The 72,089-nt window shown below is 41.4% G+C and overlaps 1 pseudogene; it reads right to left on the bottom strand.

Moving 5' to 3' along the window:
- Window positions 1–19,283: 19,283 nt before the first annotated feature.
- LOC122036923 lies at window positions 19,284–70,053 on the bottom strand (annotated as a pseudogene).
- Between the last annotated feature and the right edge of the window lie 2,036 nt (window positions 70,054–72,089).

Below are 72,089 nucleotides of genomic sequence, written 5' to 3'. Positions count from 1 at the left end.
ATGATTGCATGCTGGGCGATTGACGACTCCATTATTGTTGAGCTCGTCGGCCGACTACATTGACCTGCACACCACGTGACCATTGCATGGGTAGTGGCACAACACACAGGGTGTGTAGGTTGCTCGGTGGTGCTCCGCTGGAGGCTCCACTCATGGGTAGTGTGATAGGCAGCGTGGTAGCACACCGGGGTCCCTCCCCGTCATTGTGTACCGGGAGATGAGAGCATAGCGCTCCCTCCTATAGTGAGGTTGGAGGATAGGTGTACTCCGGTGCATCCCGTCCACTCGGTCACTCTTCAGGGGTAGTGACGACAGAGTGCACGGTGTCATAGCCCTACCCACGCGGTCTCACCATTGTGTGTGAGATTCTGACTGGCGTCAGGGGTGACCATGTCATTTGCATCATATGCACAGATTGCATTAATTATGGTTGATGCATTTTGGTGATTTCATATGATTGACATGCATACAGGTTATATGCTCTTGCTCTGACTATTTTTATCTGTGTATGCTCACAGTCAGTTACACAAGCCTCGCAGGTGAGTACAGTTTATTTCAGTTATGCATTTTCTTATTATTCTTGCTATAGACTGTACTTTATGCCTATTGCTGGTTATTACAGTTTATTTCAGCTATGCATACCTGTTATACTGTTATGAGGCTGTACCGTAGGGTGTACTGTTAGTGTACTGTACATTAGGATATTGCTGGTAGTTATATATTGCTATACATGTCTATTGGATTACCTGCTGAGTTCTTTGAACTCACCCCGTTGTTACTATTTTTCAGGTTGAGGCCGTCGGGAGATATTCCAGTCGCTAGCCCCATTCTCGCGAGGATTTTCTTTGTCGTATTATATTCTGCTTTTGCATCTTATATACTTGTATTGTGGGTTTGTATTGTGGACTCTATACCGACCACTTGGGTTTACTACGTTTGGTTTTTCCGCTGCGGATATATTTTCATTACTTCGTGGATTTTGTTTTTCTTCGTTGTAGTGGAGTAAGATGTGTACGTATATCTTCGTTGATTTCTATATCATCTTTTCTTTATATAACTACGTGGATTGTTCATATTATATCTGTGTAGAAATATTGAATATAACTGCGTGGATTGTTTACTATTTGTGTGTATTGTTCCGGCCGAGTGTGATCGAGGTATAGATATATGTATACTGAGATTCATATTGTCCGCCGTACAGGGGAGATGCTGCCGAAATTTCTTCGGACAGGGACTACCTGGGGCGTGACAATATTTTTGGTATCAGAGCAAAGTTTTGCGATACCTACTTGTCGGGTTTCGGATTTACAATGCTTACTTTCGTGAGCCTTTCTCGGTATTTTCGGATTTGTCCGGATTTCCGTCGATTTTCTCGTTTCGGAATTCCGAGGTATTTTGACGAGGTTTTATTGGTTCTATTTGGGGCTAAGCAGCGACAGGACATCTCCAGACGGCAATTAGGTAAAACAGGTAACTTTATAGTTTTTATACCTGTAGTGATATCTGGGTAACATTTTGTTTACAGATATGACACATACACGTGTTCCGGTACCGAGACGTGGTCATCCACGTAAGAGGCCGATATATGCTCCGGAGACAGAGTCTTCAGAGAGATCTGCTCGGGTCGAGCTTGTCCGTTAGGGACAGACTCATCAGGATATTATAGGCACGTCGGATTATAAGACCCCGACGGTTCCGACTTCAGAGGTATCTACCTCGACTTACCACTAGTGGTATCACCTTTCGTATATCCGGCACCCCCTCCAGTCCTGCCTACTAATCGTACTTGAGGTACGAGACGAGGTAGAGATCTGGTGGGACACACAGCGCTCGATTATAGGTTAGCAGCATATTTCCTGGACGAGATTTAGGGACGCATTCGAGAGTCAGTATTTTCCCCAGACGTATCAGATGACACGTCGGCAGGATTTTCTGAGTCTTCGACAGAATAACTGCTCAGTGATTGAGTACAATACCAAATTTAATCGGTTGGCCAGATTCTATCCTGAGTTGGTGGCCGAAGGCAGATCTCGTATGCTCTAGTTGGTCCAGGGACTGGACGAGCATCTTCAACTGAAGATTTCTGGTTTTAGTACTTCATCATACACCGAGACACTGGGTATAGCTCTTATGATTGAGTTTGCTCATCAGAGAGCAAATGCGGATAAGAAGAGAAAGCAGACTGATCGGACTTCCGGACAGAACTAGAAGACACAAACTACTGGACAGCAGCAGAGCAGTCGCACTCAAACGGGTCAGAGTACTTTTGGGTCGTCTGGACGACCCCAAAAGTCAGGACGATCTTCATCTGGACATTCCCGGTCTTCTAAGTAGAACCGGAAATAGTCCACCGGTGACACTGCACCCGATGCGGATCCCGAGATCACATCACCTCTGCATGTACTCTGGGACAGTCAATTTGCTATTATTGCAAACTACCTGGGCACTAGAGGCGAGACTGTTCGCTGAAGGGTTAGCATGTTGCTTCCGGGATTTCTGTTCCGGGAGGACAGTCTGGTCAGTCCGGGACTCAGCGAGGAGGGCCGAGAGCCCAATCTTCGCATCGTCAGCAAAAGACAACTCCCCCTGCAACAGCTGCATATGGCATGCACGAGCAGGAGCATTCCGGTGTCCTTGTGGAGAACCCCACGGTATTCCACCTTACTGTTCTCCAGTACTATTTGTCAAGAAGAAGGATGGTACTCTGAGGTTGTGCATCGATTATAGGCAGCTGAATGCAGTGACTATCAGAAATAAGTACCCCTTGCCACGGATTGAGGATTTATTTGATCAACTTAGAGATACATCAGAGTATTCTAAGATTGATCTGCGGTCTGAATATCATCAGCTGAGAGTTAGAGATTCTGATATTCAGAAGACAGCATTTCGCACAAGATACGGACATACGAGTTTTTGGTAATGCCATTTGGGCTTACCAATGCTCCTGCAGTATTAATGGATCTGATGAACCGTATCTTTCTGGAATACTTAGATCAGTTTGTTATTGTGTTTACCGATGACATATTGATTTATTCACGTTCCGAGGAGGAACATGCGCAGCACCTTCGCATAGTCTTGGAGACTCTTCGACAACATCATCTGTATGCGAAGTTCAGCAAGTGTGCATTTTGGCTTTCCTCAGTTGGTTTTCTAGGACATGTGGTTTCTAGCCGAGGTATTTCAGTAGATCCTCAGAAGATCGAGGCTATCACTAGCTGGGAGCAGCTGAAGTCAGTCCAGGAGATCCGCAGTTTCTTGGGACTGGCTGGATATTACAAACGATTCGTTGAGGGTTTCTCCAGTATTGCTATGCCATTGACACGTCTGACTAGGAAAGGCGTGAAGTTCACGTGGTCAGAGGCTTGCGAGACCAGCTTCCAGGAGCTGAAGCGGAGATTAGTATCAGCACCAGTCTTGGTTTTACCTTCTGGTGATGACGGATTTGTACTTTATATAGACGCATCTCTTCAGGGCTTGGGCGCTGTTTTGATGCAGCACGGTAGGGTAGTCTCCTATGCTTCTCGTCAGTTGAAGGAGCATGAGAAGAACTACCCAGTACATGATTTAGAGCTAGCCGCTATTATCTTTGCTTTGAAGATTTGGCGACATCATCCTTATGGTATTACTTTTGAGATTCTTACTGATCATAAGAGTCTCAAATATATTTTCACCCAGAAGGAACTCAATCTCTGACAGAGGAGATGGATGGAGTTCCTGAAGGATTATGATTGTACTATTAGCTACCATCCGGGTAAAGCTAATGTGGTTGCTGATGCACTTAGCAGGAAGTCCAGAGGGACTTTAGCTTGTCATCGAGTTACAGTCACGGACTTGATTCAGGGATTCTCCGAGTTGGGCCTTGAGGAGCAGGGACAAACAGAGCAGGGTATTCTGGTTACCATGGTTGCTCAGTTGTCGATCAGGATGAGGATTCGAGAGGCCCAGGCCGGTGATCAGCACTTACAATTCATCAATAGCCAGATAGCTTCCGGACAGCAGACCGAGTTTACGCGATATGACGAGGGTATTGTTTATTTCTGAGGCAGATTGTGTGTGCCTCAGTCTCACCCGGTCATAGAGGAGTTACTTCAGGAGGCTCATCGTTCTAGATTTGCTATCCACCCAGGTGGGACCCGTATGTATCGTGATTTGAAGCGTTCTTATTGGTGGAACGGTATGAAGAAAGACATCGCGGAGTTTGTAGCCAGATGTCTTGTCTGTCAGCAGGTGAAGGTTGAGCACCAGAGACCTGCTGGATTACTTCAGAGGATCCCTATTCCAGAGTGGAAGTGGGAGCATATTACTATGGATTTCGTGGTTGGTTTGCCTAGGACTCGTCGAGGCCATGATGCGATTTGGGTAATCGTTGACCGATTAACCAAATCCGCACATTTTATAGCGATCCGGAAGACTGATTCTCTGGATCGATTAGCAGAGTTATACTGTCGTGAGATTATTAGATTACATGGTGTTCCGTTGAGCATCATATCAGATAGAGACCCACGGTTCATGTCCCGATTCTGGCAGAGTCTGCAGCAGGCCTTGGGTACACAGCTTCGTTTCAGTACGGCATTCCATCCGTAGACAGATGGGCAGTCAGAGCGGACCATTCAGACTTTGGAGGACTTGCTGAGGTCTTGTGTTATGGACTTCGGAGGCAGTTGGGAGGACCACCTGCCCTTGGTGGAGTTCGCCTACAACAACAGCTATCATTCGGCTATCCAGATGGCACCGTTTGAGGCGTTGTATGGTAGGCCTTGTCGGATACCCAGCCTCTGGGAAGAGGTTGGGGAGGCCCAGTTGATAGGACCTCAGAGAGCTCAGCAGGATGCAGAGTTAGTTCGCACTATTAGGCGGAGGATGTCAGAGGCTCAGGACCGTCAGAAGAGTTATGCTGATCAGAGACGGAGACCCCTGGAGTTCTCCATTGGTGATCATGTATTTCTTAGAGTTTCACCCACGAAAGGGGTGAAGAGATTTGGTCTCCGAGGTAAGCTAGCTCCCCGATATATTGGACCATTCCAGATCTTGGAGAGGATTGGAGCAGTAGCTTACCGTCTGGCGCTACCACCATCTCTAGCTGGCATTCACGATGTATTCCATGTATCTATGCTGAGGAGATACGTATCCGATCTGGCACATGTTCTGTCAGATATATCTGTTCCTATTCAGCCTGATGTTACTTACGAGGAGGTTCCGGTGCGGATTCTGGACCATAGGGAACGTCAGCTACGGAACAAGACTGTCCGATTAGTTAAAGTCGGATGGCAGCATCATTCTGACGAGGAGGCTACGTGGGAGCTGGAGGATACGATCCGAGCTCGATACCCTCATCTTTTTACCTGAGGTATGTGGGTTAGAGTTCCTTTCAGCATTTATACTGTCTGGTTATATTTTAGTGTTTGCTGTTAGTTATAGCGAAATTTGGGGACCAAATTTTTATTAGTAGGGGAGGATGTGAGATCTCGAAAAATTTAATTAATAGGGTTATTTGGAAATAGCCTTATAAAATTTTTCTGGAATTTTTAGAAATTTTCTGGGAATTTTTCAGAGCTCGTACGGAGGGTTTTGAGGGGATAAATTTTGGGTTCGGATAAAGCCTGTTTGGGACACCCGTTTAAGTGAGGAAATGTTTAATATATATATCCATTTCCTTTATTTAATTCTTTTCCCAACCCTAAAACGCTGTTTCTCCTTCCCCGATCTTCCCTCTGCTCACGCGCTTTCTCTCCCTGTCGCGGACAGATCTGCGGCGATTGTCATCTTCGCCGGAGGAGCTCGTCGCCGGAGCCTCGCCAGAGGTCGAACAAGGAGGCGAACCCTCCTGATATCCTGTCACCAGGTCTACCGCGAACTTTCTTTCCGATTCGGTTGGCTCTTCCTTCTCCGATCGACGCGAGATCCATTTGATCGCCGGCGTGACGAGTTAATTAGGGTTTCAAGGGTATGTATCCGAACCTTACTCTTCTATTTCTCGGTATTGTGCCTAGAGTTGGGTTTCTTCCTCGATTCTGGTCTCTCTAATGGTCGGCAATCCTAGGTCCGATCTTGGATCCAACCTTCGTTCGTGTTGATTTGGGGATAGAAGAATCCTTGGTACGTTGTTTCACGGATCGGATTGGGCGACGTTTTCTGGAGACAACCGATTGAAGGTAAGGTGTCTTCGGATTTCGATTGATTGAGTTATGTTTTGTGTTGAATTGTGATTTCCTCATCTTGACCCGATATAGGGAGGGGAGGTTCTGTGAAGGTGATCTTGGATTCCCTTTGTGTCGCTGCTGATTGAGGTCTCGGGTGAATTGGGAAAGAACTCCAGCAGAGGTTGCTGTGGGTTTTCTGATCCAGCAAGGTGAAGATTTGTTTTGGTTCTTGCTGTGGTGTCTTTGGCTTCGGCAGACACCTCACCCAGCCAGCTCAGTTTGGTTCGGCAGTCATCCATACCTCAGAGTACTTTGGTACAACACCTTGTTCAGCTGGGAATTGAGGTATGTGTAGGGAGTTTGATACATGTGTAGTGTTGATTTAGGGTTAGGTTTGAAATGAATTTTGGTTGGAACATGTTATAGATTATGTGTAGATTTGAATTAGGAGTATTTGGATTACTAGTTGTTGATTATGATTAGATTTATTTACGTAGATTTAATCTAATGGAATAATTAGGGTTAAGCAATTAACCCTAGTTAACTATTGGATCTAATCTAGTTTGGATATCTAATCAAATTGGTGATTAGGGATTAGGTAACTAACCCTAATCGACCATTAGTTTTAGTTAGGTAAGTTGTGGTTATGTTGATTAGGGTTTTGCCCTAATTTGATTTTAGGGATTTTATTTGGCTATTCTTGGGATTTAGCTAAATAAAATATATATATGTTGCTTGACGCAGGACTTTGATTCGAGACAGGCGTCTCGACGTTGACTTCGGATTTGGGATTGTACCTTCTATTTGAGGCGGGTACCCTTTGACTTATCTTTTGATATTGTCTTATGATATGTACAGTTTATATATAATTACTAGTGATAGATGGTAGATTTATTTCTTCCCTGGTCTTAGCTAGTTGATACCTATCACATGCTTCATCTGCTAGTTACTTTACTTCAGAATTGGATATTTTATCTCTTGCCATGTGTATATATGTTCATAGAGATGCATATCTATAGTGCTCTACTCTACTGGATTAGTTGCTTTACATGTGTGATACATGCTCTTGGATTCATGATACTTACATCATTGTTATATGTGATGTCTTTGGATTTATGCTGTTTATTATCCTTGTTATATATGTGTCTATCTGTTTGGCATCTACACATATGGAGGAGGATATGTTCAGGTATGACATACTATAGCCGCATGCACCATATCGCATGATTGCATGCTGGGCGATTGACGACTCCATTATTGTTGAGCTCGTCGGCCGACTACATTGACCTGCACACCACGTGACCATTGCATGGGTAGTGGCACAACACACAGGGTGTGTAGGTTGCTCGGTGGTGCTCCGCTGGAGGCTCCACTCATGGGTAGTGTGATAGGCAGCGTGGTAGCACACCGGGGTCCCTCCCCGTCATTGTGTACCGGGAGATGAGAGCATGGCGCTCCCTCCTATAGTGAGGTTGGAGGATAGGTGTACTCCGGTGCATACCGTCCACTCGGTCACTCTTCAGGGGTAGTGACGGCAGAGTGCACAGCCTACCCACGCGTCTCACCATTGTGTGTGAGATTCTGACGTCGGGGTGACCATGTCATTTGCATCATATGCATGATTGCATTAATTATGGTTGATGCATTTGGTGATTTCATATGATTGACATGCATCTGAGTTATATGCTCTTGCTCGACTATTTTTATCATGTATGCTCACGATCGATTACACAAGCCTCGCGGTGAGTCATTTATTTCAGTTATGCATTTTCTTATTATTCTTGCTATAGACAGTACTTTATGCTATATTTGGTTATTACAGTTTATTTCAGCTATGCATACATTATCTTGTTAGGAGGTCATCTGTAGGGTGTCTTGTTAGTGTCTTGTACATTAGGATATTGCTGGTAGTTATATATTGCTATACATGTCTATTGGATTACCTGCTGAGTTCTTTGAACTCACCCCGTTGTTACTATTTTTCAGGTTGAGGCCGTCGGGAGATATTCCAGTCGCTAGCCCCATTCTCGCGAGGATTTTCTTTGTCGTATTATATTCTGCTTTTGCATCTTATATACTTGTATTGTGGGTTTGTATTGTGGACTCTATACCGACCACTTGGGTTTACTACGTTTGGTTTTTCCGCTGCGGATATATTTTCATTACTTCGTGGATTTTGTTTTTCTTCGTTGTAGTGGAGTAGGATGTGTACGTATATCTTCGTTGATTTCTATATCATCTTTTCTTTATATAACTGCGTGGATTGTTCATATTATATCTGTGTAGAAATGTTGAATATAATAGCGTGGATTGTTTACTATTTGTGTGTATTGTTCCGGCCGAGTGTGGCCGAGGTATAGATATATGTATACTGAGATTCATATTGTCCGCCGTACAGGGGAGATGCTGCCGAAATTTCTTCGGACAGGGACTACCTGGGGCGTGACACCTTCGTTGTACTACACCATTATGTTGGAGTGTACCAGGTGTAGTTAGTTGGGATTGAATCCCGACTTCTGATAAGTGACTCCTAAACTCTCCCAAGAGGTACTCGCCACTACGATCTCACCGTAGTGTCTTGATACTTTTACCTTGACGTTTCCCCACATCCGCCCTGTACTCTTTGAACTTATCAAAACACTTAGACTTGCAGCGCGTCAAGTAAATGTACCCGTATCTTGAATAGTTGTCTATAAAATAGACAAAATATTCGAATCCTCCTCTTGCCTGGATAGTCATAGATCCACACAAATCAGAATCAACCATTCCTACACATCTTTAGCTCTATACCCCTTAGACTTAAAAGCTTCTTGGTTATTTTTCCTTCCAAGTAAGACTCGCAGGTTAGAAAGTTTTCCACCACCAATGAATCCAAAGGTTCATTGGCTATTATTCTTTGAATCCTACTTAAGTTAATATTGTTAGAGTGTATACTAAAAGCCTAGCTTTTAGTATAAACATTTATCTAGAAATAAGAATCACATTGGTCAAATGTCTACATTTGTGATAAATGTTGTTGTTCAATTAATTTATATTGTAGATAACATGGTGTGTGGTGTCACATACAGAGGATCATGTTATCAGTACCTTATAAATTATAAATAGTAGCTCACGACCAAAATGGAAAGGAACAAACCATTAGAAGGTCGTAGTGTAATTAGGTATCAGTTTATCTTGACTGTATAATTACACTAGTACACTTAGAGTGTATTGAGTAGGACTATTTGAGGTCGTTTCTTTTATACTGATTTTATAAAGAAACAAAGACCTCGGTTATTATGGAAGTGTGTGCTCTTAATCCTGATATAATAACAAGCACATATATTTGATATTTATTTCTTTAATTTATCAATGGGTGAGATTTAGTTCGATGAATCAATAAGCCCGATAAGTTGGGAAATGGTATCACTTATAGTGTGTGTTGTTGATTATAGAAGGAAACTGTGTCCTAGAGATACTAGGTTGAGAATGTCCCCAAGAGGAGCTCATAAAGATTGTCATGTTAAACCCTGCAGGTGGACTTAGTCCGACATGACGATGAAGTTGAGTGGTACTACTCTTGGAGCTAGATATTAATTAAGTGAGTTGTCAGTAACTTACTTAATTAGTGGACATTTGTTATCTTAAACACAGGGAGACTAACACACTCATAATAAGAAGGAGCCCAAAAATATAATTTGGGATTGGTGCGGTAGTTCAATAATAATTCTCTAGTGGAATGAATTATTATTGATAAAATTAAGTTGTGTGTTCGGGGCGAACACGGGATGCTTAATTTTATCGGGAGACAAAAACCAATTCCTCCTCTCGATCCCTATCATAGCCTCTTATTTATAGAGTTCTATACCCACCTATACCCACCTTCTATACCCACCAATAAGGGGCCGGCCAAGCTAGCTTGGGAACCAAGCTAGGGCCGGCCTAGGTATAAAATTGGGTGGCCGGCCCTAGCTTGAACCCAAGCTAGTGGGGGCCGGCCAAATTAAATTAAAAAGAGATTTTAATTTTAATTTTTATTATGTGGAAGAAATAATTTATTAAAGAGAATTAAAATTAAAATATCTCTCTTGTAAAAGATCTACAAAAGATTAAAGAAAGAGATTAAATCTCTTTCCTTATTTGTAGATTGGTGAGATATTTTATTTTCTCTTTAAAATTATCCACATGTTGATAAAATTAAAATTATAGAAATTTCCTTTTATCAACCATGAAGAGATTTTTAAAGAGAAATTTTATTTTTAAAATTTCCGGAAATAAATTAGGAAGTTTTAATTTGTTGATTAAAACTTGTCTAATTTATTTCCTCTTGATGTGGCCGGCCATTAGAGATTAATTGGGGAAATATTATTTTATTTTTCTCAATTAAATCATGTCAAGGGAATTAAGGAAATTTTATTGTAATTAAATTTCCTAATTTGCCTAGGCCAAGGAATATAAAAGAAGGGGTGAGGGTGCCTTCACAAGACACAACCTTTATTATTTTCTCTCCCTCTTTTGGTTCCTTGGTGTGGTCGGCCATCCTTTCCCTCTCTTCTTCTTGTGGTGGCCGAACCCTTCTCTTTCCTTGGAGCTCTCGTGGTGGTCGGATACTACTTGGAGAAGAAGAAGAAGAAGGAGAGGAAGCGAGCATCTCTTGGAGCTTGGTTTTAGGGTTTTGATTTTCTTCCTTGGTGAAGCTTTTTCTTTTGTGGCCGAACCTAGCTAGGAGGAGAAGAAGGTGGTTGGTGGTTTCTCATCTCGGAAGATCGTTGCCCACACAACGTCCGAGGTTAGAAGAGGAATACGGTAGAAGATCAAGAGGTTTTTCTTAAAGGTATAACTAGTAATTTTTCTTTCCGCATCATACTAGTTATTTTTGGAAATAATACTAAATACAAGAGGCATATGATTCTAGAGTTTCGAATTTGTTTTTGATATAGTGTTCTTTTGTTTTTCTTTTCCTTGTGATTTGATTGTTCTTTTCAGTTAACCTAAAGTTATTTTAGGAAATTAAATATTAGCTTTCTATAAAAGGTTTTGTCTAGTCGGTGGTGGTTGCTCCCATATCCAAGAAGGCCATGTGCCTCGCCACGTCAGTACTGGGAACCGATTATGGAAATTAATATTTAATGGAATTAATAACTTAAGGTGACTTGGGTCGAACGTGTTAAGTTCCGCAGGAGATCCAAGTCAAAACCTAAAAGAACAAATAGATTAAGTTTTGGATCAAACGTGTTAAGTTCCGCAGGTGATCCAAAATTTAATTTAAAAGAACACATGGTAGCTAGGAAAAGGTTCAGACCTTTGTACAAAATTTTTGTACAGTGGAACCTCTAGGCTTTCCGAGTAGCAACCAACAAATATAACCTAGCCTTAGTTGCCAAAGATATGATTAGTTCATTTCCGAAGGTTGCTTTCTCTTATTAGAGTTAGAAGATATATTATTAATTTTCATTTGTTGTATCGTGGGAGTTAAAATTGCCAACCAACATACCAGAAATCGAAATCAAAATCAAAATCAAATTCTTTCTTTGTTATTAAAAGAGGCAGAATATCTAGTTCTTCGGAAGTTTAGAAATCGAAATCAAATTCTTTCTAAACTTGGTACGTAAAGACAATTTCTCAAAATCCATATTTTATTCCTATCAGAGAATAAACATCTCCCACTGCAACAGCTGCTACTTTTGCAGTAGTGCCCAGGTAGACAGTGTTTTCCCTTTCATATAGTTGTCGAGTTTCCTGAAACCCTGCAATGAATTGCAGACATGATTAGTGGCTCCTCGTATCTACACACCAGGTACCGGTAGATAACACCACTAAATATGTTTCAACAACTAATAAATAAAATACACCTATATTGTTCTTAGTCTTAAGAGGATAGCCCATCTTAGAGTCCAAGTTTTGTTTTCAATCATAATTGGGACTACTAAGTCTATTTTATAGTATAACGACTAGGGGATTGACAAACATATGAAATCCTAAGAATCACAAAAGTATTTGGTCAAGACCAACACTTTAAAATCCCCATGAATTTTATATGCCACGATAGTGTGGACATATACAAAATCAAAAAGGAGATTTTATCCATTAATTTTATTATCTCGTCAACCTAACTTTATGACAAATAAAATTAATAGTTGGTCTATCTTTGATCAAATATTTGGTCAAAATTTTGAATTTAAAATAATATTGATTCCTCAAAATAATATCATTTAAATTCACCAACACCTCAAACACCATGAATTTTACATGCCACGATAGTGTGGACATATACAAAATCAAACATTTGTAAGAGGAGAGTTTTACCCATTAATAACCTTGTCAACCTATCTTTATGACAAATAAAATTACCTCAAACACCGTGAATTTTGTATGTCACGATAGTGTGGACGTATACAAATCCAAACATTTGTAAGAGGGGTTTTACCCATTAATTTTATTATCTTGACAAATAAAATTACCTCAAACACTGTGAATTTTGTATGCCACGATAGTGTGAACGTATACAAAATCTCAACATTTGTAAGAGGGGTTTTAATTTTATTATCTTGTCAACCTATCTTTATGACAAATTAATAGTTGGTTTTCTTTCGGTCACACAATAATAGCAGTGACTCCGATGGGGAGGATACTATTAGATGTGCCTAAGTGTATACCATTACTTGACACTTAGTCCATTAATTAAGATTGTGTCCCTTCCGATGGGGAAGATCACAAGCTCCTAATTAATTTTCTATAGTCATCCAAAATGGAAGTTTGATCTATTGATCCACAAACAAACTCATCCGATATGGAGGAAGGCACTCAGAGCCAACGCGTAAGTTTGTTTGCATCACTTACAAACCAGTAATGGAGACCGTGGAATTTATTTAAAAATCCCTCTCCCACTTAGTTATTTAAGGTGAGGAATTTTAACCTAGCAAGCACACATCACACACATCACAGTAAATAAAAGCAATAAATATGGAAATTAATTTTCCAACTATTATGGCATTTTCCATCACTGTCCTTCGCGTGCTGTCAGCCCTAGGGTTCATGCCATCGGGTCTATCGAGCTTCCTTTTCCGCTGTGCCTCTGGTCCTCCAATAGCACCACGCCTCGTAAGGATACGATCCGCGACATAAAAAATAAAATTTTACATACATCGATCCTATATTCCACGAGAGAATGTACATCAAGTTTAGATCGAACATAAATGTAAAATCCTAGGGCTAATACAGCTCCTGCTATATTAGTTAAATACAATTATGCACACACAATAAAATGCCCTTGACATATCCAAGGGTCCAATCACACACAATAACCATAAGCCATAATAGTTGGAGTCTGCAACCACAGAGTTATCAATCCTACTATTATCCTGCCTAAATTATGTATGACATGTGCATAATTAAACTGAAAACCAAACACACAGAGGCAAACCCTAGCTCTGCTACCAATTGTTGGTTGGTCTTAGGAAGATCGTACCGGTTCAACTGTACAAAAATTTTGTACAAGTGTCGAACCTTTCCTAAACAACCTATTGTATTCTTTAGAAATTCAATTAGGAATCGCAAACGGAACTTAACATTATTGATTCCAAATTTAACTTATCTGTTCTTAATGGTTTAGATTTGGATCGCAAATAATGCTTAACATTATTGATCCAAATCCACCTATGTTATAAATTCAATTAAATATTAATTTCCAAAATTGACTTCCAGGACTGCATGGCGAGGCACTAATCCTTCTTGGGTATGGGATCATCCACCACCGCCTAGACAAAGCCTTTTAAAGAAATCTAATATTTAATTTCCTTATATAACTCTAGGTATAACCAAAAAGAACAATCGAATCACAAATTCGAAGAACAAAAAAAAAACACAAACTTGAATCACAAATTCGAAACTCTAGAATCATATGTCTCTTGTGTTTGGAATTCATACAAAGAAAAACTAGTATGATGTGGAAAATAATTACTAGTTATACCTTTCTTTGTATGTAACGACCTCTTGATCTTCTGCCGTATTCCTCGCCTCCTCTTGGACGTCGTGTGGGCGACGAACCTCCAAGATGAACACCACCCAAAAGCTCCTCCTCCTTCTCTAAGTTTCGGCCACAACCACCACCAAGGAACAAAAGAGAGCAAGGGGAAAGCAAGGGGAGAGGGTCGGCCACAAGAGAGAGCACAAGCAAGAGAATAAGAATTGATTCAATCCCTACTTCTCATCTTCTTCTCCTTCTCTTTGTATCCGGCCACACAAAGCAACCACAAGAGGTGGCTGACCCTAGCATGAAGAGAAGCAAGGGCCGACCCTTAGGAGAAGACTAGAGAGAAGAGAGAAAAGAATAGAATTCCTCATGAGGCCTCTCCTCCCCTTCTTTTATAATACTTGCCCAAGGCCAATAAGGAAAGATGTTTACAAAAAATTAAAATCTTCCTCTTGATTTCCTTTCCCCCTTTTATTTTTCCTTTTCTCCTCTTTTATACTCTTAATGGCCGACCCCTTGCTTGGACACCAAGCAAGGGTGGCCGGCCACATCATCATGAAGAGAAAAAATAATTTTTATAAAATTTTATAAAAGAAGGAATCCTCTTATAAAATTTACAAGCTCTCTTTCCTTTTGTAGATGTTAAAAAAGGAAAGTTTTAAAAATTAAAAGCAAGTTTTAAAATTTAAAGCTTTTCTTCTAAAATTTCTTTTTTTAACATGGTTACAAAAAAGGAAAGTTTTAAATTTAAAACTCTCTTTTTTAAAAAATTATGTGGATGGTTAAAAAAGGAAAGTTTTAAAACTTTCTTTTAAACCATGTGGCCTAATTCAAATAAGAAAAGTTTTGTAAATTTAAAATCTCTCTTTTAAAACTTATAGATGTCTACAAAGAGAAGATTTTAAAATTTTAAAATGCCCCCTAAACTTTGAATATAGTGGCCGACCCCTTTCTTTCTTGGGCACCAAGCAAGAGGCCGACCCCTTTGAGGAGGAAGTGGCCGGCCCCATGGCTTGGTCACCAAAGCCATGGGCCAACCCCCTCTTGGACACCAAGATAGGTTTTTCATGAGTGGATATGAGACATTAATGAGGCTACGACAGGGACCTAGAGGAGAAATTGGTTTTGGCCTCCCGACGAGCTCGAGTATCCCATGTTCGCCCCAAACACATAACTCAAATTCATCAATAATAACTCATTCCACTAAAGAGTTATTATTGCACTACCGCACCAATCCCAAATTACATTATAGACTTCTTCTTATCATGAGTGTGTTAATCTTCCTGTGTTTAAGATATCGGATGCCCACTAATTAATTGAGTTACTGACAACTCATTTTAATTAATGTCTTAGTCCAAGAGTAGTACCACTCAACCTTATCGTCATGTCGGACTAAGTCCACCTACAGGGGTTAACATGACAATCCTTATGAGCTCCTCTTTGGGACATTATCAACCTAGATTACTAGGACACAGTTTCCTTCTATAATCAACAACACACATTATAAGTAATATCATTTCCCAACTTATCGGACCTATTGATTTATCGAGCTAAATCTCACTCTTTGATAAGTCAAAGAAATAAATACTAAATATATGTGCTTGTTATTATATTAGGATTAAGAGCACACACTTCCATAATAACTAAGGTCTTGTTCTTTTATTAAGTCAGCATAAAAAGAACTTATCTTAAATGATCCTGCTCAATACGCTCAGAGTGTACTAGTATAATTTTATAGTTAAGATAAATTAATACCAAATTATACTACGATTATTCCAATGGTTTGTTCCTATCCGTCTTAGTCGTGAGTTATTGTTTATAATTTATAAAGAATCGATAATATGATCTTCTATGTGTGACACCACACACCATGTTATCTACAATATAAATTAATTGAACAACTACACTTAGCATATAAATGTAGATATTGACCAATGTGATTCTTAAATGTTTATACCAAATTATACTTTGTTATTGCCGAAACTGCTACGGGCCGAGTGGGGGCCGAGCGGGGTAGCCGCTCGACCGAAGTTGAATTCTGCACATTAAGCTATGTTGTCTATCCGAGCGGGGTAGCCGCTCAGCTCGACTTCTGCACATCGTCTCCCTTGAGCGTCGGTTGTTTGACTTCTCTTCGTAGCGAAGGCGACGGCGGGTCGGATCACTCTCCTCGGTCGGGGCATGCTTCGCCCGACCGACTGATGCCATTTACGTGTTGACCGCCTTGACTTTGACCTCCTTTGACTCCCATCGTGGCAATCGGGTGGGGCCCTTCATCATCACCGCATTAGGCGGCATTAGAGCTTATTTATTCAAATATTTGCGGACCAATAACACCACATTCTAATGGAGGTAAAAGACACATAATTATCTTTATTGATAATTATAGCCGCAAAATATGGATTTACTTGTTGTAAGAAAAATCCAAAGCCTTTACAACTTTCAAAAATTATAAAGTACTTGTCGAAAAAGAAATTGACAACTTTATTAAGGTTCTACGTACAAATGAAGGTGGAGAATATAACTTACATGAATTTGTAAAATTTTATGAGAATCATGGAATCAAGAGACAACTTACAACAGCTTACACACCCCAACAGAATCGTGTATGCAAGAGGAAGAACCACGCTATTATAAATATGATGCAAAGCCTTCTGACAACAAGTGGTATTCCTAAAAGTTTTTGCACAGAAGCAGCTAATTGGATCATCCATATATTGAATAGAAGTCCTACATTATTTATTTAAAATATGACACTAGAGGAAGCCTAGAGTGGGAAAAAAATCGACTATTGATCATTTTTGGATTTTTGGGTGTATCGCTTATGCTGATATTCCAGATGAAAGGAGAAAGAAGCTAGACAACAAAGGTGAACAATGTATTTTTCTTGGTATGAGTAATACATCAAAAGCTTATAGATTATATAATCCCTGTACTAAGAAAATTATTATAAGTCGTGATATTATTTTTGATGAAAAAGACACTTGGCCATGGAATCAAAATGACGTTAAAAAAATTATCCCTGTAGATTTTGATGATAATGAGAAAGTACAACAACCTATGGAGGATGAGCGGCATGAGGAAGTCTCTCAAAATATTCCTATAGTAGATCAAAGTTCAGTTGAAGCAGAATCACAAAGGCCACACTTGTTTGAAGAAGACTAAGATGGATGTTTAATTATGAGGTGATTAGAATTGATCAAGGTGATGATTCTCTTACACATTTTGCTTTGTTTTCATATTGTGACCCCACTATTTTTGAAGTGGCTATTAAAGAATTAAAATGGAGAAAGACTATGGATGATAAAATTACAGCAATTGAAAAAAATAATACATGGGAGTTATGTGATCTTCCTAAATGGTAAAAGATAATGGGTGTAAAGTGGGTTTACAAGATAAAGCTAAGTGAACATTGTGAGATTGATAAGTACAAAGCACGCTTGGTGGTGAAGGACTATAAGCAAGAGTTTAGTGTTGATTATAAAGATGTTTTTGCGCCTGTAGCAAGACATGATACAATCAGAGTGGTGATAGCGATGACACCATAAAATTCATAGCCTATCTTTCAACTGAATGTAAAATCAGCATTCCTACATGGAGATTTGAAAGAAGAGGTATTTATTGATCAACCTCCGAGTTATGTGAAATTTGGTAATGAGCATAAAGTTTATAGATTAAAGAACCCTCTATATGGACTAAAACAAGCCCCATGGGTTTGGTATAATAGTATAAAAACTTATTTTTTTTTGAAGGAATGCTTTCAAAAATGCTCTTATGAACACACTCTTTTTATTAAGATTGATGATGGAGGAAAAATATTGATAATTTGTTTATATGTAGATGACTTAATCTACACTGTAAATAGTACATCTATATTTAAAATTTTTAAAAATTCTATGATGAAAGAATTCGAAATGTCTGCTCTTGGTAAGATGCATTCTTTCCTTTGTATTGAAGTGGTGCAAGCTTCTATTAGAATTTTCTTTCTTAAAGAAGATATGTGCAAGAAAATTAGGACATGTTTCAAATAAAAGATTACAATCATGAAAATACTCCATCCAAGTTTAGAGTGAAGTTACATAAAGATATTGAAGGAAAAAATGTTGATCCCATACTTTACAAACAGAGAGTGGGGAGTTTAATGTATTTGACGGCGACATGACCTAATATTATGCATGTTGTAAGTATGATTAGTAGATACATGGATCGTGCTATAGAAATGTATCTCTTAGCCGCAAAAAGAATTTTTTGGTACTTGCAAGGTACTAAAGAGTTTAGGTTATTTTATAAAAAAAAAAGAAGAAAAGTCAGATCTGTTTGGTTTTACAGATAGTGATTATGTAAAAGATCTAGATGATCAAAAAAGTACATCTCGGTATATTTTCATATTGGGTACAGGAGTTATTTCATGATTCTCGAAAAAATAATCAATTGTTACATTATTGTCCACGGAACCTGAGTTTGTTGCTACAACATCTTATGCTTATCAAGCTATTTGGTTAAAGAAGATTATTACATAATTATATTTCAAAGAGGATTGACCTATTCAGATTTATTGTGACAACAATTCGACAATAGAACTTTCTAAAAATCCAGTGCTACATGGTCGAAGTAAATATATAGATGTGAGGTATCATTTCTTAAGAAATCTCACAAATAATGAAGTCATTAATCTTGTTTACTACATAAGCGAGGATGAAATTGCTGACATACTAACCAAGCTTCTCAAATTTTCTGCATTTTAAAAGCTCAGAAAGCTACTTGGTGTTTGTACATGGAATTTAAAAGTTTGACTCTTTTTAAACTTATTATTACATTTAGAATATCATTTTAAGGGATGAATTGTTGATAAAATTAGTGTATTAGTGGATTGATGAATATGTTGAGTTAGTGGTGGAGAAATAATAGAATAATAGTTGTAATGTGGTGTTAGTGAATTGATGAGTTGACATGTTGAGTTAGTGGTGGAGAAATAATAGGATAATGATTGTAATGTAATGTTAATGGTTAACATTGTGGAATTAGTAAATTTTTTAATATGTATGATGGATTAACCTATAAATAGAATATGTAATGATCAATAAAAGTGTGAGAAAACTTTTTTTTATCCTCTTTTATTCTCGACTCATCTATTTTTCTTATCAAGTGATATATACTGGTCAGTAAGGACGGAGAGTACTGAAACGTTGTGGTAATTGAACTGGTTTTTATTTATGATAACATGTAAAAATAATACACTATGAAGAAACATATCTTATACAGGTGAGTAATGCATGGCTGATCTAATCAGCTGAATCAGTTTTTTTTTTTTTTTGGAGACAGCTTCCAACTTGAACATCGAATTTCTCATCCTATGTGAACAAACTATTACGATTAGATTCTACAGTCAATTCTTTTGCACATCATATCTCCTAAACCAACACAAACACACACACACACACAAGCCATGAAAGCTGCCTTACTAATAATAACATTAAAGCAACATTTGAGCATAATACTCAAAAGATGGCATCCCTCATGCTTAATGTTAGAGTATTTCTCATTGTTCGCCTTCCCAGTCCCATACTACCTCTTTGCATCATAACAACAAACTCGCCGTAATCAATACGCCCATCCTGAAATATTGCAGAGCAGATTAGGGGCAGAATTATACAAATTTCCATACCAACTTCTAATAGAATTGTAAAGATTTAGACATCTGAAGGACCTGCAATGGTTGGCAGCATATGAAGACAGATAAGGGAACACTGGATCTATGTATTTGATATATACTAGAAATGGTACTCCTATGAATTTTCCTAGAATGTATTAAATGTGCTCCAGATATTTGATCTCTACACACTGACTAATACTTGTTGAACACTCATTTAATGCTTTGCATCTAATAGACAATTTTTTACAGCAGATGAGATGGATTTTGTTACACGGGGCATCATGCAGCAAGTATTTTTAGCTCTAGCAAGTAAAAGATTTATTCTCCTTACTGTCAAAACTTCTCAAAATTCACCATTAATGTTAAAATGGCCACTTCTATAGTTTGTTCTGCTCTATTATTTAGCTACAATACATTATCAGAGGCACTCCCTATTTAATTTCTATTGTTCCCAAGCTACCTACTACAAGGTATCTAACACTTTGTTCGGAATGTATCAATGTCAATTTACTTATCTAATGAAAGAAAAGCTATAACATTTCATGCAAGATATTACTTGCATTATATCTCCACTTGCTTGAATTATGAAAGAAAAGCTACAAAATTTTCAAGCAAGATATATTACTTACATTATCTTGATCCGCTTCTTTAATTATATCTTCAAGAATAACATCAGTCATGTTATGCTCTTTAAAAGCTTGTTGGAGCTCATCGACAGTAATATAACCACTTCCATCCTTGTCAAAGTATGAAAATGCTACTATTAAATGTTCTTCACGTTCCAGCTTGTTCAGATGTATTGTTGCAGCAATAAATTCTCCATAATCAATGGTACCACTGTTATCAATATCGGCCTAAGCTCAATTGCAAAATGTAAATCAGTAAAAACTAAGAAAGCAAAAGGCCAACATTTGCCATAAACTCAGATTTCAGAGGGGAAAAAGAACTATGCTTCAGGGGGGAAAATACCATTAAATCATTTTTGTTCAGTTGTATCACTATTTCTTGTATCGGAGCAAAAGCAAACACTTTTGTAGAAAAATATCCTTTAAGTCATTCCCCAAATTGTACTACATCAACGTCAAAAAGGGACAGGTTTAACATATAAAGTCCTGAAGGAAAGATACTTGTCATAAGTGTAAGACCCATAAATAATCTCCATCAACAGCAACATACCTCATAATTTCTCCTTTTTTGGTCAATCATTTCACTATTCTGGTGCAAGTGAAAGTAGACAGAAAAACAATAGATAAACAAATATAATAAGCCTAGTTTTACACACTAGTTCCTGCATCTTCCCAACATAAAGGTTTTGGAGTAGAGAAATCAAATCAAAGTGAGAAGAAGTTTTAGAAACAATCTGTATGGAATGTTCCCAGTTAAAAACTCAATTTTGATTCATTTACCCAAAAGTTTAGTGGGCACTAGGAAGAAATCAACATTATACTTCTAAGAAGCTTCATTTCCATTACACCAATATACACTACCAGAATATTAAAATACTAAGAGTCAAAGAGAAATGTGCACAGTGTTTTGTCTCCAGATCATTCTATTCCATCTTAACTTGAAAGATACACAGAATAAGCAACTTTGTCTGCTATGAGGGTTCATAGATTCTCCGATTAATGACAAAGGCAAGTTACTAAATAAAGGAAGATGAAACAGCTTTGTGAGTGTTCCTTCTGGACAATGGCAATCAAACTCTAAACATTCATTATATGTTGAATATAACTGTACTTTATGTCTCCCATAGATGTTTCTGTCTAGAAGGATAGTTGCTAAAATATTTGCTTTCCTAGATTTTCTTTGCCCATATAAGGTTACTAAAAGACAAACAGATACATGTTCCAATCAGGATTTCTTACAATTTTGAATAAGGATAATCATATTAATTGGGTTATTTATGGCTGAACCACTTTTTTGCAAGAGACTGTTTTCAGGATTCGAACCCGTGACCTTTTGGTCACATGGCAACAATTTTACCGTTGCGCCAAGGCTCCCCTTCTTATGGCTGAACCAATGAAATTAAATAATTTAATTCAGTGTGCAATCATTATGCATGATTGCTTACACGTGGATCTCTTGGTGTAATTTTCATGCAATGCTTTGTTTGCTTGGATGGGAAGTTAGGAGGAAGAGGAGAGGGAAATGTTTATACGATTGCACATGGAACTCCATCACTTTGGAACATTTGTGTCACTTTCTCTGCCCCATCTTTTCCTATCCTTCCATCCAAGTGAAACCAACCAAGTAAACCCACCCTTACAGTTTAGCAATTACTAATTACCGGTGAGAACCAAAATTTAAAGAGAAACACAGTAGGTTAACATGGTAAGGTAGGAAAGAAAAGAACTCTAATTTTTAACATAAAAATAACCAAATAAACTGTCACGCCCCAAAGGAGTCCCTGTCCGAAGAAATTTCGGCAACATCTCCCCTATACGGGTGACAATCTAAAGCATTACTACATACAAAATATACCTCAGCCACACTCGGCTGGAATATATATATATACAAAATATAAACAATATAACCACGCAGTTAATATACACAGCCTACCCGGCTGGACATAAATGTATAAGACATATACAGCTGGATATAAGCACACAGCAGCGGAAGACATAAAACGATACGAACGTAAAACCGACAACGACACTAACAAAAATACCTGTCATCACAGACTTGACCCAAAATTCGCATCGACTTGTTGGAAAACAAAATACACAAAATCAATATACCACCCCCAAACGATAACAAAATCAAAACGAAAACTATCCTCGAGTGTGACGTAGGACCCAGGACTGGCAGCCGGCATCTCTCCAAGCATCCATGACTCATCTATCTGTTACTTGGCGAAAGAAAACCATTTTGTGGGGTGGTGAGTATTGGAACTCAGCGGGTAAGGAAAGAGATAGTGTATGAACATAACATGTAAGTAGAGAGTGTCAACGGTATACAGTCTCATAAGACGAATAACAGATACTATAATAGAACCAAAATAAATGCTCATACCTGAAACCATATCCTACGCTAGGTATAGTAGGTCAGAACTGGTACTAATCTGCTACAGTACTGTTCATAACTATAGAGGTAATAAGCAAGGTATATACAAATTTCCAATGACTAAACATCTACAATGAGAATATATCTCAACACAAGTAAGCATATCAGCATATGTGAACAACAGCAGTAAGTAAGCAATAACAGCATATGTAGACGCAGCCAAAACAAATATATTAACAGCGTATGCACGGATGGTCACTCCCGCCCACCTCTCCGCACCATGACCCCTGTATGGTCGAGAGGCCGGGTCAGTAACAGACTGTACACCACTCCAGCTACCACTTACACGAGTGGCCGAGGGGACAGTTGCATAGTAGCTAACTAGCTACATCTGTGACGGGGTCCCCCCTGCTCGTACTCCAGCTACCACTCACACGAGTGGCCGAGTGCGGCACGACAGGACAAGCGACATCAACTCCAGCTACCACTCTCTCGAGTGGCTGAGGATGCGGCATGCATGCAATGACATGATGCGAACCATGCAACAGTCATCATATATATATATATATAAACAGAAACAAGTATACTACATGAAGCCAACATGCTCAATATAGTACATAAATAAACAACAGTCAAAGCATACAAACATGGTATCTAGTGTCTGCTACTGATCATGGACAACAACAAGAGACTGTATAGATATGGAAACGAATTTCTCAAAGATTGCGTGGAAGTATCAAGCGCAGGAAAATAAGAGTGGAGTCAAGGTAAACAGTCCTTATCCAAAACAATTCATGTACTAAGGTCAAAATACTAAAAGGAAACAAAGCAAGAAGTACCCGCCTATATATGTAGATCGTGTCCACCATCTTCAATCAACGTCCTGCAAATCACATGATGTACAATTTAGCTTAATTTCATAAACAACATTAGCTAAACCGAAACTCAACTTAATTAGGGAAAAACCCTAATCCAACTCATCCATGAATCCTCACATCTTTCTGACACAGTCCACATCTCATAATCAATCCAATGGTCTTTTATATCGATCATGAAAGCTTTTATTAATCACCCTTTCATCAACTGATCCATATATGGAAATCCACCCAATTAAATCACAACATCAACTTAGTGATTCTATTAATCACAATATCAATTTAGCTAACAATCGATCATAACAAATCATAATACTAATCTCATAATCCTATAAATAATCATGTAATCATCTACATCAACCCTACATCATAAATTAATTAATCCTTTACTTATCTACACATCTACTAATCCCCTATTAGTTGAAGAACTAATCCTCATTGAATTAAATTTAACAAAAGATATATGTTACCTGAATCAAACAATCCCACAGAACCTTCAGCAAACTAAACAGAATACTTCCTGCCAATCATCGTTAAAATTCCAGATCAATCAATATACCGAGTCTGCCAACACTAAATCCATTTCGAAGAATCAAACCCAAACAAAGGAACAAAGATGTCCACTGAACCCAAGCAAAATCTTTCAAAACCCATTTAGAAATCAAGCAAAAACCTTGCACGGATACAAAATTAGCGCCCAAACCTCACTGCTAGCCTACCCATCCATACCTATCTATGAAGGAACTACTTGTCGGATCAGTTAGGGCATACCTCCACGGGAGGAAGAGGGGTCGGCTGCCTTGGCTCGGCGGTGCGGCTTGGGAGAGAAAAGGAGACTGGGCAGCGTGCGACTCAAGGAGGAAGAGGAGATGGAGCATCTTCTTCTCCGGCAATGACCCGCGGCTGCAGGCGGTCGGCGCGAAGGGGCGATCGTGGTTCCTTCTCTCTGCTTGTGCGGCGGCTAGGGCAATGGGTCGGCGCCGACTGGGTCAAGAGGTGGCACGGAGGAGGCAGCGGCGGTGGAGAAGAGTCTCGTGAGGGAGGAGGTGGCTTGTGAGGACTCGGCACGAGAAAGGGCTGAGGGGGAGGAGGTCGGGAGAAAGGAACTCGGCGGAGGAGGTGAGGGCTCGGGGAGGAACAGAATCGCCGTCTAAGGCTAGGGCACGGGAAAGCTTTTAAGGAAAAGGAAAAAGAAAATATTTAAGGAAATTAAGAGGGCGTTTGGTACGCGTATTTTCCATTTTCATTTTCTGGAAAACGCGCATTTTCTGGAAAATGGTGTTTGGTTTGCGTTTTCCGCGCGCGTTTTCTAAAAATTTGGCTATCGTTTTCTAGAAAAACAGAGAATGACAAAAAGTCGTTTTCTGTTTTCTAGAAAACGCGCGTTTTCCAGAAAATGAAAATGAAAACGGTGCAAACCAAACGCACCCTAAAGATTTCCTCGTTTAAATCGGGTAACTTAAACAGACTTTTTCTTGGTCTAATAATTAATCCCTTTAACGTACCTCATACGAGCTCCAATTAATTTCCAGAAAATTTCTAAAAATCCAATAAAATTATTTGTCTAATAACCTTATTATTTAATTATTATTTTGTTGCCACATTTTACATAAACAAAAAGATTAAATCAAGTAATAATATTTGGACATGAAACCAAAATATTCTTCAAAACATTGTTGAGTTTAATCAAGATATATCAACTTACCGCTTCCATAAGATCACGGATCTCAGTATCCTTCAATGTAGAACCATATTTTCTGAAACCAGCTTTTAGCTCATCAAAAGTAATTGCACCACTGTTTGTCTGTGTCCATAGCTGTGAACATTTCTCTAAGTCCAGCAATCTCCTCCTCTGAGAGGCTTTCCGCTATAACCTAAAAGACAGAAAATCTTGCTATGAAAATGCACGAGTACAGAAAGAGAATAATAAGAAATGCTACAATAATACAACTTTATAGGAGTGAGTCTAGAGATTTGTTGATGTACTTTTCAATAGCTAATTAAGGAAAGTATGTGGAATCACTTAGATCAAATAGCATAACAATGGAACATTTCTTCATATATTTATTTGGAATGAGAATAAGTTGATGCCAAAACTTCTTATAATAGGTAAGATTAATTAAATTTGCACTCACCCTCAAGGCCATCTTCTTTAGCTTGTTCATTGCAGAAAATTGTTTGAGACGGGAGAGGACTGCTGGATCTAGAGCTCGGTCAGAAGCAACTCCCTGTTCAATAATCCAGGGATGAGCTGAGCACAACATGAACAATACAAGATGTCAGACAACAAAGTAAATCTTAAATCATCATGGATGTATGACTTAATGATATATACAATCATCTAGAAGTTCCTCATCGTCAACATTTGCACTGAATTTTACTCTGTTGTCTTGGCAATAGCTCAAACTCAGATAAAACTGTTATTTTAGTAATACCAGGTATCTGGCCAAGCATACATCAGAATGTACACAAAGGATAACACATATTCCATTATAGCATATTAAATTTGCTCTTAAACAGAACCCACATTTCAGGATGTCCTTACTGAGATGACAAAAATCAATTAATAAAATAACTTAGAAATTATCACAAGAAGGCTCAGGCAAAACCAAAGTTTCCTATGTGTTAAATAAACAATTCATAATTAATATATTAAAATAATTATATGTCACTTTTTCACTTACAATCTGTTCACGTTATTGGTATTTACAGTTTTGAAGACTATAGTGAACTGCTATTTATTTCACATCCAGTGTGTATAATTTTTTATGTATCATCAGGTTTGCTAAGGGAGAAAGACGTAGAAATGGCTATTCTGATTTTATAGTTCGATATTTGTAGTCTCATTTGCATCAAAGAATACAAACAGATGAAGTTAAGGATAACATTTGCTTGCCAACTTTAACTTGTTAAAGGGTTAACAAAGATTATTTTACATTCCTTGCGAAACAACATCAGACTATTAATCAGGAAGTCACATAATGAGAAACAAAAGACGAATCTCAGTCACCTACATAGCACTTGATGGGCTGTCAATCGTTCTGAAGGAGGAGAGTTGAGCATTTTCCTTATTAAATCTTTGGCGCTTTCAGAGATTAAAGGCCATGGATCTGAGTCAAAATCAATGACTCCTTTTATAACAGCCTCAAATATTCCTTGCTGAGTTTCTGGAAAAAGAAAGATCTTATTGAGTGATTCTACAATCATGAGGTCATGTAATCATGAAAAGAGTCGCATCATACCTGCCCAAAAAGGTGGCACACCACTTAACAGTATGTAAAGTATAACACCTGCTGTCCATACATCAGCTTCAGGTCCGTAATGCTTGCATAAAACTTCGGGAGCAACATAGTATGGGCTTCCAACCACATCCGTAAATATCTGACCTGATTGACAAAAACTAAGTTAGAGACACTCCAGATTGCAAGCACAGAGACAACTAGAGATCTAGGTTTCAACTTTCAGGTGTATGATTAGTCAGAAAAAAGCCACACCATTTGACCCTCCTCGTACCTTGCATTTGAAGTGCAAGGGCCTTGTATATAAAAAAGCAGCCAGCAGACAAAATGAAACTCAATAGTGACAGAAAAAAGAGAGTGAATATTCGGATTTGCAAACACAAGCTTGACAAAGAAACTTCTAGTAAAGATACATCATGTGGCCCTGCTTGTATCTTGCCTTTATAAGAAACTAGTAGTTCTAATCAGGAGAACTAAATGACACTATGAAACCCACTAATGACAGACAAGGAGAATGATTACTCGAATTTGCAAGCACAAGCTTGCAAAGAAACTTGCGGTTCTTAAATGGAGGATTGTAGAAGTTTGTTAAACATCCAATAATTCTATCAATCATGTTGAGGTCATTGTATCTCATTAAAAATAGAAATGGTTACTAATGAAGATAAAGATGGTAATGAGGATAAAGATGACAGTCCAGATAAGAATAAGAAATTGATATTTACCATATTTAGACCACAATCTCAATCATATTTATTTTTATTTCCATATTTGTTATTACCATATTTATCATAATATTTTCCATATAATACTTTAACAATCTGTATAAATAGGCTTGCTATGACAATTAATTAATAATAATAATAAAGTAATTGTCTTCTCTTTAGTTTTCTCTCTAATTCTTCTTTTCTATGTCTACTTGTTTCTATATTTCAATGTTTCAACATGGTATCAAAGTCATGGACTTTGCCCTATGCTCTTTTCTTCTAATTATATTTTATTGATGTTCATTTTTTTCTCTTTATTTTATCTTTTTAATTCTTTCTTTGCTATTATTCCTTTCACCGATCAAATCAAGTTTCTCAAAACCTCAATTCCACTGTTTCTCTCCTTGTTTTTTTTTTCATGTTTTTTTCCTCCACACAGACCACCACAAGATCTCTTCCTTCACCTTTTATTCCCCATCTCATTCTTCTTCTTGCTAGCGGCAACAACCTCTCTTTTTCCTGTTTTACTAGCAGCTTCCCTTTTCTTTGCAGCAATCACACCGACAACTTGCATTCCACAGTGTGCTGCCCTTTTCCAGAAACTACCATCAACACACAAATTGCCGAAATTTGTGCAAGTTAGGCTCCGTCGCCACCGTCGAAGTACTCGTTGCTGATGAGAATCAGTAGGCCTATGCTTTCAGCCTCAAGGGGCACAACCTCGCCGTACACAGCCACGCTTTCCTCCTTGACATCCCTGCTAACGTCACCCCTAGCGTCAGCCTCCGGAGGCAACAACCGCTTCGTCGGCTTCTCCAACAACACCGCCAAGAACAGCCACATGGTGCTGCTGGACGGCTTCCTCATCATTCACTTCATGAGCATCTTCTGGTTCAAGGTGTGGTGGACTACCCAGTGGACCTGTTGTGGCGGTTGCGACGTGGAGAACGAGATCCCATTTTTCTAGCAACTCTAGATGATCAAGGTCCTCTTCTCCATCACCTCCAGGCTCTCGTTCGGCGCCTTGGGCGTCATAACCACCCTCTACTTCTTCCGCTTCTGGCACGACTTCAGTATTGATGGCGGCTACCCTCTTTCCACCACTATAATGTCAGAGTACACATACAAGAAGACCTGCGACGCCTTCATAGCCGCCGTCTTTACCATGCAAGGCCTGACCATCCTCACCGGAGGCATGGTCACCATCATTGTCTCTGCCACTTTCAAGAATCGATTCTAGGCTCCTCCGTACTTAGCTGACCCGGTAGGCTCAATTGTGCCCGAGGCCAACTACGTCTGGCGTATCATCCTTATGTTCGGTGCGCTACCGGCCGCGCTCACCTTCTATTGGCGGATGAAGATGTTGAAAACGACATGGTACACGGTGATAAGAATGTGATAAGCAAAAAGAGAGAGAAGAAATAATTACTTTCTTATTGATTATTGTCATAGGCTAACAGATTTATTTATATGATGGTCAAATAATATATGAAAAAATATTATGATAAATATGGTAACATATTATGATACCTATAATAATAATAAATACAGAAATAATGATAAATATGGTTGTGATTGCAATCCAAATATAGTAAGCTATCAATAATTGAAATCAATTCCTAATTTCCATCCGGAACATGATAAATCTTCTGATTATTATCCTAAACTGCTATCTTTGTTGTCATTACCCCCGACAAATTCAATGGGATGTGCAACACATTGAGTTTGATTGTCAATCTATGAAATTGTTGTCTGGATAATGTTAGCAACTTGATCCTCTATAGAGATGTATGAGACTGACAGTTATTTAGCCGCTACACGTTCTCGTATAAAGTGAAAATCCATCTCCACATGTTTTGTGCGAGCATGAAAAACTGGATTTGCAATAAGATATGTTGCTCCAATGTTATCATACCATATCTTAGGTATAGCATCAATAGAAAGATGTAACTTTGCGCGAAGGGATTAGAGCTAAATGATTTCAGACGTTATATTAGCAACAACTTTATATTTAGCTTCGGCGAGATATAGTAAGTTGCTTTTAGAATGTCATAAGATAAGATTTCGTCCCAGAAATATTGCATATCCTCCAGTAGAACGTCTGTCTTCAAGAGAGTCTACCCAATCTGCATCACTAAATACATTCAACTCTAGTGAGGAACGTCGATATAAAAAGAGACCATGAAGAATAGTGTCTTTGAGATAACGAAGGATCCTCTTAACTCCTTTCCAGTGTTGTTCAGTGGGAGAATGCATATATTGACAAGCCTGATTGACAACAAAAGATATATCAGGACATGTGATAGTGACATATTGTAGGGTTGCAACAATACTCCGATAAATTTGAGGATCGGCCAAAGTAGGAAATGATGAAGGGGCAAAAAAGTTGCCTACAACAATCGGTATTGAGATAGGACGTGCACCATCCATTTTAGCTAGTTGAAGAATTCTAATAATGTATTTGCTTTGTGAAAGGAGACAACCATCAAGATTTGAAAAAAGTTTAATACCAAGAAAGAAACATTAAGAAGACAAAGTAGAGAAGTGATGCCTTCTTGATCATTATCGGTTAGAAGAATATCATCCATATAAAAAGAGAGAAAAAGCATAGAGCCGGGATTGCACTTATAAAATAAAGAAGAGTCAGTTTTTGAGTCAGAGAACCCTTGAGTATGTAGCTAAGTAGAGAGACGATGAAACTAATGATTTCTTCAACTGATAAACATATGTTAAAAGTTGTGGTTGAATAAACCCAAGTGATTTCTCCATATACATGGTTTCCTCAAGATAACCATGAAGAAAGACATTGGAAACGTCTAATTGACATATTGGTCGGTTGGAGCTAACAACTATAGATAGAAATAATCTGACGGTTATAATCTTAATAACCGGACTGAATGTATCATTAAAGTCAATACCTAGTTGTTGATTGAATCCTTTCGCCACAAGACGAGCTTTATATCATTCAAGAGAGCCATCAACACGATACTTGAGACGGAAGACTCATTTGGAACCCACAATATTCATGGAGGTAGTGCAAGTAACTACGCACCAAAGTCTCATTGTAAAGGAGAGCATCAAATTCGATAGTTATCGCAGCATGCCAATTTGGATCCTTAGCCGCCTGTGTAAAGCATGTTGGTTCGATAGATTTTGAAGAGATAACTAGAGCCCGTGGAAGGGGATGACTTCTGGTGGACATCGTGCATAGATATCACTTGAGGGAAGTGTGCGCCGAGGAACATCTTTATCAGAATCACTTGTCGAAGAAGGCGAGGGGCCAGGTTGGGAATGCGAAGATGTGATATGTGGCATATCCGAGGAAGGAAGCAAATTATCCTTACGATTTGATGATGTGCTAGAAGAATCAGAAGGGGAGGCCTCAAAGAGTGGCGAAGATGGAGTTGGACCTAAAATACCATTACCTCGTGTATTAATATTATTTCTCGGTAGAAGAGATAGATGTTGCATGCTTGTTGTAAGGGTGGGTGGTACCAAATATGTGTCACTTGTCTCTAGAGGAGAGGATGAGCATGCTTCTAAAAAAGGGAAGAGAGACACATAAAAATAACATGCCGAGAAATATAAATCCGCCCGATCGGTATATGTAAGCAATGATACCCATGATGCAAATTGCTATAACCAAAGAAAACACACTGTTATAAACGAGAGTGTAATTTATGTTTAGAGTAGGGATGTAACCATGGATAACATGTGCAACCAAAGACTCGAAGAAAAGTATAGTCGGGAGTTCGATTATAAAGCTTCTCTAGTGGACACTTTTGATCAAGCAAAGGAGTTGGAAGGTGATTTATGAGGTAAATTGCAGTGCTAACCACTTGATCCCAAAATTTATGAGGAACCGATACATGATTAAGAAGAGCTAAGGTTGTTTCCACTATATGTAAATGCTTTTTCTCTGCAAAATCATTTTGTTCAAGGGTGTGGGGATAAGAGACTCGATGAACAATTCCACAAGAAGCAAAATGACAATGAAGAACTTGATACTCGCTTTCCAATCAGAATGAAAAGCAAGCATTTTACGACCAAAATAACGTTCAACTTGGTTTTGAAACGGCAAAACATGTCAAGCAAATCAAACTTTCATTTCATAGGATAGAGCCAAGTAAACTTGCTAAAATGGTCAATGAAAGTGACATAATATAGAAAACCTTGATTGGACAGGATAGAAACGGGACCCTAAATATCATAATGAATTATTTCAAGTAGAAAATTAAAAATATGATTACCTGAAGAAAAAAGTAACTTGTGACTCTTGGCTTCCAAGCATGCCTTACATAACTGAGGTGATGAGGTATATGAAGTAGGTAAACCAAATTGACTTATGATTCTTTGAACTATTCGAAGAGAAGGATGACCAAGACGAGCATGCCAAACTGGTTTATTAGTGTGTTCACCAATGAAAACTTTAAAGGAAGGACATTGAAGATGATACAGACCATTTTTAATCTTGGCATGAAGTAAAATAGCACATGTCGTTTTATCTTTTACAAGACAATGATCAGGATGAAATTCAAAAAGAAGACATTGTTATCGAGACTAAATTGGCATGTAGAAAGTAAAATTTTAGTAATAGACAGAACATGATAAATATTGCACATGTGAAAAGTTCGATTAGATGACTAAAAATGTTTCCATAGTTAGCAATTTACAAACCCGAGTCATCGCCTACCTGTACCGTATCCGAGCCACAGTAGGGTAAGATTTCTGTTATGATGTGATGGTCTAGCGTGACATGATAAGTTGCTCCAGTATCAAGATACCATACCATAGATGAAGATTTAGCAGATAAAAGAATACCAGAACAAATCTGTGGTGCGACTTGCATTGTTGGAGACTTGCTGGGAGAAGTTCACTCCTTGTACGTGAAGGAGATGCTCTAATGTTGGCCCGATTGCTGGAAAGCAGGAAGGAGGAAGATGGAGAAGGAATTGAAAGTTGCTTGCTGCTGAGAAGAGAGGAAGACAGTGGTCGGTGGCAGTAAAGGGGGGCGGCTGGCACAAGTAGAGCTTCTTCCTTTAGTCGGCAGCAACACAAGATTCGGCAGTGACGAGGTGGAAAAGATGGCGGCGACAAAAACTTTGTTGGTGACAAAGAGCACGACCAACGACACAAGAAGGATGTCGTCGACAGAGGTACAGCAAGGGGCAGTAGCTCCTTTGTCCCTTGGAGGCGGCAACAACTGGCTGGAATAGAGGAAGGAATGAGAGATTTGCTGTTAGGGAGATGCCGAACTTCCTGTTGGCTCCTCGTACTTGCTGTTTGTTACTGGAGAGATTTGCTTGGGCGACTTCATGGGTGGTGGAGGAAAGAAAAGGAACAGAGCCTGAATCAAAAAGAGAGAAGAGAAACGTTGTGGCATATGGTTATATGAAAATTAGAACAAAAGAGAAACCGAAGAAAATCGACGGCTGCAGAAAGAAAAAATTAGAAAGAATTGATGGGAAGAAACGAAGGATCATGACTCTGATACCATGATAAGAATGTGATAAGCAAAAAGAGAGAGAAGAAATAATGCTAACAAGTTTATTTATACCGATGGTTAAATAATATATGAAAAATATTATAATAAATATGGTAACATATTAGGATACCTATGGTAATAATAAATATAGAAACAATGATAAATATAGTTGTGATTGCAATCTAAATATAGTAAGCTATCAATAATTGAAATCAATTCCTGATTTCTATCCGAAACATGATAAATCTTCTGACTATTATCCTGGACTGCTATCTTTGTTGTCATTACACGACGCTGGTGGCGAAGAACACAAAGCAGGCGGCAACGGACATATCGAAGGTTTTGTCAATGAAGATCAAAGAGTAGGAAAAGGTGGAGCAGATTGCGTCGTCGAACACCTGTGAGCTCTTCTCGTTGGAATTCGTGCACCGCCATGGAATGCAACTAGTGAGCACCACCTTCACGGCGAGCCTCTGCTCAACATGCCACAAGATCTCAACAGCGATCAACAAGTTCGTAGCGATCATTGAATCCTTCGGGTCAAAAAGGTGGAGCAGATTACGTCGGCGAACACCTTTGGGCTATTCTCGTTGGAATTCGTGCACCGCCACAAAATGCACCTAGTGAGCACCACCACCATCATGTTGGTGGAACTCTTCCCGGCCAGCCTTCGCTTGACATGCCACAAGATCTCGACAACGATCGGCAAGTTCGTAGCGATCATTGGATCTTTCGGGTCCCTCTACATAGCACAAAACCCAAACCCGACTAAGGTCGACCACAGCTACCCGTCTGACATCAGGAACTCGCTCTTCTTGCTGGCTAGATGGAATCTTCTTGGACTACTCTACACCTTTGTTTCCATCTTCACGATTGACAAGCTCGGTCAAAGGGAGTTGTTCTTGCAAGGAGGAACTCAGATGCTTATTTCTTAGATAATTGTGGGAACCTTGAGATCAACCTCGGAGGTCGAGTGGAGTTGGGGCAGGCTTACTACAGAGCTCTAATGGACTCCATCAGGAAGAACTTCGCAGGCAATGGGGTGATTGTCAGCATGGAGAAGGACAACGATTTCATGTTCTTTGGCACTGATTCTATCTCCCTTGGTCACATCAGGGATGATTTTTGGTGCACGAATCCGTCCATTTTGGGATTCAATGGAACGCTCCCATCTGATCACTATGGCAGGTACATGATAATAGATGAAGAACATGGGAGGAAGCTCTAATACTACTTTGTGCTCTCAAAGGGGAACCCTTCCAAGGATCTGCTAGTGTTGTGGCTCAATGGTGGGTCGGGATGCTCCAGGTTCGATGGATTTGTTTATGAGCATGGTCTATTCAATTTTGAATATGGGGGCAAAAGCACGCCGAAGCTACATCTTAATCCTTATAGCCGGTCAAAGGTCTCTAATGTCCTCTATTTGGACTCTCCAACGGAGTTGGATTGCCCTACTCGAACAATAAGTCAGATTATGTCACTGGTGATCTGAATACAACTTTTGATTCACACAAGTTCCTTTTGAAGTGGTTTCAGTTATACCCTGAGTTTCTAGCAAATCTATTTTGCATATTCGAGAAGTCTTATGCTGGAGTTTAAGTTCCAACTCTCTCTTATGAAGTTGCTCAAGAAATCAAGTATGGAGTAGAGCCTATTCTAAATTTCAAGGGCTACATGGTTGGAAATGGGGTTACTGATGTTGTTTAAGGCAAGGCCAACTTGAAGCCACGTGATCCCTCTCCCGTTGAGAAGAGGGGCCGCTGTAAGGGCAGGAGAGCAAGATATGCAAACTCTCCTCTTTATTCTTCTCCTCACAACAATAATTCTTCTTTTGCTAAACATCAAAAGCAACATTTGCTGCCTACATCTTCTACTCGGCGCCCACCGCTTCTTCTCGCACGGAGGCCAAGGCGCCGTCATTCGTCATCAAAATCCTCATCCGGATCGCTCACCTTTTTTTTTTACAATGTGGAAGTCAAGGCGTCTGCCGTTCACTAACTCTCCTAATGAGAACAAAGACAGAAGTCAAGGTGCCCGTCATTCCTCATGAAGATCCTTTTCCAGATCTTCTAGTAGTTCACTGGCATCAATGCCATCATGCTCTACGTGTCGATACTCTTTCATACCATGGGGTTCCACAATGATGCCTCCTTGTTGTCCGTCGTCCACCAAGATAGTCGATCGTTGTCCTCCAGCTTGGCTTCCAACCCACAGTTGGACACCAATCGGTGCTGCACATTCAACTTCTCCAGCACCTCCAACTTGGCTTTCATCGCCTTGGCCTTTGCTTGGTGTCTGCATCTATCCACGCGCGCGCCTTCATGTCCTTCCTATGTCCGTGTCTATCCGCGCGCGCACCTTCATGGCCTTCTGGTGTCCGCGTTTATCCGCACGGTCATCTCCTTCATGGCCTTCGCATTGTGCATTGCCTTGTTCTCCTCGTTGGCTTCTCCCTCCACCTTCGTCAAAGGAAAATCAAGATTATTGAAGAAAGGCCTTGGGCTATAGATCGCGGCTATGGGCCATTTCTGGCTTGCCTCCTTTCATTTGTGCCTCCTCAAATCTCACCTCCCGCATATATAGCAATTGTCACCAGAGAACAGCACACAACAAACTTTTTTTCCCGAGTTTTGCTCAACACATAGCAACAGATTTTCTTCCTTTCCTCTTCTACTCCAATAAATTTCAGCCACCAAAACTGCAACATTCTTTCTTCTTCTTCCAACGACAGATAGGTTCCAGCCTTCAAACATCAGCTCCTCATCTCTCTCTTCTAGTAGTTGTTCTCTTCCATTAAGGCAAGGTTCAAAACCATATTAGATCTGTCATATCGTTGGACTGGTGGCCATTATTCTAGAAGATTTGATTGGCTATCTAGTCGGAGAAGATGTTTTTGACAACCAAACTCAACTTTCAACATCAGCCCCATTGAGTTATGAGAACAAAGATGGCAATCCAGATAAGAATCAGAAATTGTTTTCAAATTACTGATGACTTACCATATTTGGACTATAATTTCAACCATATTTATCTTTATTTCAATATTTGTTATTACTATTGATCCTGTCCGAGCGCTGAGTTGACGGACGCTGGGGACGTGGCACGCTCTGCTGTCTCCGACTAATAGTGTAGCTCTCCAACGAACCTGCAAAGAAGCCAAGCCGGGAGGGGTTTCCCGGCGACGGCCCTCCGACGCTCAAGTCAGGCAATGAGAGAGGCAGCGTAACGAGGCTACAGTAGAGATGTGTGCATACCTTCGTCGACGTCTGGGGGTCTTTATATAGGACCCCGGGGAAGCGCGGGCACGCTTCCCGATGCGTGCACGCTTCCCCAAACATACCTTAACGAGCCTGTGTCAGAAAAGTACCTCTGGCGTCATTCCGCAATCGTACGAGCATATCCCGGATGTGACGGTGGAAGCTTCCACCGTATGATTCTGTGTACGGCTCGACCGCCAACTCTGCTGCTTGTCGACGGTAGGTGTCTCGAGGATGATGTTATCCCTTGTCCCCTGTCAACAAATACAGCAACGAGCACGGATTCAAGCTATTGAAGATCATAAATTCTATGAAGATGAGGCTTATTGTCAACTAACAGAAGGAACATGGGCACACAGTATTGCAACAACTAAACGTATGCTCCGTGATTCCAGAGAATACAGAAGACAACTACAAGCTTTACTGAATATAGATGATCCTTATGCCTCCAGCTCCTCATCCTCATCTAATTTTCTATGTGTCCTTACTGAAGAAATTCCTGAGGAATCTAACGATGATGAATATTTTCAATATTTGCAATATTTAGCACTGCAGGACACACCAGTAGCAATTGATACAGATGAAGAATTTATCAATCCTTTTGCGAAAGGTGGTGGGGAAGAGACAGAAATAGTTGCTGCTACCACAATAGATGATGCGGAATGGGTAACTGATTACCCCCAGATATCTAAACTACAGGAACAAATTTACTCTCAGGAAGCGGTGTCCAATTATCGACCCCCTGCAGACACAACAATGAATCCTGTAGGATATCCACCCAATAGACCACAGCCTGCACCAAAGGAGGAACCAATAAGCTTTGGGCGACCCGCAGAACCAAAAGGGACATTCAAACGAAAAGAAACTTCAGAGTGGTGGAATCTGCCAACTGCTCACCAACAAACTGGTGCACTCCTGGTACTTCCTACTCAATTAAATAGAGTTGAAGATGTTTTTCTCAGGTGGGAAGCGATTACAAGAAATGTGGTGGCTTTGCAAAATTTTACGGATACACAAGACAAGGCTGATTTCATAGAGAATTTATTGGGAGAATCTGAAAGACTTACATGGATCCAGTGGCGAATGAATTATCCTCACGAGTATCAAGAACTTGTTAATTTCAAGTGATGGGAGGAATGGAACCCAGAACATCATCTCTCAAATCAGGAGGGTATTTCTACTGGAAGATCCCTTTCAAGGTTCAACAGAAATGCAGGACCGAGCATATAGGGACCTCGAAAGACTGACATGCAATCAGGTAAAAGATATTTTACCATTTATTAATGAGTACATGACTTTGGCAGCAAAAATAGGAAGGTTATTTACTGGGCCAGAGTTATCAGAGAAGTTTTGGCTTAAGCTACCAGGAGACCTTGGAAGAAGGTTAAAAGAGGCTTTCGAAGAAAAATACCAAGACAACACGATGGGAGTTCATCCAAGAGTGATGTTTTCATATAAATTTCTTGAAGAAGAATGCAAGAAGGCTGCATTCAGTAGGTCATTAAAGGACCTATCTTTCTGTGCGCAAATCCCAATACCAGGATATTATGATAATCCTAAGAAGAAATATGGTGTACGAAAGTCTACAACATACAAAGGGAAGCCGCACCAATCCCATGCAAGAATAGAGAAGCGTAAACACTTAATCAGAAATAAGAAGTGTAAATGCTTTCTCTGTGGAGAAGAAGGACATTTCGCAAGGGAATGCCCTAAGGAGTATAAAAATGTCAAGAGGGTGGCTATATTCGAAGGACTGGAATTACCTGATGAATATGAGATTCTATCAGTCCAAGAAGGAGATGATATGTCTGATGCCATCTATAGCGTATCAGAAGGAGAAGATTTTTAGGTTAATTCTTTACTCCAAGAAACCTTATTTGTCTTCATAGAACAAACAAACACTTACATGATAGGCAAAAGTGGCGGATGGCAACCCATGGTTCGCATTTCAAAATTGCAACACGACTGCAACCACATCTGGGAAGTAAATGGTGAAATACCTCCGGAATACCAAAGATGCAGCTGTTGTAAAAGAGAAACAATGAGGAAACACAGAATGCATTGTGGGGTATGCAAAATCACATCCTGTGGCATGTGTACAAGCAACTACTTTGACACAACTATACCTGTTGAAAGGTCTGTTCCTATTCCATTTTCTCCAACTAACCTTATACAGGAGCAGCAGAATTATATTATATGGGCCAAGTCAGAAATTGATCGATTAAATCAAGAAGTTCAGACAGTAAAGGCGTTATCTGAATTGCAAATAGAAGCAGTAAAGCAAGAATTTAAGCTGAAGGAAGCAGAATTAATTACAAAAAGAAACAGCATCAGTCTGGCGAATTAATTCTGCTTCCTTCAGCTTAAATTCTTGCTTTACTGCTTCTATTTGTAATTCAGATAACGCCTTTACTGTCTGAACTTCTTGATTTAATCGATCAATTTCTGACTTAGCCCATATAATATAATTCTGCTGCTCCTGTATAAGGTTAGTTGGAGAAAATGGAATAGGAACAGACCTTTCAACAGGTATAGTTGTGTCAAAGTAGTTGCTTGTACACATGCCACAGGATGTGATTTTGCATACCCCACAATGCATTCTGTGTTTCCTCATTGTTTCTCTTTTACAACAGCTGCATCTTTGGTATTCCGGAGGTATTTCACCATTTACTTCCCAGATGTGGTTGCAGTCGTGTTGCAATTTTGAAATGCGAACCATGGGTTGCCATTCGCCACTTTTGCCTATCATGTAAGTGTTTGTTTGTTCTATGAAGACAAATAAGGTTTCTTGGAGTAAAGAATTAACCTGAAAATCTTGGACTGATAGAATCTCATATTCATCTGGTAATTCCAGTCCTTCGAATATAGCCACCCTCTTGACATTTTTATACTCCTTAGGGCATTCCCTTGAAATGTCCTTCTTCTCTATTGGGATTTGCGCACAGAAAGATAGGTCCTTTAATAACCTACTGAATGCAGCCTTCTTGCATTCTTCTTCAAGAAATTTATATGAAAACATCACTCTTGGATGAACTCCCATCGTGTTGCCTTGGTATTTTTCTTCGAAAGCCTCTTTTAACCTTCTTCCAAGGTCTCCTGGTAGCTTAAGCCAAAACTTCTCTGATAACTCTGGCCCAGTAAATAACCTTCCTGTTTTTGCTGCCAAAGTCATGTACTCATTCATAAATGGTAAAACATCTTTTACCTGATTGCATGTCAGTCTTTCGAGGTCCCTATATGCTCGGTCCTGCATTTCTGTTGAACCTTGAAAGGGATCTTCCAGTAGAAATACCCTCCTGATTTGAGAGATGATGTTCTGGGTTCCATTCCTCCCATCACTTGAATTAACAAGTTCTTGATACTCGTGAGGATAATTCATTCGCCACTGGATCCATGTAAGTCTTTCAGATTCTCCCAATAAATTCTCTATGAAATCAGCCTTGTCTTGTGTATCCGTAAAATTTTGCAAAGCCACCACATTTCTTGTAATCGCTTCTTTTCAAGCAAAGTAGATAATGTACAAAGAGAATAGTACAAGACTAGAATTGCAAGAAAAGGAACTTACTTAGAACAATCTTCAAGTCTTAGATCTCAGAGTAGAACTTGAACCGTTATGCGGTGCCTGTTCTGCAATGAGCTACTAGAGAGAATTTATAGAGAAGGTGAGGTGAACCGGGTGCTCATTGGGCCCCATCAGTCATTCACTTGTCACTTCCCTAGTTCTCTTTACACACAAGCCTATATGCTTTTACAGCTAAGTCTATATGACTTTCCAGCTAAGGCTAAGAGACTTTAAGATATGGACGGCTCCCCGGGGCTCAATCCTATCTTATCCTTTGGATTTTATGGGCTCACCAGGTTCCATCTTTTATGGTGGAGTGTTTATCACGTCTTGGACTATACCTTGCACCAGAAGGAAAGCATCTAATAATTGCTGCTTTGATGCTGTGACAGCTGGTAGTGCGTCCTTAAAGTAGATTCCTTTTGAGTGCTGGCTTCTTTTGAAAAAGTCTGTCTCCTTGGTGTCAATGATTCGCTTGAATTCCCACAGGCTATTGATAAGCCTCTTTGCTGTAGTCCACTCGATGTCCGCCAGATGTCTTCGCGCGTCTTCTTCACTTGGCGTACATGCTCGTGGGCCGAATCCTGAGACTTCTTGGTATTGACCCAAAAATTCATAAGGTCCTTCAAGCAATGGGCTGCTTGACCATTGGGCCGGATCTTGAGTTGTTGTGCTGAATCCTCCATCTGTGCTAGTATTAACTCGTCTTCGTTTGTAGGGCTCCATGGACCTGTTATTACAGAAACCAAACGAGATAATGCGTCAGAAAGAGTGTTGTCTTTACCCTCAATGTGTTGGAATTGGACCGGAATCCCAAGGCCCGTAATGAAGTCGGTGAATGCGATCCAACGAACTCTGGACGGTTTATTCTGTGATGATTTGTTGAAGAAACTTATGATGGCCTGATAGTCAGTCCTGATAAGAAGTTCTTCTTTGTCCCGATAGTAGATATTGAAGCTATTCAAGCTATTCATCACCGCATAGATCTCTGCATCTATGGTCGACTTTGGAGGGGAAAACTTCCCACTTGCATATGCACTTATCTGCTCGACTGACTTTGAATCAAATTTCATAGGCTTCCATTTAAGAATCCCTCCCCAACCTTCTATGCATCCGTCAGATTCTATAATGACATAACATTTTGCAGGTGGAATTGTTAGGTCTGGTAAGGTTTTGATCATACCTTGTACCTTTTCTACCAGTTACCAGTCTTGTGCATTCATTCTTTTCTCACCATTTGGGCTAGTCTTCGAGTATAATGGCCCAAGTATTCTTCCTAGGTTAGGAATGTAAGCTCTTGCATAGTTGAGAAGCCCTAACCATGATCTAAGCCCCTTAGTGGTCTGAAGTTCTTTCTTGGAAAAGTCAGCCACCTTTGTAATAATATGGGCTTGCAGCTTGATTCTGGATTGCCCGATTGTTGCGCCAAGGAATTCAATTGTTGAACTTCCTATTTTCATCTTCGTTGGGCTTAGGATAAGCCCATTTCTTTTACAGATTTCAAATAATTTCTCTAAGTGCCTCTTATGTTGTCCTTCAGTTTCTGAAAATACCAGTATATCATCAATATATACTGCGATGAATTGTTCTGTACCTTTGAAGCACTCATCCATCTTTCTTTGAAATACTGCTGGCGCGTTCTTAAGGCCAAATGGCATCACAAGCCATTCAAATAATCCCTGAGGGACCCAAAATGCTGTCCAAGGTATTGAGTCGGGGTGCATAGCCACTTGATGAAACCCACTCTTTAAGTCGAACTTTGAGTAAATTTTACTTCTCCCTACTTTATGGATGATGGTATTTATACCTGGAAGACTGTATTGATCTTTGTTTGTGTTGTCGTTCAGTCTTTTGTAATTGAAAACCATCCGCTCCTTCCCTTTTATTTCTTGCCCTGTCTTTGGATCAATTGTAGTGCCTGATTGGACTATAATAGCAGTAGTCCTGTGTTTACTGGAACTAGGCCTGATCACCTTTAATTGTAAAAGGGCATCAATAGGCTTCCTTCATTTGGGGTGTGACATGCTTCAATGGCCTGTCTTCAATAACCAACTCTGGGTTTTTAATATCCAACCTGCAGGATATTTTGTTGTTTCCCCAATATTTCATAGGATCATTTCCTATGTATCCTGTGTTGGTAAGTTCAGATAATAAATCTGTTAATTTTTGATCTCGTTGCCAAGTGCATACCTGCTCTTGAATCTGATGGTATTCTTCCTCTTCCAAGTCCAGTTCTTCTATAGCCGTTGCAACTGTAGGACTGTTAGATTCGATAGAGGGGGGGGGGGGGTGAATATCGATTCGAAAAACAAGAGTATAGGCACAGCGGAAAAGTAAAATAGACACAGTTGTTTTACTTCGTTCGGAGCCTGTGACGACTCCTACTCGAAGGCCCGTGGTCCTTGACCACTTTCGTTGGGCAATCACTAACAATTCGAAATAATGATTACAAAAGAACCGTACAGTGAATGCTAATGAAAACTAAAAACAAAATACCGACAAGAAGGGAAAAGAATGGAGCGTAGTGTCGGAGCTTTGTTGGCGTCGCACTGAACGTTGAGCAGCAAGACCAGCAGCAGAAGAATTCTCAGCTTGATTGTATTTGAAGCTCCTGCCTGGGGCTTCTTTTATATGTTGTTCCGGGCACCTGGATCCCTTCCGGGCGCCTGGAATGCGACGTAGCTGCACAAACCGTGATGCTCCACGTGGCGACGACTCGGCTGGATATAATTTGCCTTTCGGGCGCCCGGACCACCTTGTTCCAGAAATCTCCTTTTTCCTGCAAAACAAAGTTAGTTCGAGACAATATATATCCTGCAAAACAGATTATTAGCACATTTGTAATAGTATGAATTAGCATAAGTTAGTATGACTTAGATTCCGTCTTTCCGAGACCGGAATCTAGTCACGATCTCGACTTAGACATCCGAAATGGATCTAAGCCGGATCGACGCCTAATGTCCCCTTCCCGGGAACGCGTCCTCACAGTCACTCCCCTCCAGTGACTTACCTCACTTACCTGCCAGACGTCCGGTCAGCCCGTCGACCCGTCTGGACTTCTCGCCAAGCGTCCGGTCAGCCCGTCGACCCGCTTGGACTTCTCGCCAGCTATCCGGTCAGCCCGTCGACCTAGCTGGACTTCTCGCCAAGCGTCCGGTCAGCCCGTCGACCCGCTTGGACTTCTCGCCAGACATCTGGTCAGCCCGTCGACCTGTCTGGACTTCTCCTGCACACTTGATCAAAGTGTCAGACAACAACAAGACTAACTTAACCTATTTGTCATTCATCAAAACCTAGGTTAAATCGTTAGTGCTAGCCGCACCAACAATCTCCCCCTTTTTGATGGAATGACAACCTGGTTAAGTTAGTGAAAGCATATGCAAGAAACAACATGCATTTGTGTGGTTTTAAAGTTAGTTTGTGTTGTGTTTTCAAATTGGTTTAGCTAACTTAACCACCTAACCCTCCTCCCCCTTTGGCATTCATCAAAAAAATGAACAAAGGTAAATAATCATAGTGAAGAGTTACTGTAACAGGTAATCAAATTTTGAAAGATAAAATTGCAATTTTTAACACCATGTCAGAAAAATAGTCAAGTTGACTTGGGTGAGACAGGTTGAGTTTTGAAGTTTAACTCTCAAGCGTGTGGAAATTTTCAAAATAGGTTTTTCAAATTTACTTTTTATGTTTAAATAACATCTACTAGGTAAATTTTTCAATTTCGATTTTTCAAAAACAAAGCAAAAATTAAATAATTTTTCAAGAAATAAAATTTTTGCCAAAATTAATTTTTAAGTCTGATTTGATAAAGGCTAAATTTGGAAATAGTTAATTTTTCAAATTAGGTTTGAAAATTGGGTGGGAATAAACTTAGTTAAATTTAAATTTTGTAAATCAATGTTCAAACATAGGTTAGGTTTTAAAAGGCATTTTTCAAACACACAAAATTTGAGTTAATTCTCCCCCTGAACTTGATATTTGACTTTAACCAGCTGTCTAACCAATTAGGTACTCACTAGCTATCAGAAGATAGTAGCTTTCACATGGTTAGTCAGATTAAGTTGATTACAAGCAATCAGTAACTGATTAACTTTAATCTGATTAATATCTGAGTTGTATTTAACGTCCAGACTTATGTTGATGCACTGAAATAAACATCTTAAGTCTAGACAGTTGGCCTATGCATCTCACCCCTTTCTATGTTTGTCAAACACAAGCAAGGTAAACCTAGGGTGTTGGTGAGATGCTCAAAAACTAGTCCTATGAGTACATGCTTTCTAAGGATTCAAAAACTAGTCTACGGCCAAAACTGTTTTTGAAAATCTAAAAATGGTAAGTTTTTGAAAACAAATAAATTTGACTTATAATTTGGTAAAATCATTTTTGAAAGTATCTTTGAAAGATCCTAGTCTATTAAGCACATCCCTAATTTTCGTCGTAAGTTACTAAATTCACTTTCAGGGAGAGGTTTTGTAAAAATGTCAGCTAAATTTGATTTGGACTCAATGTACTTGAGTTCAATATCGCCTTTAGTAACATGATCCCTGATGAAGTGGTGTTTAATTTCAATATGTTTGGTTCTTGAATGATGCACAGGATTCTTGGTTAAGTTAATTGAACTTACATTGTCAATTAATACTTTTACATTAGTGATGTTTAGGTTGAAATCTTTTAGAGTATGCATCATCCATAATATTTGTGCAACACATTCGCCTATAGCTATGTATTCTGACTCAGTTGTAGACAGAGCAACACAATGTTGCTTTCTACTAAACCAGCTAACAAGTGATGCACCTAATAATTGGCATCCACCACTTGTGCTTTTGCGGTCTAATTTGCATCCAGCATAATCTGAGTCAGAATACCCTATTAGTTCAAAATTATTTGTCCTAGGATACCAGATTCCTACATTTGTTGTTCCTTTAAGATATCTAAAAATTCTTTTAACCTGTGTCAAATGGGATTCCTTAGCACAAGTTTGGTATCTAGCACACATACTAACTGCAAATAAAATATCAGGTCGGCTTGCAGTTAAGTACAGTAGGCTACCTATTGCACTTCTATAATACTTTAAATCAATTGGTTTTCCATTTGGGTCACTATCTAAGATTGTGTTTACAGCCATCGGTGTTTTTGTTTCTTTTGTATTTTCCATTCCGAATTTTTTAAGTAATTCTTTGGTGTATTTATGTTGAGAAATATAGTTTCCTTCATTTGTCTGTTTGATTTGTAATCCTAAGAAATAGGTTAGTTTTCCCACTAAGCTCATTTCAAATTCTTTTTCCATTAGATTAATAAATTCTTCTAAAAATTCTGAATTTGTTGAGCCAAATATTATGTCATCCACGTATATTTGTGCAATAAATATGTTTGTATTTAATGATTTAACAAACAAGGTTGGGTCAATTTGACCTTGTTTGAATCCTTTAGATGTTAGGTAAGATGTTAGCCTTTCATACCACGCCCTGGGTGCTTGTTTAAGTCCATATAGGGCTTTCTTTAATTTAAAAACATAATCAGGGTATTCTAAGCTTTCAAATCCAGGAGGCTGACGTACATAAACTTCTTCTTTGATTAGTCCATTAAGAAAGGCAGACTTAACATCCATTTGGTATAGTTTAAATCCCTTATGGGCTGCATAACTTAGTAACATTCTAATGGATTCTAATCTGGCTACTGGGGCATATGTTTCGTCATAGTCAAGTCCTTCAACTTGACTAAATCCTTTAGCAACCAGCCTAGCCTTATTTCTAGTAATTTCCCCAGTTTCACTTAGTTTGTTTCTGAATACCCATTTTGTTTCTATTATTTTCTTATTCTTAGGTGGTGGGACTAGGTCCCAGACCTCATTACGCTCAAATTGGACTAGTTCTTCTTGCATAGCTATAATCCAATCTGGGTCTAGTAGGGATTCATCCACAGTTTTAGGTTCAATTTTGGAAATTAATGAAATTTGACTTAGGTTTCTAAAGGATGATCTGGTTTGAACTCTTAAGTCTGGGTCACCAATTATTTGATCAGTTGGATGATTTGGGTTTACCCTTATTGTTTTAGGAGGTTGATTCTCTTGATGTTGTTTCTCTTCTTCATGACTTAGTGTTTGGTTGATTTATGGAATAAACTCCGGTGGTTGTGTGGGTTCTATGTCTTGTTTAGTTTCTTTAAATTTTACATTAGTAGTTTCTTCAATTTTTAAGGTAACCTTATTATAAATTCTGTAGCCTCTACTATTTAGGGAGTGTCCTACAAAAATTCCATTTTCAATTTTAGAGGTGAATTTTCCTAAGTGTTCTCTTGTATTTAAGATAAAAACTGGGCACCCAAATACCTTAAAGTATTTTATGTTTGGTTGTTTATTATAAAATATTTCGAAGAAAGTTTTGTTATGAGTTTTATTTATTGTTGTTCTGTTCTGTACGTAGCAGGCTGTACTAACGGCTTCTGCCCAAAAGTATTTAGGTAGGTTATACTCATTTAACATTGTTCTAGAAGCTTCAAGTAAGGTTCTACAATTCCATTTTGTTGGGGGGTTTTAGGGTATGAGAACTCATGATGGTAACCGTTTTCTAGACAAAAACTGTTAAAGTTATGATTTTTAAATTCTCCCCCATTGTCACTCCTAATTCTTTTAATTTTAATATCTTTTTCGTTTTCAATCTGTTTGCAAAAATTTGTAAGAATTTCCAAAGTTTCATCTTTATGTTTTAAGAATTTTACCCAAGTAAACCTAGAGTAATCGTCTATAATTACTAAACAATATAAGTTTCCATTAATGGATTTGACTCCATGGGAGTCAAAAAGATCTAAATGTATAAGTTCTAAGATTGAGTTAGTTTATGGTTGATTTGTTTGTTTGTGGGTTGATTTAGTTTGTTTTCCTTGTTGACAAGCATTACATATGTTGAATCTAAGTTAGGTAACTTCGGTAAGCCTTTTACAAGTCCATTTAGTTTACTTATATTTCTAAAGTTGGTGTGAGACATTCTCCTATGCCATAACCAAGTTTCTTCTTTTTGTGTTAAATAACACTTAATGGAAGAAATGGTTAAGTTGATGACATAGATGTTGTCTTTTCTAAAACCTTTTAGGCTTATGGTAGGATTATCTAGATGTTTGATTGAGCATTCTGTAGATAGAAACTTGACCTTATACCTAGCATCACACAATTGACTTATACTTAGAAGATTATATTTAAAGTTTTCAACAAGTAAGATATTTGTAATTATAAAGTCTAATTTTAATTCAATATTACCTATACCAATTACCTTGAGTTTGCCGTTGTTTCCAAAGGCAACTGATCCTAGGCTTTTGTAAGTGAGTTGAGTGAACTTGGTGTGATCTCCAGTCATATGTTTGGAGCAACCACTGTCCAAAATCCACTTGGTTTCCTACAGTAAGTAGGATCTAAAGTTAGTCTTTTGAGCATGCATTAATTTAAGTTTAAAATTAAAATTTTGAAAATAATTTTTAAGTTTAAGATTAATTTAAATTTTGAGATTAATTTTTAAGTTTAAAATTAAAATTTTGAAAATAATTTTTAAGTTTAAAATTAAAATTTTGAAATTAATTTTTAAGTTTAAAATTAAAATTTTGAAAATAATTTTTAAGTTTAAAATTAAAATTTTGAAATTAATTTTTAAGTTTAAAATTAAAATTTTGAAATTAATTTTTAAGTTTAAAATTAAAATTTTGAAATTAATTTTAAAATTTTGAAATTAATTTTTAAGTTTAAAATTAAAATTTTGAAATTAATTTTTAAGTTTAAAATTAAAATTTTGAAATTAATTTTTAAGTTTAAAATTAAGATTTTGAAAATAATTTTTAAGTTTAAAATTAAAATTTTGAAATTAATTTTTAAGTTTAAAATTAAAATTTTGAAATTAATTTTTAGGTTTAAAATTAAAATTTTGAAAATAATTTTTAGGTTTAAAATTAAAATTTTGAAAATAATTTTTAAGTTTAAAATTAATTTAAAAATTAATTTAAGTTTAAAATTTTTGAAATTAATTTTAAAGCCTTATTCATCTCACCCGATCTATATTATCAATCAGGAAATCCTATGATTTTGTAAGATGAAATTGGTTTGATTACCGAGTTTTGGTTTAACTTGAGTTAGATTCAGACTTAGCTTTGGTTTCCACAAATAGGCATTCTTCGGATAAACTTCTAAGCTTGGTGAGTCACATGGACATCATTAGAAATAACCAACCTTTCGAGGTTTTCCGAATAGTCCTATCCACGGAACTTAGTACTAAATCTTGGTCTAACTGGTTAGGATTCATTTAAGGGTAGTTTCGGTCAGTTCCACTTGGCCAAATGCACCAGATCGAAACCATATCTTTCTAGACATGCGATGCCCAAGTTTCCCTAACGTACTATCATCCAAAAATTTCACCAATACCATGATTCAAGTTTAAACTTGGTCTCTAATTCTAATTGCCCTGCCGGATTTGTTAGTTTTGGGTTACCCTGTCGGGTAAGTTAGTTTTGGAGGTGCCAGCTATTCTGGAGCCTCCCCCTGAATTATTGGCCATTAATTTAAGTTTTGATTTTAGGCTTGTGTCGATTCTTTTTATAGTTATAGTTAACTTGGTGATAATTTTGTTGTTTTTTAAACTGTTTAGATTTTGAATTTGATTTAGGTTTGTATTTTGGATTTTGGTTTGGTTTATTTATATAATGTATTTTTTCTTTAGGTATATAATATTGATTAAGTCCTACTTGCGTGGTTAGACACGCTTTCGGAACCCAAGCTAGATTGGTTGACTTGTATTGGGTTATTAATAATTTGAAGGTTTTATTTGAATTCGACTTATATCCTAGTCCGGTTTTATTATAACATGCTTTTTGATTATTTAGGATTAAGTCTAAATTTTTTGATCTTGTTGTGAATTTTTCTAACATCTCCTTTAAATTGTTTATTTCATTTTTTAATGATAAATTCTCCTCCTCAAGTGTTAGATCTTGAGTTGGATTTGAATTTTTTAATTGTTCCTTGAGGTTTTGATTTTCCTCAAGAAGTAATTTGTTTTCATTTTCTACTTTGGTTAATTTACTATTTAAACAAGAAATGATTCTAAAGAACTTTTTGTTTAAATTAAGATATACCTCATTCGAGCCTTCGAAAACGAGTACGGACTCGTGGCTTGTTTCGGGTTCAGACCCGTCTTCATCTTCCGACTCATTTTCAGTTTCGGCTTCGCGGGTCATCAGTGCGAGGTGGCTCTGATGTTTCTGCTCTTCTTCCTCTGATTCTTCCGAGGAGTCGTTCCACGTTACTTTGAGTGCTTTCCTTTTTGTTGGTTTTGGTTTGTCGAACTTTAGTTTTGGGCATTCGTTCTTGTAATGTCCCTTTTTGTTGCAGTCGTAGCAAGTCACGTTCTTTTGTTCTGAGGGAGAACTGATCTTTTGAAGATCCTTTTTGCTGAAGCTCCTCTTTCTCCTGGTGAACATTTTTCTTACCAAGTTCACCAGGTGTTCTTCGTTTTCGGAGTCTTGGTCAGATTCTTCTTCAACTTCAGGCTTGCTTTTCTTGGAGGAACCTGCAAATAAGGCTACACCTTTCTCGGCTCCAGCATTAGTTTGTTCGTGCAATTCTAATTCACAGAAAAACTCATCCAATTTTAATTTAGAAAGATTCTTAGAAATTTTGTAGGCATCCACTATTGATGCCCACAAACTGTTACGTGGAAAGGCGTTTAATGCGTACCTTATCAAGTCTCTGTTCTCCATCTGGTGGCCTATCGCATGGAGCCCGTTGAGGATGTCCTTGATCCTCGCGTGGAGTTGATTCGCTGTTTCTCCTTCCTGCATTTTTATATTAAAAATTTTATTTAAAAGCAGGTCTCGTTTTGTTACCTTAGCGTCGCTTGTTCCTTCGTGCAGCTCGATCAGTTTGTCCCACAATTCTTTAGCGTTTTTGTGTGGACCGACTCTGTTTAGCTCTTCTCTTGTTAGTCCGCACTGTAGAGTGTTGATCGCTTTGTTTTCTGTTGACGCTTTTTTCTTGAGATCTGCTGTCCAATCTTCAGGATCCACTAGATTCCCGGCGTTGTCCACTGGAATTTTGTAAGGTCTTGTAATGCTCATCCACTGGTCAAAGTCAGTTTTAAGGTAGACCTCCATGCGCTTCTTTCAGTAAGGGAAGTCGTCCCCGTTGAAGAGTGGAGGTCGCACTGTGCTGAATCCTTCTTGTTGGGACATTCTGTGCACAGGTAAATAAAAAATATCCCAAGACTTGGTCTTGGATTAGTAGTGCGGGAGAAAAAAAAACTAGATTTGTGTTGCACTAATTTAAATTGATTAGAGAAATATTAAGTTAACGAAACACCAGTTTTTAAAATAAAAAAAAACAAAAGAAAATTCACCCCCTGTCTGATTGGTGGTTGCACCAAATCAGAGCGGAACCTCGCTCTGATACCACTTGTAGGACCGTTAGATTCGATAGAGGGGGGGTGAATATCGATTCGAAAAACAAGAGTATAGGCACAGCGGAAAAGTAAAATAGACACAGTTGTTTTACTTCGTTCGGAGCCTGTGACGACTCCTACTCGAAGGCCCGTGGTCCTTGACCACTTTCGTTGGGCAATCACTAGCAATTCGAAATAATGATTACAAAAGAACCGTACAGTGAATGCTAATGAAAACTAAAAACAAAATACCGACAAGAAGGGAAAAGAATGGAGCGTAGTGTCGGAGCTTTGTTGGCGTCGCACTGAACGTTGAGCAGCAAGACCAGCAGTAGAAGAATTCTCAGCTTCTTTTATATGCTGTTCCAGGCGCCTGGATCCCTTCCGGGCGCCTGGAATGTGACGTAGCTGCACAAACCATGATACTCCACGTGGCGACGACTCGGCTGGATATAATTTGCCTTCCGGGCGCCCGGACCACTTTGTTCCAGAAATCTCCTTTTTCCTGCAAAATAAAGTTAGTCCGAGGCAATATATATCCTACAAAACAGATTATTAGCACATTTGTAATAGTATGAATTAGCATAAGTTAGTATGACTTAGATTCCGTCTTTCCGAGACCGGAATCTAGTCACGATCTCGACTTAGACATCCGAAATGGATCTAAGTCGGATCGACGCCTAATGTCCCCTTCCCGGGAACGCGTCCTCACAGTCACTCCCCTCCAGTGACTTACCTCACTTACCTGCCAGACGTCCGGTCAGCCCGTCGACCCGTCTGGACTTCTCGCCAAGCGTCCGGTCAGCCCGTCGACCCGCTTGGACTTCTTGCCAGCTATCCGGTCAGCCCGTCGACCTAGCTGGACTTCTTGCCAAGCGTCCGGTCAGCCCGTCGACCCGCTTGGACTTCTCGCCAGCTATCCGGTCGGCCCGTCGACCTAGCTGGACTTCTCCTGCACACTCGATCAAAGTGTCAGACAACAACAAGACTAACTTAACCTATTTGTCATTCATCAAAACCTAGGTTAAATCGTTAGTGCTAGCCGCACCAACAGCAACAGGGATCGTTTGCTGCGTTTTAATGGTAGTTACATTCTTATAAAAAGTAACTTCATTACCTTCAATCCTTACTCCTCCATACATGGATCTTATGAAATTGCAGCCTAGTATCATAGATATGTTTCCGCCAATTGATAATGGAAATGCATAAGTATATGGAATTCTGAAGCTGTGATCCCCAATACGCATAGTCCCATATTTCAGCTTCTTATTTGCAGTGGTAGTTGAATTTATTCCGCTGAAATTCACAACAAAAGTATTATCTTCAATAGATAATGGTGGAATGGATACCTGGTCAATGCAACAGGTAGTTGCTCCTGTGTCTAAGATTGCATTTACTTTGAATTTTTCCACTCCTTGTATATCAATCTCTACTATCAGGTTGAAGAGACCATTTGACCGCCTCTTTGGTTGCTCGGCTTGTTCTATAGAGAAAATCTTTTCTCGTCCTGAATCAATTAGAACATAGGCCTCTTCATTTTCTTCTTCAATCTCCTCATTTAAGGGCTGACTTGGGAATTGGATTTGCTTCTTTAAATCTACATTTTCAAGTTCAAGAAGATCAATTTTTAGACGCAATTCTTCATTTTCTGCATCTACCTCCATTTTATCAGCATCAGTCTGGCGAATTAATTCTGCTTCCTTCAGCTTAAATTCTTGCTTTACTGCTTCTATTTGCAATTCAGATAACGCCTTTACTGTCTGAACTTCTTGATTTAATCGATCAATTTCTGACTTGCCCCATATAATATAATTCTACTGCTCCTGTATAAGGTTAGTTGGAGAAAATAGAATAGGAACAGACCTTTCAACAGGTATAGTTGTGTCAAAGTAGTTGCTTGTACACATGCCACAGGATGTGATTTTGCATACCCCACAATGCATTCTGTGTTTCCTCATTGTTTCTCTTTTACAACAGCTGCATCTTTGGTATTCCGGAGGTATTTCACCATTTACTTCCCAGATGTGGTTGCAGTCGTGTTGTAATTTTGAAATGCGAACCATGGGTTGCCATCCGTCACTTTTGCCTATCATGTAAGTGTTTGTTTGTTCTATGAAGACAAATAAGGTTTCTTGGAGTAAAGAATTAACCTGAAAATCTTCTCCTTCTGATACGCTATAGATGGCATCAGACATATCATCTCCTTCTTGGACTGATAGAATCTCATATTCATCAGGTAATTCCAGTCCTTCGAATATAGCCACCCTCTTGACATTTTTATACTCCTTAGGGCATTCCCTTGCGAAATGTCCTTCTTCTCCACAGAGAAAGCATTTACACTTCTTATTTCTGATTAAGTGTTTACGCTTCTCTATTCTTGCATGGGATTGGTGCGGCTTCCCTTTGTATGTTGTAGACTTTCGTACACCATATTTCTTCTTAGGATTATCATAATATCCTGGTATTGGGATTTGCGCACAGAAAGATAGGTCCTTTAATGACCTACTGAATGCAGCCCTCTTGCATTCTTCTTCAAGAAATTTATATGAAAACATCACTCTTGGATGAACTCCCATCGTGTTGCCTTGGTATTTTTCTTCGAAAGCCTCTTTTAACCTTCTTCCAAGGTCTCCTGGTAGCTTAAGCCAAAACTTCTCTGATAACTCTGGCCCAGTAAATAACCTTCCTGTTTTTGCTGCCAAAGTCATGTACTCATTCATAAATGGTAAAATATCTTTTACCTGATTGCATGTCAGTCTTTCGAGGTCCCTATATGCTCGGTCCTGCATTTCTGTTGAACCTTGAAAGGGATCTTCCAGTAGAAATACCCTCCTGATTTGAGAGATGATGTTCTGGGTTCCATTCCTCCCATCACTTGAATTAACAAGTTCTTGATACTCGTGAGGATAATTCATTCGCCACTGGATCCATGTAAGTCTTTCAGATTCTCCCAATAAATTCTCTATGAAATCAGCCTTGTCTTGTGTATCCGTAAAATTTTGCAAAGCCACCACATTTCTTGTAATCGCTTCCCACCTGAGAAAGACATCTTCAACTCTATTTAATTGAGTAGGAAGTACCAGGAGTGCACCAGTTTGTTGGTGAGCAGTTGGCAGATTCCACCACTCTGAAGTTTCTTTTCGTTTGAATGTCCCTTTTGGTTCTGCGGGTCGCCCAAAGCTTATTGGTTCCTCCTTTGGTGCAGGCTGTGGTCTATTGGGTGGATATCCTACAGGATTCATTGTTGTGTCTGCAGGGGGTCGATAATTGGACACCGCTTCCTGAGAGTAAATTTGTTCCTGTAGATTAGATATCTGGGGATAATCAGTTACCCATTCCGCATCATCTATTGTGGTAGCAGCAACTATTTCTGTCTCTTCCCCACCACCTTTCGCAAAAGGATTGATAAATTCTTCATCTGTATCAATTGCTACTGGTGTGTCCTGCAGTGCTAAATATTGCAAATATTGAAAATATTCATCATCGTTAGATTCCTCAGGAATTTCTTCAGTAAGGACACATAGAAAATTAGATGAGGATGAGGAGCTGGAGGCATAAGGATCATCTATATTCAGTAAAGCTTGTAGTTGTCTTCTGTATTCTCTGGAATCACAGAGCATACGTTTAGTTGTTGCAATACTGTGTGCCCATGTTCCTTCTGTTAGTTGACAATAAGCCTCATCTTCATAGAATTTATGATCTTCAATAGCCTGAATCCGTGCTCGTTGCTGTATTTGTTGAATTTCCTCCTCAATTGCCTCTTTTGTTTTTAGACGAATTTCAAGAGGATCTTTACCCTTTCTTGTTGATGTTTCTGGTAAGGGTTCTGGTACTAATTACTGATGATATTCTGCATCATCATCACAATATTGACAACCAGTACATAAAGGATTTGCCAAGTACCTGGAGCATATTTGGCTTGTTGAGCCAAACCCTTGGTCAGCTCTTGTAATATTGGCCAACTCAGCTACTTCTCTTACAGGAGGTGTAGTAATCTTTTCCAGGATAATTTGTGCGATGCATTCTTGCTGATCTAGAAATATATCATTGTCAGTTGCATTGTAAACAATAATTTGGAGTTCACCTCTGTAGTCGCTGTCAATGACGCCTCCCATGATCATTAAACCCCGTAGAGCTGCACTAGATCTTGGGGCTATTCTTGCATATGTTCCTTTTGGTACCTGAATACATATGCCAGTAGCCATCATAGATCTTGTTCGTGCTGCTATTTCTTGTGGATAGCTAATAGCTAAGTCATATCCAGCAGATCCAGCTGTTCTTCTTTGAGGTAATACAGCTAAGGAAGAGATCCTTTTAATCAGCAATTCTTCTCCTCGGACTGGGGTTTCAATTAATACTGCGACAATATGGTTGCGTATTTCTTCTTCATCCGATTGCACTTCTTCATCATTTGAATTATACGTTGGATGACTTGCAGTAGTAGCCTGATAATTCTCAAATTGCAAAGATATATTCCCATTTAATAAATTCCGTGTGTTTACCTCAGTGGGTTGTAGGGGAATATTTGCAGATGATGGCCTAACTATCCAGTTTTGCCCAATAACATCCCGTGTGTTATAACTTCTTCCAGGGAGTGCTCGTACTCCATGGCTTGCTAAATAGTCGACGACATTTCGGACTTCATAAGCAAAACCCACATTTGGAGTATTTGAAAGTCTCCCAACCAGTCCTCTGGTGATTAATAGGTTGGCCTCACTGTTTTGCCACCCTTCATATCCTCGTGTTAAGACGGATATCTGTATATTTCTGTAGAAGTCTGAAAGTGTCAGCATCGTATCAGGAATTACATATACTAACTGACTTCCATTAGTTAAATCAATCTCCATAGTTGCAAAGATGGCCTGATCTCCCTGCCATCTATTATCTCGAAATACAACTAGGGCCAAGGTACCTTCCTCTTGTCGATGTAGGATTTGAATGCGTACCTGTATTACACCCATGTGTATAAACCTCATGCCACTTCTCTGAAGTTGTGCATAGCTTTCTGGTTGGATAAAGGATAAATCAACTTGATTTCTTGTCACAAGAAGAGCTTCTTCTGATCTGTGCATGTAAACTCGATGATGAGCATCATCTCTTCTAGAATGGTATAGTACCTCAGCTGGTACTATGGCTGCTCTTTCTTGCATAGATAGTCTGAGCTGCACTTGCGGGTCCATTTGTTGTTCTAGGGAACGAGTATATGTTCGACCCGTAATATGACTAGCCACCCTTTGAATTGCTCTTTGAGCATTATACCGTCGTCTATGGGCTTGACGGTATTCTCTGATTTGATCTTCAAAAACTCTAGCTTCTCCTGGCCTTGTTACTGTCGTAGTTACAGGTGGATCTTGCGTTCTTGTTCTTGCCATCATTGTTTCTTTACTTTGGCCTGTTCTTCTTCCAAAATAGTAAATGGATCAGTAAAAACCCTTAATTTACCTTTGGATTCTTTTGGCTTTTCTTGTATAGACAGAGTTTTTATTCTGTCCGTTAAACTCTGAATCAGGTTGTCTGGTAAGACTGTCGCTTGTTGCGAATTTGTGCTGACAGCTATCTTTTCTTCGATTTTCTTGACTCTTTCCTCAAGGGTTTCCAACTTTTCTAGAATACTGACTAGAAGTTGGATCTGTGTATTTGCCTGCTTGATGATGGCTGTGCTACTGCTTGTTGCTCCTTTGTATTCTGCTGGTCTACAGAACCCAAGGGCTGGTGCCTCTATTCCTTCAGTTGCTCTGACTGCGTCCTTGTAGGAGTTTGTTGCTTGAGTATTAATATAGCTCATGTAGAGGACCACGTTTCCACCCTTTGCAATAATGACTCCACCTGAGTCAACTTCTTTTGTAGGTCTTCAGCAATTTTAAACACCTGTTGCTCTGTCAACTTTGGTTGTTCTGCAGCAATATTCTTTAACTGCTTTTCAGATAAGAGCCTATTTTCTATAGTCTCTTTCGTAAGGTTTTCTAGAGTCCTTTTTAATTCCTTGTTTTCCTTTCTGATGTCCTCAAGTTGTTCTTGGATTATCTTAAAATTCTTAAGATGTACCCGACAAGAAAGGCAAACCCTATCGTAGATTACTGATAGGTTATGAGCAAGTTCTCTTTTCGTTGGTTGTTCTTTGTTTTGAGCTAAGTCAAGGTATTCTAGGTTTGAGGTATGAGATTTTGTATACCACTCCTGGATCTTTTCTTCCCAACGTCTTGACATATGACACTATTATAACTGCTTCCTGCTATTTATCTTACTTACCAATTGGGGCTTACAGCTTAGAGGGTTCTAAGGGTTTTCTTGCTCACACAGGTGTGCCCTTGGATTTATATCGGCATCCCTTGCCTTGCTACCAAGTTAGGACCTGTTCTTTTGCAATCCACCCGTTGTTCCCCGGTCGCCTTATTACCACAATCTTTCGGTTTGATAAATATTAGGACTAAGTTAATCAGATACTATATCAGTTCATGTTTTTGCTATAACTGATCAACAGTTGCAATTCGCTAGACATGCCCTTAAGCTTCGTTATAACTGATCAACAGTTGCAATTCACTAGGCTTAAGTTTTAAAGAAAGATATCCTTTATAGTTTTGGAAATAAAAGATCTTCGGAGGGATAATTACTAATTACTCATCCTTTCCCCTAAAATACCCTGACAAGGTTTTACTCAGCCATAACAACCTTTAGAACAAGCTCTGATACCAAGCTTCCACCTGGCGTCATTCCGCAATCGTACGAGCATATCCCAGATGTGACGGTGGAAGCTTCCACCGTATGATTCTGTGTACGGCTCGACCGCCAACTCTGCTGCTTGTCGACGGTAGGTGTCTCGAGGATGATGTTATCCCCTGTCCCCTTTGTCCTCTTGCATTCCCTGTCAGTTCCAGGGCCGAGCGGATCGGCCGCCCGGCAGGCATATCACTTCTGCATCGGTCATATGTTCGGATGAGACTGCTTCTGCCTGTGTTGCCTTGTGCACCGACCGAACGGGCAACCCGCTAGACCCTTGAAACCTTTTTACCTTGAGCATCGAAAACCCGACCTCTAATCGGGTTGTCTTTCATTCGGTCCGGGGGATTCACAGCCGGTCGGCCTGCGGAGCCCGGTCAGTAGGCTTGCTCTGTCCGATCGGCTGGTCTCCAGGTTGACTATCTTGACCTTTGACCTCCACGTGCCATTGACCCCCCGCCGACAAGGGTCCCCTGTCCTTATCACCGGATCACATGTCTCCCCTTCAAGTCTAGTCAAAGGAGGCGCTAAGTCCGACTGACTAGACGGCCGGTCGGCTTAAGTGACATCGCCCTGCCACTCTAGAATGTTCATCAAGCGGCCGCTCGGCCCCTTCCGAGCGCTGGCTTTGCTGCCGCGTCGACGGTCCTCGCTGACGCCCTTCAAATCTCTTCGGGATTCGCGCAAATCTTCTCCATTAAGACCTAGCACGCGCGCTGCGCGCCGTAATAGCGCTCATTAAATGCGCCCTTATGGCATGATGCCACGTGGCGCCTTTGCTGGCGTCATCGTACGGCTCGGCGGTGTGTCCGATGGGACATCGACGGTTTGAAATGAACGGCCCGATGGGGGCCTCGGTTCCTGTGACCTGCATCGGACGGTCGAGGCTGATTGGGCCCGACCTTATAAATCCGTCGCCTCCTTCCTCCGCCGCATTTCTGCCTCCGTATTCCTCCATCTTTCTTCGGTGCTTCGGCGTTCCGGCGACCCCGCTTCTCCGTTTTCCGACGATTCTCCGCCGCCTTCCTTTGATCCCCAGCTTCTTCGTAAGGTTCCTCCTCTTCTCCTTTCTATTTTCCTCGTCTTCTTTGTCGAGTTCCCGTCTTCTGGTCATTGTTTCTCCCATCTTCTGCTTGCCGTGTGTCTTTTTCCATTCTCTCGGTTTTTGCTTTTTTGCCCGATCGGATAATGGCCAGCTCATCCCGACCCGTAGAACCCACTTTAGGTCCCTGGTATACTACCATGGAATCTCGCTTCGATCGGCGTGACGCCGAAGCTCTGCTTGATGGTTTTGACATTCCGTCGGACTTCGAACTTATTCTACCCTCACCAACCGTTCGGCCTCATAAATCGCCGAGCGGAGCTATCTATTTTTTCCGCGACCAATTCACAGCCGGTCTGCGGTTTCCTCTTCACCCCTTCTTCGCCGATGTTTGCAATTTCTTTGGTATTCCGCTCGCCCAACTAGTTCCCAATACTTTCCGCCTTTTGTGTGAAGTGATTGTACTATTCAAGATACACCGCATCCCTCTCCGACCGGAAGTTTTTTACTACTTTTATTATCCCAAGCAATCCGAGCTGGACACCTATCTATTCCAAGCTCGGCCCGGTCTGGTCTTTTTTGATAAACTCCCCTCCTACAATAAACACTGGAAGGAGTACTACTTTTATTTGCGTCTCCCCAAGCGGACTCCTTTTCGATTCAAATGGCAGGTCGGACCACCTACTTCTCCTGAGCTTAAAAGATTTAAGACCCGACCGGACTATCTCGAGGCCGTGAATCTGCTTGCCGGTCTGAAGCTCGATATCAACAAGCTTCTGCCTGAAGGAGTGTTGTATATATTCGGCCTGAGTCCGAGCCGCACTCCACTTCCGAGCAGTTTCGGTAAGCATTTCACTTGCACAAATACTTTGAGTGCTAACTGATTTTTTCGTTTTCCTTTGCAGCAAATATCGTCATGGAGTCCGTGATGCAAGGGATTTTGAAGAGGAAAGCCGAGGCGCTCAAGGCGGCCGCCGCCAAAGAGATGGAGCTACTGGGCATCACTCCGGTCGGCTCTCACGAGGGTGAGAGCGACACACATGCAGAAGAGTCAGCCGCTCAGGCCTCCCTCATGGAGGTGACGGGAGGCAATACTTCACACAGGGAGCTAGCCGCGCAAGAGGAAGGCTCCGGTCAGGAAGACGAGCAGCCACTCAGACAAAAGAGGCGCCGGATGGATACACCGTTGCGATCGGCTACTTCTGCTGTTCGCGTGTCCGAGCGGGCGGGGTCCAACTCTCGTGGGAAAACTCCAATGATGGAGGCATTATCCTCCGATCGGACTCCGTCTCAGTTGAATCTGCCCGCCATCCCTATTGAGGCTGTGTTGGTCAGCGCTCTTCCGCCTGCCCCCCGCTGGGTCCAGCGCTCGACTATTTTGTTCAAGTTCTCCACCCCGGCCTCTGCTCCCTCCGCATCTGCTCACATGTCTCCTGGCCAGAGTCGCACCGTTAGGGCCACCCTGCACCTGGCCAGAGTCGCCTGAGCATATGATCACTATGAAGGGGCCCCTCGCCGAGATGTGGGCCGACGCTCGGGCACGTGTCGCGATGATTCCGCTCGGTAACCTGGCCAACAGTCATATGCAGCAGGCCACTGGGGTAAGTGTGTTTTCTTTGAAGTCCTCTACGCACTCTCTCCGAACGGCTATTAATAATCTTGTTTATGTCAAAGGTGGGTGGAGGAGATCGCTGTCTCCAATCGTTTGGCCATGGTGGACGCGGAGCTAAAGAGGCTAAAGAGCTCGGGCGGTGCGCCCTCCCAGGGTCCCTCATACTCTGAGCTGCAGAAAGAGCTCAAGAAGACCCAAGACTTGTTGGAGGCTGAGCAAAAGAAGACGGCCGATCAGGCCTATACTCTGGCCGAGTTCGAGCGACAGGTCAAGACACTTGACCGGAAAATAAGCCTAGCTACCGATCGGAAAAATACGGCCATCGCCGATCTGGAGAAGAAAAACGTCGAGTCCCGGGGCCTAGAGCAACGGGTCAAAGAGCTGATGGAGCAGCTGGACGGCGAGAAGGCGAGCCGCTCGGGCGAAGCGCTCAAACATAAGGATGAACTGAAGAAATTGCAGGAGGCTCTTGAAGCATCCCAAGCCACCTTCAAGGAGTACCAGGAGGCTGAACCGAGCCGGTTCATCGTGCTGAGGCAAAACTACATCCGCTCAGACGAGTTCGTTGAGAAGGTCTGCAACCGGATGGCCGAGGCCTTTGAACTGGCCATCACTGCCACGTCGGATTACTTGAAGGCCAAGGGTCTCCTCCCATCTTTAGCGAAAATTCCCGCCCGGGAACATACGACGCTTCTTGCAACCATTCCCAAGCATATCTTTAATTATTTTGAGTGAATGTGTTTTCAGAAATACTTCCGATCGGCGTGTCTGTCACGTGGCCTCTGTAACCCTTAAACGCTAATTTTAAATGAATGCCCACTCCTGCTATTTTATCCTCTTATTTCGCATTCTTTTTTATTATGCCGACCGGTTACTAGACCTTCTACCCGCAGGGAATTTCTGAACCTCTTTGCTTTGCCGATCGATCAAACGTCCATCCATCTTGCCTGGGATTTCTATGAGCTTTACGCTCTAAGTGTTTTTCTTTGCCTCGCCGATCGGCCAAACGACCATCCACCACACCGTGGATTTCCATGAGTTTTTCGCAGTGTTTACCTTTACTGCGCCGATCGGTCAACGAATCTCCATTCTTTCATGGATTCTCTGCCAATGCGTCGTTGAAGTAATTAGACGCGACGCTGCCTCATCTGGGGAGTTTATAGTCGCCAGTCCAACTCTAGAGTTTAACGTCGCCGCTCGACGGTCTTCAAGCTGAGGGGTTTATAGTCGTCGGTCCGACTCAAGAGTTTAACGTCGCCGCTCGACGGTCTTCAAGCCAGGGGATTTAAAGTCGCCGGGTCAACTCTAGAGTTTAACGTCGCCGCTCGACGGTCTTCAAGCCGGGGGGTTTATAGTCGCCGGTTCGACTCTAGAGTTTAACGTCGCCGCTCGACGGTTTTCAAGCCGGGGGGTTTATAGTCGCCGGTCCGACTCTAGAGTTTAACATCGCCAGTCCAACTCTAGAGTTTAACGTCGCCGCTCGACGGTCTTCAAGCCGGGGGGTTTATAGTCGCCGGGTCGACTCTAGAGTTTAACGTTGCCGCTCGACGGTCTTCCAGCCGGGGGGTTTATAGTCGCCGGTCCGACTCTAGAGTTTAACGTCGCCACTCGACGGTTTTCAAGCCGGGGGGTTTATAGTCGTCGGTCCGACTCTAGAGTTTAACGTTGTCGCTCGACGGTCTTCAAGCCAGGGGGTTTATAGTCGCCGGATCGACTCTAGAGTTTAACGTCGCCGCTCGACGGTCTTCAAGCCGGGGGTTTATAGTCGCCAGTCCGACTCTAGAGTTTAACGTCGCCGCTCGACGGTCTTCAAGCCGGGGGTTTATAGTCGCCGGTCCGACTCTAGAGTTTAACGTCGCCGCTCCACGGTCTTCAAGCCGGGGGGGTTTATAGTCGCCGGGTCGACTCTAGAGTTTAACGTCGCTGCTCGACGATCTTCAAGCCGGGGGGTTTATAGTCGCCGGTCCGACTCTAGAATTTAACGTCGCCGCTCAACGGTCTTCAAGCCGGGGGGTTTATAGTCGCCGGGTCGACTCTAGGGATTAACGTCGGAGCTCGACGGTCTTCAGGAATGAGCTTTTAGTTCAGATAATATACGCCCGGCCGAACGGCACGGAGTCTTCACCATCGGGCCTATGGCTCGAATAATATACTCCCCGCCGAACAGCACGGGGTCTCCACCATCGGGCCTGTGGCTCGGATAATATATTCCCGGTCGAATGACACGGGGGCTTCATCATGCCTTTATACAACTATCCGCTGGGCGCACCATGCTCATGCCTTTGTTTTGTTCTTATAACTTTCATTCCTGCAGCCAAAAGATGCATCCGAACAAAATATTCATGAAAATATATTACATCGGCACACCTCTCATCCGGCCCGATAGGGATGGAGGTGGTTTGCGCTCCATTGCCTATCCAGCCGCCGTCCATCCTCATCCTCCGAGTAGTAGGCTCTAGATCGGAGCTTCTCGACGACTTTGAAGGGTCCCGCCCAGGGAGCCTCCAGCTTGCCTACGTCCCCGACCGACTTCACATTCTTCCAGACCAAGTCGCTCACCTGGAATGCTCGAGGAATCACGCGGCGATTGTAGTTCTGCTTCATTCTCTGCCTGTAGGTCATCAACCGGACGGACGCTTTGGCTCACTCCTCGTCGATCAAATCCAATTCCAGTTGCCTCCGCTCGGAATTATCTTCGTCGTAGTTCAGGATCCAGACGGACTCTGCGCCGACTTCGACTGGGACGACCGCCTCGCCTCCGTACACCAGGTGGAACGGTGTTACTCCCGTTCCTTCTTTGGGGTCGTGCGGATAGCCCATATGACTCTCGGCAGCTCGTCCACCCAGCTTCCTCCCATGTGGTCGAGCCGAGCCCGAAGAAGTCGGAGTATCTCCCGGTTGGCTACCTCGGCTTGACCATTGCTCTGGGGATACGCCACTGACGTGAAGTGCTGCTCAATGCCATATCCTTTGCACCATGTTTCGAGCTGCTTTCCAACGAACTGTTGTCCGTTGTCTGACACGAGCCGACGCGGAATGCCGAACCGACAGATGATGTTTTGTCATATGAATTTTTTGACCATGTGCTCGGTTATCTTGGCCAACGGCTCAACCTCCACCCACTTGGAGAAGTAATCCACCGCCACCAATAGAAACTTCCGTTGTCCGGTCGCCATAGGGAAGGGTCCGACGATGTCCATGCTCCACTGGTCGAACGGGCAAGACACTGTGGACGTTTTCATTTCTTCCGTCGGTTTATGCGAGAAACTGTGGTACTTCTGACAGGAGATACAGGTTGCGACAGTCCGAGCGGCGTCCTCGTGTAGCGTTGGCCAAAAGTATCCGGCCAGCAGGATCTTCCTAGCCAAAGATCGGCCGCCCGGATGACCTCCGCAAGATCCTTGGTGCACCTCCTGGAGAATGTATCCTGCATCCTCTGAGCTGACGCATTTTAGCAGCGGTCGGGAGAAAGCCTTTTTGTAAAGTTGATCTCCGATGAGCGTGAACCGACCGGCTCTCCTTCTCAGTAGCTGAGCTTCTTCCCGATCGGACGGTGGCCCCTGAGCGCAGAAACTCCATGATGGTTGTTCTCCAATCGTTCGGGAATGTGAGGCCTTCCACCCGGTCTATATGCGCTACCAAGGATACTTGCTCGATTGGTTGTTGGATGATGACCGACGATATCGAGCTTGCGAGCTTGGCTAATTCATCTGCCGCCTGGTTCTCCGCTCGGGGTATCTTCTGGAGCACTACCTCGGTGAAGCCGGTCTTGAGTTTCTCAAAGGCCTCCGCGTACAATCTGAGTCTTGCATTGTTATCTCAAAAGTGCCCATGAGTTGCTGAGCGGCAAGCTGGGAATCCGAGTGGATCACAACCCGACTGGCTCCAACATGTCGTGCGGCTTGTAGTCCGGCTATGAGGGCTTCGTACTCTGCCTCATTATTTGTTGCCCGATAGTCCAGCCGGACGGATAAATGCATCCGCTCTCCCTGAGGTGAAAGTAGCATGATCCCAATTTCGCTTCCGAGCCGAGTGGACGATCCGTCCACATATATTTTCCACATAGCTTCGGGCTCGGGCTTTTGTACTTCGGTCACGAAATCTGCCAAGGACTGCGCTTTGATCGCCGAGCGGGGTTGATATTAAATGTCAAATTCGCTCAGCTCCGTCGTCCACTTAATGAGTCATCCGGATGCTTCAGGGTTCAGGAGTACCCTTGCTAGCGGGTTATTCGTCATTACAATAATGGTGTGCGCCAAAAAATAAGGACGTAACCTCCGAGCGGCAAGGACTAAAGCGAAAGCCAACTTCTCGAGACCGGTGTAGCGAGACTCAGCATCCTTTAAGATATAACTTAAAAAGTACACTGGCTGCTCCTCGTCGATCGGCCTTACTAATGCTGAGCCCACAGCATGCTCAGTTGATGATAAATAAATGCGGAACGGCTCACTTACGACTAGTTTGGCCAACACGGGTAAGGAATTCAGATAAATCTTCAATTCCTCGAACGCCCGATCGCACTCCTCGTCCCATTGGAACTTGGTGGCTTTACGGAGAATCTTGAAAAATGGCAAGCTCCGGTCGGCGGTCTTAGAGATAAATCTTGACAGCGCCGTTATCCGACCGGTGAGACGCTGTACCTCTCAAAGATTTCTGGGAGGCGACATGTCCTGCAACGCTTTTATCTTGCTGGGGTTCGCCTCTATGCCCTGCTCGGTCACAATGTAACCCAGGAAGCGCCCGCCTTTTGCTCCGAACAGGCACTTCTGAGGGTTAAGTTTGACGCCATACCTTCTCAATGTTTGGAAGGTCTCCTCCATGTCCGCATAGAGATCTGCCGTCCGGAAGGACTTGATAAGTATGTCGTCCACGTACACTTCCAAGTTGCGTTCGATCTGCTCCCTGAAGACCTTGTTCATCAGACGCTGGTAGGTGGCTCCCACGTTCTTCAGCCGAACGACATTACATTGTAACAGTAGGTGCCGTCCGCCGTGATGAAGCAGACCTTCTCTTGGTCTTCTCGGGCGAGCGGCACTTGATGGTAGCCTTGGTATGCATCCAGCATACATATCAGCTCGCACCCGGCCGTGGAGTCCACCAGTTGATCGATCCGGGGCAGGGGATAGAAGTCCTTCGGGCATGCCTTGTTCAAGTCCCGAAAGTCGATGCAGACTCTCCATTTGTTGCCTGGCTTAGAGACCAGAACCACATTTGCGAGCCAACTCGGGAATTGCACTTCCCTTATGTGGCCGGCCTCTAGAAGCTTTTCGACCTCCGCCCGGATGATTACATTTTGCTCCACGCTGAAGTCCCTCTTCCTTTGCTTCACCAGACGAGCGTCCGGCCGGACATGAAGTTCATGTTGCGCTACGCTCGGCGAGACCCCAGGCAGCTCATGGGTCGACCAGGCGAAGACATCGCAGTTTCGCCGCAAGCACTTGAACAACTTCTCCTTCTTCTTCTCCTCCAGATCGGATGCTATGAAGGTGGTGGCCTCCGGTCGGGCAGGGTCAATCTGCACCTCCTCCTTTTCTTCATAAACTAAAGAAGGTGGCTTTTCAGTAATAGCATGTACCTCGACCCGCGGCACTTTCCGAGCGGACTTGGCTTTGGCTCGAACCATCTCCACGTAGCATCTTCGAGTGGCCAGCTGGTCTCCCCGCACCTCCCCTACTTGATCCTCCACCGGGAATTTGATCTTCTTGCAGAAGGTAGAGACGACCGCCCGGAACTCGTTTAGAGCCGGTCGCCCCAGGATGACGTTGTATACAGAAGGAGCATCCACCACGATGAAGGTGGTGGTCCTTGTCCTTCTGAGCGGCTCCTTGCCCAACGAGATAGCTAGTCGGACTTGGCCGACCGGCAAGACTTCGTTCCCCGTGAATCCGTAGAGGGGGGCCGTCATTGGCAGTAGCTCGGCTCGATCAATTTGCAGTTGGTCGAAGGCCTTCTTGAATATTATGTTGACCGAGCTGCCTGTGTCAATAACAATGCGATGAATAGTATAATTGACTATTACCGCTCGAATGATCAGGGCGTCATCGTGAGGGACTTCAACTCCTTGAAGGTCCCTGGGCCCGAAGCTGATCTCGGGTCCGCTCGCCCTTTCCTCGCTGCAGCCGACCGCATGGATCGTCAACTGCCTTGCGTGTGCCTTTCTGGCTCTGTTGGAATCTCCGCCGGTCGGGCCCCCGGCGATGATATTGATCTCTCCTCGAGATGCGTTGCCCCTATTTTCCTCCTCCCGAGCGGAAGGTCGAGGTCATTCATTTGACGTTCGATGGTGGGGTCCGTGCTGCTGACGGTGATGTCGCTCGGGGGATCGCCTTTCTATCCTTTGCACGGGGCTCCGTTGTCGATGTTGCCGATCGGGTGAAGGCAATCGGCGGCGGTAACTCCTTGGTGCAGGATGAGTGATGGGGGGTAGACTCCGACAGTCGCGGGTATTGTGAATGGCCGACTGATGGAGTGAACAAAACATTGGGGTCCATACCTTCCCCTTGGGCTTGGGCCGATCAGCCGCGACTTGCTGGACGGCGTGCAACCGAGTGTGTTGATGAGGACGGACGGCTTCGACTCGCGGTCCTCTAGGCGGCTGGTGACTGATGGGCTGCTTCCGCTCGGCGGGAGCTGGTTGGTCGCTCTGGGCTTCTTTTCTTCTCACCGCCTGGGCTTCCTCCACATTGATGTATTCGTTGGCTTTATGCAGCATGTGGTCGTAGTCCCGGGGCAGCTTCCGGATAAGCGAGCGGAAGAACTCACCGTCCACGAGCCCTTGCGTGAACGCGTTCACCATTGTTTCCGAGGTGACCGATGGAATGTCCATGGCCACTTGGTTGAAGCGCTGAATGTACGCTCGGAGCGGCTCCCTCACGCCTTGCTTGATGGCAAACAAGCTGACGCTCGTCTTCTGGTGGCGCCTACTGCTTGCAAAATGATGGAGGAACGCCGTTCGGAATTCCTTGAAACTTGTGATGGAGCCGTCCGTCAGTCTTCGAAACCACCGATGCGCCGATCCCGAAAGCATGGTGAGGAACACTCGGCATTTCACACCATCTGTGTACTGATGCAGTGGCGGTGCTGTCGAATTTACCCAGGTGGTCGTCCGGGTCGATTGTCCCGTTGTACTCCCCGATCGCAGGGGGCACATAATGCCTTGGCAGTGGATCGCGAAAGATGGCATCTGAGAACTGCCGATTGGTCCGCTCGGGAGACGCATCCGACCGGGGCGCCTTTCCTTTTCTGACATCTCGGATGGGTGCTTCATCCGATGAAGATCCCTTGTCTTGGTTAGCCTGTGCTACCTCCGAGGGCGTCTGGAACAGAGCCCGATGAAAAGATATTGGGGCGGGCGGCGCTCCCATCTGAGTGCTGCCCCCATATTGAGAGCTGCTCCTGCCTGTCTTCGAGAGGCGCTCGGCCCCCCGAGGCCGATGTCGCCTGCTGCGCTACTCGCTCGGTCTGAGCTTTCTGCTGTTGTTCCACGATTTTCGCTGCTCGCGCTTGGACGAGTGCTTCAAGCTCTTCGGGAGAGAGCGTTACCAGAAGTTGACGTCTAGCTTCTTCCATCTCCTCGACTCGGATTCAGGTGCGTTCCCACAGACGGCGCCAATTTGTTCCTGTCCGAGCGCTGAGTTGACGGACGCTGGGGACGTGGCACGCTCCGTTGTCTCCGACTAGTAGTGTAGCTCTCCGACGAACCTGCAAAGAAGCCGAGCCGGGAGGGGTTTCCCGACGACGGCCCTCCGACGCTCAAGTCAGGCAACGAGAGAGACAGCGTAACGAGGCTACAGTAGAGATGTGTGCATACCTTCGTCGACGTCTGGGGGTCTTTATATAGGACCCCGGGGAAGCGCGGGAACGCTTCCCGACGCGTGCATGCTTCCCCAAACATACCTTAACGAGCCTGTGTCAGAAAAGTACCTCTGGTGTCATTCCGCAATCGTCCGAGCATATCCCGGATGTAACGGTGGAAGCTTCCACCGTATGATTCTATGTACGGCTCGGCCGTCAACTCTGCTGCTTGTCGGCGGCAGGTGTCTCGAGGATGATGTTATCCCCTGTCCCCTTTGTCCTCTTGAGTTCCCTGTCGGTTCCAGGGCCGAGCGGATCGGCCGCCCGGCAGGCATATCACTTCTGCATCGGTCATATGCTCGGATGAGACTGCTTTTGCCTGTGTTGCCTTGTGCACCGGCCGAACGGACAACCCGCTCGACCCTTGAAATCTTTTTACCTTGAGCATCGGAAACCCGACCTCTAGTCGGGTTGTCTTTCATTCGGTTCGGGGGATTCACAGTCGGTCCGCCTGCGGGGCCCGGTCGGTAGGCCTGCTCCGTCCGGTCGGCTGGTCTCCGGGTTGACTATCTTGACCTTTGACCTCCACGTTCCATTGACCCCCCCGCCGACGAGGGTCCCCCGTCCTTATCACCGGATCAACCATATTTATCATAGTTTTTCCATAATACTTCGACAATCTTTATAAATAGGTTTGTTAGCCTAAAACAATTAATTAATAATAATGAAGCAATTGTCTTCATTTTAGTTTTCTCTCTATTTCTTCTTTTCTATGTCTACTTGTTTCTATATTTCAATGTTTCTACATTTACTTTGATTTTTCTTCTTCGTTCATGGTCATCCGCTTTAGAAAAAATTCCATAAAGAGATGACATTGAGAACTCTAATATGTTACCTAATTGTCATCCTTCGAAAACTCATAGGGTAGTCCACATTTAGTAGACCGGAGTTCATCTTTGTCATCTCCATACATTTCTTTAGTCTTACAAATTCCAAAGTTGAAACCCTATTACAAATTGCATGACTCTTCTGGATTGTATTCTTTCTCCTAGTCGGCGTTGCCAAGATAAGGCATACAGCTCAAGAAAATAATAAAACTTAACCATGTAACTTCAGTCCTCGCTACTTGAAAAAGGCAATTTATCATTAAAAGACCTTAGTTTGTACACATGTCCACTCGTAGAATTCAAAGTGTAATTGTGAACTTGTCCAATGCGTTGCAAGCAATGTAGTCATCGGTTTTCAACTTACCAATAGGCAAGAAGAAACCACTCAACTTCCATGAAAGGGATACAATCATGGACTAATCCAACAACATTGATAAATAAAAAGCTTCACCTGCTTCAGGTTTGTGTTATAACATATTCGATCAGAAAGATATTAGAACCTTAAATATTTGGGCTGCTACTGGCTCGTATATTTGAGAATTGCCTGAGACAGTGAAGCATAATTTGGCAATAAGATTACTCTGGGAGTATGGCAAACCTGTAGTAGATTCTTTTTTTTTTTTTGTCATAAATCTATAATAGCACCTTAAGCAATCAACATGCATTGAGCATCCAAAAAGAAACGTCAAAGGAATTAAACTTCTCATAAAAAGGAACATCGTAAGTCAAATAAAGAGAACCTAAACTCTTTCGAAGTTTCAGACGAAAAAAAAAGGAAGAAACTGCCTAGAAGTTGTGTCGTTCCTCACCTGGCTTAAAGAATACTGAGAGTCCGAAATCAATGAGCTTGAGTGATGAATCTTCATCCCTGTTGACCAATAAGAAATTTTCCGGCTTGAGATCCCTATGCATGACCCCCAAGGAATGGCAAGCCTCGATAACCCCGACAATGATCCTGATGAGCTCGGCGGCCTTGCGCTCGCTGTAGTGCCCGCGCTCAATGATCCGGTCGAAGAGCTCACCTCCGGCGCAGAGCTCCATGACTATGTGCACAAATTGGGCATCCTCGAAGGCACCTTTTATGGTAACGACATTTTTGTGGCCGGAGAGGTGATGTAGGATCTGAATCTCCCTCCGCACGTCCTCCACGTCTTCCTTGGAAATGAGCTTCCGCTTAGCGATGGACTTGCATGCGTATTCCGACCCGGTGGCGAGCTCGGTGCAGAGGTAGGTCGTGCCGAACTGCCCCTGCCCGAGTTTGCGCCCCAGGGCGTAGAGCTCAAGGATGTTAGGGGTAGGGTGTCTGAGGACGTAAAATCCTCCCGATGCAACGGCGGCCGAATAAGTGGCTGGAGAGTCGTTACCGAACCTCATGAAGGCGGTAGTTGCTATGAGGGTGTCGAAAAACGAGGAGGCGGAGGCGGAGGAGTTGGACTGAGAGTGGGAGAGAGTGCGTCGATTGGAGGAGGGTTCGGGAAGGCGAACTCTGCTACTGGAAGAAGACCCGAGGCATCCGTTGCCCATCAAAGGAGAAGGTGATCGAGCATCGATGAGTCCCTTGTTCGTCCCCGATTGCCAGTTCCACTTCCAGAGCCGATTGCAAAAGAATCTTGAAGGATATCCTAAAACTGAACTATGCAGTGATTCCAATCAATTAAGGAGAAGGAACGGAGGAAGAACCAAAAAAATAAAAATAAAAATTAGAAATAACAATATCCGCACCAGTAGTCACTTTACTCTCACATCTTACATGTGCATGGAAGGAGACCGCTTCCCTCATGGTCCTACTTACTTTCTGGCGTACACATTGCCACGTCATCGAGTGTCTATTGGGAGCGTGAAAACGGCGTGCGAAGACGACATTTCGACGCGGTTCGCGAGGTGGAAAAAAGCTCAACTTGTTTCGCAGCGGAGCAGTGACAGTGCCCCCCGACTGGAAACGTTGATTTAGCATACGCACGCAATGGAGAGGTGCCGACGGTAACTAGAGGGGAGAGACGGATAGATGGACGGCTAGATCTTTTGGGTACGTTTTAATGATATTTCGGAAGGTGGGCGAAGGAATGTGTGATTTCATTGCTGGATGAGATGTTGCTTTGGGCGGCGTCCGTGGGTGCCGCCTGGCAGCTTCCCTGCGGGCGTGGACATTGGACAGCTCAGTGCCGCCTTGTTTGGTGAAGGCGACCGTTGGACATGAAAATAATGGCAATAATTTAAAAAGCGACCGTTTTTATGAAAACTATATTTTTCAAAATAAAACAGCATTTCAGTTTTTTTTTTAAAAAAAATATACTTATTTTAATATTACTGTAATAATAATTACGTCATAACTATTGTAATACATGGTCAATATAATTTAACTGCTAAAATATATTAAAATAAATATTATTATATTATAATATTTGTTTTAATATGATTCAAATTATTTAAACTTGATTAAAATTATATAAATTAGTTACAATTATTTTAAAACTATTATAACAATTATGCAACATAGTGACAATTATTGTCCATAGTTATTATAATTGTAACGACTATAGCAAGATTTTAATCAAGTTGAAATAATTTAAAAATTATTTTAATTTAATTTAAAAAGTATTTTGATAGAATATAACTCTCTATATAATAATTTTAACTAAGTTAAATTGATTTATTTTAATATATTATAGTAACTAATGAATTAAGAATATTTTTAAGTGTTGAAATATATTAATGTATATTTTTTTATATTTAAAAAATGACAAAAATTGTAATAATAGGTCCTTTTAATATTTTTAAAGTAAATTAAAATATAAAATTATTTTTAAAAAACTTGAAAAAAATTAGAGGTTATGTAGAGCAAATGTGAAGCCGTCGTTTTAGCGGACCTTCAAAGGCGATCGACACTCTAAAAGCGAGTAAATAAGGGGGCATTTATCTTATCATAGCAGTTATTTACATAAGCAAGGTCAGACACCTAACGAAACTTTTTATATCCACAGGGATCGACTCCAAAATCTATTATAAAAAAAATATGATAAACACAGTTAGTCTCATTGATTATCCCTGTGTGATCGATTTGGCCTCACGGAAGTTTCCCACCAGCCACCAGAATAAATTGGGAAGCGTGCGCAGTGACTAGCCCAACATCATTTGGTTGTGCTTCTCATTTTGAGGAAAACTTTCTACAAATTTATCATAACTAAGGATCGAACCGTTGGTGCCTCGGTGACAACCTAGATGTCCTATCATGACACCATAGCCCCAAGGACTAAATGATAAATCCAGTGAGCCTCATTGACTATCCCAGGGGTGATCGGTCCGGTCCCACGAAAATTTCCCACTAGTTACTAGGGTAAATCGGGAAACACGTGAGGTGGTCAACCCAGAAGTCCAACATCATTTAGTTGCATTTCCCATTTGGAGGAAAAAATTTTACAAATACACCATAATTGGGGATTGAACTGCGGGTGTCTGAGTGACAACTTGGATATCCTACCGTGACATCATAACTCTGAGGACCCAAAATTTATTAGAATAACCATTCATGCAGTATCAACTATGACAATCCGTAGGGATGAGATGAAAGACAATATTAAGGATATCTTAGTGATACATGATTTTTTTTTTTTAAAAAATTAATAAATGAGATCAATGGTGTAAAAGAGGTATGTTTTTTTTTTTTTTTAGATTTGAACATGTATCCAAGGGATCTCATTCTCTTAAAGGGAGTAAATCAGGAGATATTTATCTTAGCGTAATGATCTTTTATATAAG

Source organism: Zingiber officinale, chromosome 1A (genome assembly GCF_018446385.1).
Source record: "Zingiber officinale cultivar Zhangliang chromosome 1A, Zo_v1.1, whole genome shotgun sequence".
Lineage (NCBI taxonomy): Eukaryota > Viridiplantae > Streptophyta > Magnoliopsida > Zingiberales > Zingiberaceae > Zingiber > Zingiber officinale.
Note: the sequence above shows the minus strand (reverse complement) of the source record. Positions and strands in the feature narration are given on the sequence as shown.